This window comes from Cherax quadricarinatus, unplaced genomic scaffold (assembly GCF_038502225.1).
Source record: "Cherax quadricarinatus isolate ZL_2023a unplaced genomic scaffold, ASM3850222v1 Contig26, whole genome shotgun sequence".
In the NCBI taxonomy this organism is placed as follows: Eukaryota; Metazoa; Arthropoda; class Malacostraca; order Decapoda; family Parastacidae; genus Cherax; species Cherax quadricarinatus.
The window spans coordinates 288229-339794 of NW_027195052.1; the positions used below are offsets into that span (position 1 = coordinate 288229).

Here is a 51566-nt window from a genome sequence, read left to right on the forward strand (position 1 = left end):
CTTAGGTCAATAAAAATTCCTAGTGGATATTCCTTATTTTCCAATGCTGTGTAAAGCAGATCTAGCATTTTTATGATTGCATCATTAGTGCTTTTATTTTTCCTAAATCCAAACTGGCAGGGGTTGAGTATGTTTTGAGCCGTTATAAATGAATACAGTCTCCTGTGCACGAGTTTCTCAAAGATTTTGGATAGCAATGGTAAGTTAGATATTGGCCTATAGTTGTTTAAGTCTGTAGGGTCACCACCTTTATGTATTGGTGTAACCCTTGCCATCTTGAGTAGTTTCGGGAAGGTGCTAGTCTCTATTGACTTGTTAAAAATTAATGAAATAGCATGCGAAAGGACATGGGCCGCTCGCTTGTACAGTAATGGTGGGACATGAGACAGATTCCCCGAGTTATTTTTAAGTGACTTTATGATCTCAATGACTTCCGTGGGCTCAGTTGGTGCAAGATAGAAGGAATTAGGGAAATTTCCATCTAGGTAGTCCCCGGCATGGGCATTGGTATGTGGGATTTTACTGGCGAGATTAGATCCTATGTTTGAGAAGAAGTCGTTTATCTTGTTAGCTGTGTCAGTGGGATGTAGTGGTGTTTCATTAGGTTTAGTTAGGACAATATTCTTGGTTTTTCTCAGTTTGTGGGTCCCTAGAATCTGAGAGAGTGTTTTCCAGGTCTTTTTTATATCTCCTCTAGTGTCTGTGAATCTACTGGAGTAGTATAGTTGTTTGGCTTTTTTTATTACTTTGGTGAGAGCTGATGAATAGTGTTTAAGAGTATCTTTGTGTATTAAGCCCTGTCTATATTGCTTTTCATATTGGTGTTTCTTGTCAATGGATTTCAGAATGGTGCTGGTTAGCCATGGGCAACCAAGCCGTTTGTTTGTGATCTGTTTTGTTTTTATAGGACAATGTTTGTTGTATAGTCTAAGTAATTTGTTAAGAAAGATGTCTGTCCAGTCATCAATACCATTGGCCTTGGAGAATTCTGTAGGCCAATCAACAGTCTCTAGGTCAGCTGTGAACTTCCTTACTGAGGCCTCGTCATGGAGTCTAAATGAGACTTTGTTGTATTCAAGTGGTGGTTTACTAATGTTTGTCAGGAGGAAGGTAGGGTAGTGGTCTGTAGTGCTATCTGTGATTATCCCTGATTTAAGGGGGGCTAGTATATTGGTCCATATGTGGTCTATTATGGTTGCACTTGTCTCAGTGAGCCTGGTTGGTTTAGTTATTGTTGGTATGAGAAGTGTGTTGTTCATATTGTTGATGAAATCAGTTACAGGCTGATCATCTAGTGATACTGGTCCTGTGGGGAGCAGCAGCAGGATAATACTGCACCACCTCTAGGGGCCCTTAACAACAACAACAGTTTGGTGTGTGTCATGGGCACCAACACATGGTGTGTGGTTCTCTCCTACTTATCCATTTATCAGCGATGCAGATTACATGGTGAGTTTAAATATGTGGCCTGTAGTTATAACTTTTCTCTTGATATATGCAAGACATCACCATCCCTGTAGAAGCCATTATTAGATGTACTAGTCATTATATTTTGTTGTTGCAGAAGTACTATGAAGATTCTATGTTCAATAAAGCCTAGAGATAAGGCCTGTGTTTCTATCACAACAATTTATTGAACATAGAATCCTGGGCTACCTGGTGGTGATCCTGCGCTAGACTACATCACAACATGGAGCGTTTACTGAAACCTGAGAGGCTAGACTGTGACCCCAGCTTATCAACGGCTGCTCAGGAATGGAAGCACTGGTTTAAGACTTTCGAAAACTTCTTGGGAGCCCTTCCTAAAGAAGATCTAGATAAACTAAGTCTGCTCATCAATTTTGTGTCACCTAAGATATATGAGGCTATTTCTGAGTGTAATACCTACGAAGATGCTATCAAAACCCTCAAGTCTCAGTATATTAAACCTACAAATGAAATCTTTGCACGCTATCGCCTTGCAACTCGCCGCCAGCAGATTGATGAATCCTTAGAGGAATACTTTCAAGCACTGAAAATTTTAGGTAAGGACTGTCACTTCCAAGCAGTGACAGCTGCTCAGTATTGTGAAGAGTCCATCAGGGATGCTTTTATCAGTGGCCTGCAATCACCAATAATAAGGCAGCGTTTATTGGAGAATAAAACTCTCGACTTAGCCGCTGCCTTTGACCAGGCAAGAGCTCTAGATTCAGCCCAGAAGAATTCTGAAGTATACAGTACCACTCAGCCTTCTCGAGTGGTAAGTGCTGCAATTCCTGACCAAGACTCTTGCAATGAAGTTACTGTGGAACCTGCCTCAGTGACAGCAGCAGCAGGTATGGTGTGTTTCTTTTGTGGTTTTTCAAGACATCCACGTCCAAAGTGTCCTGCTCGTGAAGCAATGTGCCGTAAATGCCACAAGAAAGGTCACTTTGCTAAAGTATGTCGTGCTAATGCATCAACAAGAGCTAGTGCCTCCACACATTCCAGTGATCATGCGACTCTAGCAACAGTGACTTCTGCGGCTACTCCAAATTCACTGTCAAAGGCAGTTGTGAAAGTATTCATCAAAGGAACAGAAGTAGATGGTCTTATTGATAGTGGCAGCTCAGAGAGTTTCATCAACCTTGACTTAGTTAAACGGCTCTCCTTGACTCTACATCACTCATCAGGTACCGTTTCCATGGCATCAACATCTCTCTCTATTCAGACCTTAGGGTTTTGTAAGGTAAATCTCAGAGTTAATGGAAAGGATTATCAAGATGTACATTTAGCTATTCTGCCACAACTGTGCTCTGATGTTATCCTTGGTCAGGACTTTCAGAAGCTGCATGGTAGTGTCACCTTAACATATGGAGGTGAACTGCCTCCTCTTGTTGTCTGTGGACTTAGCACTTTAAGGGTAGACCCACCAAAGCTGTTTGCAAATCTTACCGCGGATTGCCATCCTATATCAGCTAAGTCACGCCGCTATTCTTATGAGGATCGGATGTTCATTGAGAAAGAAACTCAGAGGCTGCTGAAGGAGGGTATTATAGAACCGAGTGATTCCCCTTGGCGTGCACAGGTTGTTGTTGTTAAAGATGGTTATAGGAAACGGAGACTGGCTATCGATTACTCTGAGACAATCAACAAATTTACACTTCTTGATGGGTACCCTCTACCTCGAATTGACGATACAGTGAACAAAATTGCTCAGTACTACGTGTTTAGCACAATTGATCTGCAGAGTGCCTATCATCAAGTCCCTATAAGGAATGAAGATAAACCATACACAGCGTTTCAGGCTAGTGATGGCCTGTATCAGTTTACCAGAGTCCCTTTTGGAGTCACCAATGGGGTAGCCTGCTTCCAAAGAATTATGGATTCACTCATTCAGGAAGAGCAACTCATGGGAACCTACGCGTATTTAGATAATGTTACCATTTGTGGCAAGACCCAGGAGGAACATGATGCAAACCTTGATAAGTTTTTGGAAGCCGCCAAGAAGAAAAATATCAGTTACAATGAGGAAAAGTGCACTTTTTCAACTAAAAGGCTTAGCATCCTTGGTTATGTAGTGGAAGGAGGTTCAATATTCCCAGACCCTGAACGACTACGACCTCTACGGGAACTTCCAATGCCTCAAGACAAAAAGTCACTCCGAAGAACTCTTGGTCTCTTTGCTTATTACTCACAATGGATCTACAACTATTCAAGTAAAGTCCGCCCATTGAGTGCTACCACATTTCCTGTGACAAAGGAAGCAGAAGCCGCTTTCCATACTCTCAAACAGGACATTGAAAACTCAGTAGTTCAAGCCATTGATGAGTCCCTACCATTCGAAGTGGAAACGGATGCATCTGACATTGCCATTGCTGCAGTCTTATCTCAGGCAGGACGACCAGTAGCCTTCTTTTCGAGAACTTTTCAAGGATCAGAGAAATGTTATGCTGCTGTAGAAAAGGAAGCCCAGGCCATCATAGAAGCAGTTCGCCACTGGAGGCATTATTTAACTGGTAGACATTTCACCATAAGGACTGACCAACGGTCCGTGATGTATATGTTCGACAAGAGGCACAAAAGTAAGATAAAGAATGACAAGATATTACGCTGGAGGATGGAACTATCGTGTTATGACTTTGATATTCTGTACCGACCGGGTCAAGAGAACATCTCACCTGATGCATTCTCTAGGTCCCACTGTGGAGCAGCATGTCATGATTTGCAATCACTCTCAGCTCTCCACAAGGCTTTGTGTCACCCAGGAGTTACACGCCTGTACCATTTTGTCAAATCAAAGAACATGCCCTACTCAGTGGAAGATGTGCGACAAGTGATCAGAGCATGCAGAGTATGTGCAGAGTGCAAGCCAAACTTTCATCAGCCAGAGAAGACTCATCTCATAAAATCCACCCAGCCTTTCGAAAGATTGAATATAGATTTCAAAGGACCTCTACCAAGCACAAATCAGAATAGGTATTTCCTTAACATAGTAGATGAATATTCAAGGTTTCCCTTTGTATTCCCCTGTGCAAATATGGCTGCTTCAACTGTTATTAGTTGTCTTTCACAGTTGTTCTCTATTTTTGGTATGCCAGCTTATATCCATTCAGACAGGGGATCCTCGTTCATGAGTAACGAACTTCAGGAGTTTTTGGCTAGCAAAGGTATTGCCTGCAGCAGAACAACAAGCTACAACCCTCAAGGCAATGGTCAAGTGGAGCGGTTCAATGGTACTATATGGAAGGCAGTTACAATGACATTAAAGTCGCGCAATCTACCTGTTCAACACTGGCAAACTGTCCTACCTGATGCTCTTCACTCTATTAGATCACTGCTGTGCACAGCTACTAATGCAACCCCTCATGAAAGACTCCTCAACTATTCACGTCGTTCCTCTACGGGAGCCTCCGTGCCCACTTGGTTATGTCATCCTGGACCCGTTCTCCTGAAGAGTCACCGTAGGATGAACAAGACGGATCCTTTAGTGGAAGAGGTAGAGCTCCTGCAAGCTAATCCACATTACGCCCACATTCGCTACCAAAATGGTGAAGAGACTACAGTATCTACAAGACATTTAGCCCCAGTTGAAATCCCTATTAGTGTGGAATCTCAAGATACACCAATAGATGTGAAAGATGCTTCGTTTTCTCCTGGAAAGCCCCTTGAGACTACCCCTATGGAAATAGAGGATTCTGCTCCAGCAGTTAATCAAACCCCGCTGGAAAATATCGAACCTGGTGAAGAGGCTCAAGGGCTACGAAGGTCGGGACGTGTACGTCGCCCACCTAACAGTTTGGGAGATTACTGTCTCTGATATTTTAGAAGGGGGAGATTGTAGTGATACTGGTCCTGTGGGGAGCAGCAGCAGGATAATACTGCACCACCTCTAGGGGCCCTTAACAACAACAACAGTTTGGTGTGTGTCATGGGCACCAACACATGGTGTGTGATTCTCTCCTACTTAATCCATTTATCAGCGATGCAGATTACATGGTGAGTTTAAATATGTGGCCTGTAGTTATAACTTTTCTCTTGACATATGCAAGACATCACCATCCCTGTAGAAGCTATTATTAGATGTACTAGTCATTATATTTTGTTGTTGCAGAAGTACTATGAAGATTCTATGTTCAATAAAGCCTAGAGATAAGGCCTGTGTTTCTATCACAACATAAGCCAAGGTTGATGTTGAAGTCTCCAGCTAAGAGAAGGTGGTGCTTATTCATTTGTCTGTTTGTTATTAGTGACTTTAATTTCTCACTGAAATTTGGGATGTTTGTGTGAGGTATCCGGTAAATGGCACCGATTGTTATAGGCGTCTTAAGGTTTTTTACAGTAAAATTAGCAAAAATGTATTCCCCATATTCATCACTAAAGCAAGTGGTGCTAAGACAAGATAATTGGTTAGAGTAATAGATTGCAATACCACCCCCAACTTGGTTTGTTCTGCAGTTGTGAATTGCTGTGTATCCTGGTAGAGGGTAGATATCTATTGTGTCCTGCTTAAGCCAGGTCTCAGTAAGAATAATGCAGGAGAAGGGTGTCTTTAGTGATTCAAGGAGTGCTAGGAGGTCATCATAGTGTTTGCTTAAGGACCTGATGTTGTAGTTAAGTACTGATAGACTTTTAGCATTGTTTAGGATAGTGGTGGCTTGTGATGCTGTGTAATAAAGGCAGTTACTTTCCAATAGGTTTTGATTGGGTGTCAGATTATGGAGGTTTAGATCAGGGTCAACGTGATCAATCATCTTCTAGGTTTAAAATTATGGTTATTTATATCCTGAGTTGTGTGTTGAGTTCTACTACTGATATCTGTAGTGGTTGGAAGTTTGGACAAGTATATAGCTAGAGTATTTTGGTCATGTAGGGTATAGTCACTACTACACATAATGAAGTTGATGTTGTCTGTGTGTTGTGCTGGAATGAACTAAAGTACAACTAGGTATAAACTAGTAATATAAAAATACAAATTAAAAATAGAACAAGACTCTCACTTGTAATTGCACTAAGGTCTAATAATGACTTTTGTGGAGTCTATGTTTTGAGCTAGATTATCATACATAGCAGCATGTGTAGAGAACCTAGGATAACCCAAAAATGGTCACGATTAGGGTCACAAGTGACATGGTCCTTAGGCAAATGGATGAATTAAAACCTAACAAATCCCCAGGCCCTGATGAACTGTATGCAAGGGTTCTAAAGGAATGTAAAGAGGAGCTTAGCAAACCTTTGGCTAATCTTTTCAACATTTCACTACAAACTGGCATGGTGCCAGATAAGTGGAAAATGGAAAATGTGATACCTATTTTCAAAGCAGGTGACAGGTCCTTAGCTTCGAACTATAGACCAATAAGCCTAACCTCCATAGTGGGAAAATTTATGGAATCAATAATTGCCGAGGCAGTTCGTAGCCACCTTGAAAAGCATAAATTAATCAACGAATCTCAGCATGGTTTTACAAAGGGGCGTTCCTGCCTTACGAACTTATTAACTTTTTTCACTAAGGTATTTGAGAAGGTAGATCATGGTAATGAATATGATATTGTGTATATGGACTTCAGTAAGGCTTTTGACAGGGTCCCACATCAGAGACTGAGGAAAATTAAGGCACATGGAATAGGAGAAGTTTTTTCCTGAATAGAGGCATGGTTGACAAATAGGCAGCAGAGAGTTTGCATAAATGGGGAGAAATCAGAGTGGGGAAGCGTCACGAGCGGTGTTCCACAGGGGTCAGTGTTGGGTCCCCTGCTGTTCACAATCTACATAAACGACATAGATGAGGGCATAAAGAGCTATATCAGCAAGTTTGCCTATGACACCAAAATAGGCCATCAAATTCATTCTGACGAGGACATTAGAGCACTCCAGGAAGATTTGAATAGACTGATGCAGTGATCAGAGAAGTGGCAGATGCAGTTTAATATAGACAAATGCAAAGTTCTAAATGTTGGACAGGACAATAACCATGCCACATATAAACTAAATAATGTAGATCTTAATATTACGGATTGCGAAAAAGATTTACGAGTTCTGCTTAGCAGTAATCTGAAACCAAGACAACAGTGCATTAGTGTTCGCAATAAAGCTAATAGAATCCTTGGCTTCATATCAAGAAGCATAAATAATAGGAGTCCTCAGGTTGTTCTTCAACTCTATACATCCTTGGTTAGGCCTCATTTAGATTATGCTGCACAGTTTTGGTCACCGTATTACAGAATGGATATAAATGCTCTGGAAAATGTACAAAGGAGGATGACAAAGTCGATCCCATGTATCAGAAACCTTCCCTATGAGGATAGACTGAGGCCCTGAATCTGCACTCTCTAGAAAGACGTAGAATTAGGGGGGATATGATTGAGGTGTATAAATGGAAGACAGGAATAAATAAAGGGGATGTAAATAGTGTGCTGAAAATAGCCTAGACAGGACTCGCAGCAATGGTTTTAAGTTGGAAAAATTCAGATTCAGGAAGGATATAGGAAAGTACTGGTTTGGTAATAGAGTTGTGAATGAGTGGAACAAACTCCCAAGTACAGTTATAGAGGCCAGAACGTTGTGTAGCTTTAAAAATAGGTTGGATAAATACATGAGTGGATGTGGGTGGGTGTGAGTTGGACCTGATAGCTTGTGCTACCAGGTCGGTTGCCATGTTCCTCCCTTAAGTCAATGTGACCTGACCTGACTAGGTTGGGTGCATTGGCTTAAGCCGGTAGGAGACTTGGACCTGCCTCGCATGGGCCAGTAGGCCTGCTGCAGTGTTCCTTCGTTCTTATGTTCTATGTTCTTATTTCCATTGGGGTAGTTTTGTCACGGCTCCTCACCTCTGGTGGTGATACAAAAGAAAGGTGCACTAGTGCAGGCCTAACACCCCATGATAGGCAAGTCTAAGTCACACCCTCTAAATTATTTTTAAAGCTACACGAGGTTTTTGCTTCAGTGACGCTACTCAGGAGTCTGTTCCACTTATTCAAAATTCATTCATTCTCTCTCTCTCTCTCTCTGTGCTGTATGACCCTTGTAGGTTTAGCGCTTCTTGTGGAAATTTATTTGGTCCCTAATGTTCCACAAGACATCCGGCATGGCCGTAATGGAACGGCTGAGCTGGGTGGCCCTTATACCCCACCCAAAACAAAGCATTCTCTCTAGTTGGCGTGGATTGTTGGTAAGCTCATTTAATTTATAGATTTACCCTTCAGGGAAGGAGTAGGTAGTTTTACTGTTAGTATATTAATATTAGGTTTACTAAGGCAACTGTAGATAATAATAATGTAGACCTAAGACCTTAACATAGGTAGTAATAGGCCGATAATGTAGGCAAACACTAGGATAAGTTAGCTAGGGAGAACTGGCAGCCCTAGTTTGAACGAAGAGACGAGGGTCTGGAAGAGAGACCAGCTCGTTCTTCTTAAGACAGACACCAACTGGACAAGACGTGCCGCGATCAGCAGGCGGTGCCCCCCACGTGTCTTCACATTTGAGACCTAGGGAAATCTGGTAGAGGCACCTCGATGTACCGTAGATGACCTCCGTCAGGCCCATACAGTAAGACAAGACCTCCACTTTATCTCGTAGATTTCTGGCCAGTGTCTGGGGAGAATTGTGAGTGAGTTTGATCTGTGGGCCCGGTGTGCAACAGGCAGTGCATGCCCAGTAAGTACCAGTGTCTCAAGGCAGTCTGGAAGCTAGTGTCCGTGTCTGAGGTGCAGGCAGGACACTAATAACGATTGAATATTGCAGGGATTAAGGCTCCCGGTTGCACGTGGTTTCTGAGGGGAAGTCCAAAGGGACTAAGGCTAAGCTTAGGGAAGTTGAAGATTAGGATATATGCTGCAACGCCAAGTAAGTTAGTCCTTTATACGTGCATGCAGGCGAGTTTTCTTGCAACATCAATCATTTGTGAAAATCTGTCCTATAAGCCACTTGTGAGGCTGAGGTACCCACCTCAGATTATTATTATTACAATCAAGGGGGAAGCGCTAAACCCGGAGGATTATACAGCGCCTGGGGAGGATGTGGAAGGCATTCAGGCTTAATTTGGGGAACTGGAGCACAGATCCAATTCCCTAAATCAAGAGCCCCTCACCAACATCAAGGAACCTTCCTTGAGGGGACCCACCTCAGAGCTCTGTGTCAACAGAGTTTGCCAGGGTAGGTGACTCACTTGGAGGCAGTCCACACAAATTTTCACACTTCTTTTTTATGATAATTTCTCTCATTACCAAGCCAATGCTTTCCTATATTCTTTCTAAATCTTGGTCAGATATTTTTTGCATGTAATTTACATCCCCTGTATTCCTATTTTCCATTCATACAGTGTTGACAGCCCCTCACTAAGAACCCAAATGGAAATAAGTCACTGACTTTTTGGGGGGTTATCGTGGATAATTTACACGTTAAACTAAGTATGATAATTGTACACAAATAACCCGCACATAAAAGAGAGAAGCATACGACGACGTTTCGGTCCGACTTGGACCATTGTGTATCGTTCCAGTCACGGTATTGTGCCTTTTTTTTATTTATGATAATTGTACTTGTGTACTTGTACCTAAATAAACTTATTGACCTGACCTGACTAGGTTGGGGCATTGGCTTAAGCCGGTAGGAGACTTGGACCTGCCTCGCATGGGTCAGTAGGGCTGCTGCAGTGTTCCTTCTTTCTTATGTTCTTATCTTACACCTCTGGTGGTGGTACAGTAGTAGTGTTACAACTCCAAAACTTCTGGTTCAGTCTTTGAATGTGGACGTCTTGTTCTTGCCTGAACATCAGTGACAAATTTTTCCTGGAAATAAATGGTATAAAATACCGACACAATGGAAATATAAACACATATGCAGTATAATGTAATCCTTTATGGACTACGTTTCGCCCACACAGTGGGCTTTTTCAAGTCACAAACAGATCTGTTTGTGACTTGAAAAAGCCCACTATGTGGGCGAAACGTTGTCAATAAAGGATCACATTAAACTGCATGTGTTTATGTTTCCATAGTGTCGGTATTTTATACCATTTATTTTCACAGGAGGTACATGTTGCAGGAAGGATGGGCTTAACGCTTAGTTATGATTATAATAATAATACAGGAGAGGCATCTGTCATGGCTAAATTTTAACAAACTTCATATTTTCGCTCTGCGGATAATTCTTAACGGTTGTAATGGGAGGCCGGTTACTGAACACTCTCTGCCCCCAAGGAAGGTTCTTTAATGATGGACCCCTCAAGGAAGGTTCCTTGATGTTGGTGAGGGGCTCTTGATTTAGGGAATTGGATCTGTGCTCCAGTTCCCCGAATTAAGCCTGAATGCCTTCCACATCCCCCCCCCCAGGCGCTGTATAATCTTCCGGGTTTAGCGCTTCCCCCTTGATTATAATAATAATAAAATTTAATGCTGGTGAAGGGCTCTTGGTCTAGGGATGTAGATCTGTGCTCCAGTTCCCCGAATTAATCCTGAATACCTTCCACATCCCCCCCCACAGGCGCTGCATAACCCTACGGGTTTAGTGCTCCCTCGATTATAATAATAATGATCACTGCTGGTGCTTGGCAAGGTGGTCTTCCTGATATAAATGGGAACTTCTGGTTTTTGTTTCAGTTTACAAAGAGACTCGTGTTCCAATTTTTCTCATGGTTCAACTTTGAGTAATATATCCCCTCAAGGAAGGTTCCTTGATGTTGGTGAGGGGCTCTTGATTTAGGGAATTGGATCTGTGCTCCAGTTCCCCGACCCCTCAAGGAAGGTTCCTTGATGTTGGTGAGGGGCTCTTGATTTAGGGAATTGGATTTGTGCTCCAGTTCCCCGAATTAAGCCTGAATGCCTTCCACATCCCCCCCCCCAGGCGCTGTATAATCCTCTGGGTTTAGCGCTTCCCCCCTGATTATAATAATAATAATCCAGTTCCCCGAATTAAGCCTGAATGCCTTCCACAACCCCCCCCCCAGGCGCTGTATAATCCTCCGGGTTTAGCGCATCCCCCTTGATTATAATAATAATAATGAGTAATATATCTAGCAGAGTGGGAAGCCGAGCTCGATACTCCGTAACCTGTCAGTGGTCTTTACTAACCCAACAACAAGACCAACACCTCGCAAGTTATTTAAGTTTACAAGTAATTAAACAGGTAATCCATCAATTCGGGTGGGTTGATGCTGCTGTAGAAGGCTCCTGATCCAAGGAATTGGAGCTACCCATCCCCTTCCTCGAGTCCAAGTAAAGGGTATTACTTGTTATATTATTCTTAATGTAACTGATCGTTTTTATTCTTTTATTTTTTTTATAACCTGACCAGCTGGAGTAATTTAGGTCATTTTCCCCCGTCTTTATCGTTATTCTATAATCAGGTCCTCATAAAAGCACTTCTTGAGATATAAAATGTGTCCCTGGGGTCCATATAATCCTTCGTCTCACAATTGGTCTCAAATGGAAATACAAGTTACTTTGTCTAACTTTTTTGGATTATCCTGGTCAATAATTTACACATGTTATGTATGATAATTGTATTTATGTGTACCTGTGCCTAAATAAACTTTACTTATTTACTTACTTAATTTAAGGACACCCAGGAGATATTAGCCTCACTGAGGACCCCAGTGGAAGTAAGTCACTCTGACTTTTTTGGGTTATCCTAGGTTCTCTACACATGGTGCTATGTATGATAATTCTATGTAACTGTATTTGTGTATACCTGAATAAACTTACTTACTTACTGAGGTTACCAACTACTTGGTGGAACTCGGGCATTAACTTATATTTTATAATATATGTACCCCTCAAGGGAGGTTCTTGATGCTGGTGAGGGGCTCTTGATCTAAAGAATTGGATCTGTGCTCCAGTTCCTTGAATCAAGCTTGAATACTTACCAGTACCCCCCTGGAGCTATATGCCCATAAGGGTTTAGTGCTCCCCCACCCAGTGGAATTAAGCCACATGGCTTTCTTGAAATATTCTTCAGAGCTATATGATGCGGTGTCCTGTGGCCTGGTAGGGAATGCTTTTGCCTCGCACACTGAGCATCCGTGGTTCGATCCCGGCAAGGGTGGAAACATTGGGCATGTTTCCTTAAACCTGCTGTCCTGTTCACTTAGCAAATAAGTAGGTACCTGGGTGTTTGTTAACTGGTGTAGGTTGCATCCTGGTGATGAGATTAAAGGACTCCAGTGGAAGCATGACAGACAGTCCTCGATGACACGCTGACTTTCTCGGGTTATCCTCAGTGGCTAACCTTCCGGGGTTAAAAATGCAAACAAAATCTTATCTTCTCTTATCTTTTCCATTCATGCTCACTATTTAAAAATGAATTTATTTTTATTATTGAAATATCCTGGTGAAAAAGACAGGTAAAAGAAGATAAACTATGGAAAAATAACTGTACACCTAGACCAACACACAGAAGACATGTGCTATTAATATGCATATTTTCCTGTTACAGAATATTTCCATAAAGAAAACAAGAGGTGAATAGTCGTATTATCACCATGGAGAATATTCATAACTTGAAGGATTGTGGTTGGGTTACAGAAGAGCCAATAAAGTTGAGAGAATACTTCAATGAATACCATGTATTATTGGATAATGTTTTCTACCATCCTCACGAAGAAAAGGTGAGAACATTTCTTTTGCATAACATTTCATGAGTACTGTTCGTAACATTCTTCTTATATCAAGCTTTGAAGGTTGTATAGGTGGGCCAGTCAGGACCATTTATAAATTTTTGTATCACTAACAGATTTGTAATAGCATTCTCCCATGATACAGTATTATCAGGTCATGTATGTGTCAGATGGCAGAACGACCCACGACCACCCAACCAGCCCACACTCAAACCTACAATACCTAATACTGTACATACATAAGTGATACTCACATTGCCTTAGTCATTTTGTTTGCTTCCGCTACCTTCACAATCCTGTTACATACAAATTAATCACAGATGTTAGTTATTTATTTATTGTCAACTCCATTTATTATGACCCAGTTTTGTTAACCCTTAAATGGTCCAAACGTATATATACGTTTTTTCAACATCTGAAAGTATGTAAAAAAATGTAAATCTTTTTTTTTTGTTTTACATGTGAAAACGTGTAAAAAAACTTTTATCTACATTTTTTTTGTTATATATATTTGAAAATATGTAAAAAAAAAGTAGATCTACTTTTGTAGCACTACGAATTTGAACGTCGATCTGTTTGGACCGTTTAAGGGTTAAATAAGAAAAAGAAAAATATTGTACGTATATGGAAAACTATCCTTGCACTAGTTTGAATTGGACATATTGTTTTATGTGCAGATACTGTATCAACCAGGATGTGACAGTTATGTGGGTCTTATAGCTGCCAGCAACAGCAGCCTGGTTGAACCAGACAAGCCTGGCCCAGGACTGGGCTGTGGGACTAACTCTTGAGACCCATCAAAAGTGTATCAAAGATATACCTCAGGGAGAGATAACAAATGCCTTTCTGAAAGGACTATGATGTCACATTGTCCATTCATCATAGCTCAATCATAGCTCAATCACTAGCATACTCAGCTCACACACCGAGGTCTGGAGTTTGAATCCCCGGTACTGTTGGAAAACACTAGGATATGTTTCCATAAGACACCTGCTGTCCATGTTCACTCATCAGTATAAATGGGTACATACCTGGGTGTTGGTCGACTGGTGTGGGTCGCATCCAGGAACAAAATTGACCTAACTTGCCCGAAATGCTCTGCATAATAAGCAGCTTTCTGTATAAGAAGTACGTATGTCATTGATGTCAGCTAGGCCTGTATACATTGTACATGTACTTGTAGAAATAAAGATATTGACAAAACCTACTTCATTCAGTTTGGTAACAGAGCTACAGATGTCCCTCTTAACATAATGATAAACGGATCACCTATGACAAAGCTCACAGAGGGAAAATTCTTAGGAATCCACCTTGATAATAGACTTAAATTTCAAACACATATACAACAAATTTCCAAGACCGTAGGCATACTATCGAAGATACGGTACTGTGTTCCACAGTCAGCCCTCCTGGCCCTATATCACTCACTTATTTACCCCTATCTCACCTATGGAATTTGTGCATGGGACTCAACAACAATAAACCATCTCAGACCATTAATTACCCAACAAAAGGCTGCAGTCAGAATGATAACAAATTCCCACTACAGGCAGCACACTCCACCAATATTCAAAACTCTAAACCTACTCTCCATACAAAACATCCATACTTATTATTGTACCTACTACACACATAGAACACTTAACTCGGATATAAACCCTCCCCTCAAATGTCTCCTTACCAACCTCAACAAAACACATGACCATAATACAAGGCATAGGTCACTCTTTGATATTCCTTGTGTCCATCTCACACTATGCAAAAACTCAATGCACATAAAAGGCCCAAAAATCTGGAATTTACTACCTGTGAATATAAAAGTAACACTGTTTATAAATTCAGGTCTCTTCTTAAAAATCACTTACTCACCCACAACCAAATAAATACTGAATAATTGTATCTCATAAATGTTTAACCTGTGATCCAATCTAACTTTGTTATTTTTAATTACATTACCTAACAGAATACTCCATTCTACTGAATGCACAGCAACACAGTAAATGACCATATGACCTGTCTTTGAAATGCTCATTTGTGCTTAATTGTTAACTGTTTACAACAATGTTTACCACTGAATATATCATTGCTTAGTTAATCTTAAGTTAATTTTAAGCCTGCCCATAATGCTCTGCATACAAGGGGCTTTGGCATGTTACACTTAACCACTGTATTTCCTTGTACTTCTGTGTATCATGTGCAAATTAATAAATAGATAAATAAATAAATATTATTAATAAGCTGTCTTATATATTAAGAACATTCACAATGCACTCTTAATACCCTACAATGCCCAGGTGCACACACACTCTCAATGCCCTTCTTGCCAAAAGCCCCATTTTTAATGCAAGCTGAGTCTTTGATTTGCTAACAGAAAATGACACTGTATCAACATCCGGGGTCCCAGACTATTCAACATCTTATCAGAAGATATCAGAAACATGGCTGGAACAAGTGTAGAAGCCTTCAAGAGGAAACTGGACAAGTATCTTCACCAGGTGCCAGATCAACCAGGCTGTGATGGATATGTGGGGCAGCGGGCCTCCAGCAGCAACAGCCTGGTTGACCAGGCAAGCACCAGACGAGCCTGGCCCATGGCCGGGCTCCAAGAGTAGTTAAACTCTTGAAACTCTTCAAAGGTATATCAAAGGTATATACCAACAAGGTTTTTAATTTTGCAATTTTTCTAAACCCAAACTCCACTAGTCCCCACCAGGTTTACACACACACACACACCTCAGAAGCATTGTGTGACCCCACATGGGTTTATCACTTTTGATAAACAGGTGTTGATTTAATGCTACATATTGACATTTCATATTTCCACAGATACACCCTTATACTGCTATCCGAAATTTTTTCCCTCCAATGAACTCAGAAGAAGATAATAAGGAAGACTCGTTTAATGTACAAAAACTAGAAGAGAATTGTAGGTGAGTTTGAAAAAAATTGTCATTGAACATTTTTAATTAAATACAGAAAGACATTTTACATTTTTGTCTTAATGCAATAAAAAATTTAATAAACATTTATTTTTAAGTGAGGAGGATGAGTAAATGACAAGCAATGTATTGTGCTGGTAGTTAAGTTGTAGGGAGTCGAGGGACTGAGATGTAGAGTTGAGATACTGAATTGTAGGGGGTCATGGAACTGAGTTGTTGGGGTCATCAAGTAACTGAGTTGTAAGAGATCAAAGGACTGAGTAGCATGGTGTCAAGGGGCTGAATTGTAGCAAACTCAACATCATGTTAAGGAGGAAAATAGGAGGCTGAAGCTTCGCATAGATGAATTTGGGAGCGAGTGTGAGAAGGATTTAGCTGGTAAGGAAGGAATGGTCACCAGCAGTGATAGTGGCAGCCGCTTTAAGTAGCAAGTGGTTCACAGTTCAGGAAGAAGGAAGATGAGGAGAGTTAATGGAGAAGATGTGAAGGTAGGAAATCGATTCTCTGTTCTCCAAGACGAGTGTACTTCAGTGGTTAATGAGGTTGAAGGTACCACTGATTCCCCTGCTAATCAAGGTAAGAATATTTTAATAGTAGACTTTTCTCAGGTAAGATATATGGACCGTGCATTTTGTAACAGAGACAGAAAGGTCAGACAGAGAGTGTCTTCCTGGAGCTGGTGTTGGTAACATAGTCAGCAGGTTGGATAATATTATGGCAGGTAATGGGAACAAGCCCATTATCTGTCTTAGTGTTGGGGGTAATGACATTGGGAAGGACAGGAGAGAGGAGCTGCTGGATAAGTACAGGTTAGCCATAGAAGTAGTTAGGTCTGAGGGGGGGATCCCAGTCATATGTAGCATCTTGCCTAGAAAGGGAGTGGGCAATGAATGGATGTCTAGGGCAATTGGTATAAATTGCTGGCTAGACAGGTACTGCAAGGAACTTGCAATCCCATTCATTGATAACTGGGACCTATTCTTTGGCAAACATGATATGTATGCAAGGGATGGGGTTCATCTCTCTGGGGATGGAGTGGTTGCATTAGCCAATTCAATTGAGAGGGTAATTGATGACTTGTCTAGGAATTTAAACTGATAGATTATAGAGGTATGGGTGTTTGTGGGAAACAATCAGGCTGCAGCATTAGGGTTAAAACAGCAGTTATTACCTGGATACCTCAGGGATATGTTTAAAAGACAATATTCAAAATAAAGTTGCTAGTAATGGCAAATCAATTGATCAACAAACAAAGAGAGATAGTAGAGGGCAACGAGTGACTAGCTCCCTTAAGGTCTACTATACAAATAGTAGGAGTCTAAGAAATTAGATAGATGAGCTAAGATCACTTGCAAGTGTAGGTAATATAGATATTATTGGTATAACAGAGACCTGGTTCAACCTGAAAGATAGAGAAATGCCTTCTGAATGCAACATACAGGGTTATAAACTATTCCACACTGATAGGGTCAACAGGAAGGGTGGTGGTGTGGCGATGTATGTCAGAGAAAATTTAAATTGTTGTCTTAGACATGATATAAGATTAGAAACATCGAACACAGAATCTGTTGGGCTACAGTTTCTCGAGGGACGTGACAAATTAATTTTGGGTGTGATTTATAGGCCCCCAAATCTTGATAGGGAGGGCAGTAAGCTGTTATGGGACGAAATTCATAAGGCATCTAGATATGAAAATGTTGTGATAATGGGAGATTTTAACTTTAGACAAATTGATTGGAACAATATGACAGGAAATCTTGAGTCTAGTGACTTTCTTGATACGGTTCAGGATTGCTTTTTAGAACTGGTTGTGACAGAACCAACTAGAGGAAACGATCTGCTTGACTTGCTTCTTGCCAACAAAGATTCACTAATTAATAATCTTGAGGTTAATGATGAGCTTGGGGAAAGTGATCACAAATCACTTAGTTTCAATATATCATGGAATTACCCAGATAACTGCAATCAAATCTCTGTCCCAGATTTTCGCTTGGCCGACTTCATGGAACTGAAAAATTACCTGGGTGGGCTAAATTGGGATGTCCTGACTATGGGTCAGGTAGGTGATCCTGGTTGCCAATATGACATTTTTCAGAGCATAGTTCTAGCTGCCCAGACAACTTTTGTTCTGAGTAGGGAAATTAGATCTAACAAAAATGATCCCAAATGGATGAACAATAGATTAAAACATCTCACTGGTCAAAAGAGAGGCATATATAAGTGTATCAAAAGAGGGGATGGGGAGTTAAGAAATCAATATATTCAATTAAAGAGAGAAATGAAGAAAGGAATAAGAAAAGCAAAAAGGGATTATGAGGCTAAGGTTACAAAGGATTCAAAGACTAACCCAAAAGGGTTCTTTCAGGTATGTATACAGAAGTAAGATTAGGGACAAGATTGGCCCACTTAAGAGTAACTCTGGTCAGATCACTGACAGTGATAAGGATATGTGTGAAATTCTAAATACCTACTTCCTCTCAGTTTTCACCCAGGAAAATACTAGCGATATTCCTGAAATAATAGATTATGTAGAACAGGATGATAGTAAACTATGTACGATTGTGGTAACTAGTGACATGGTCATCAGACAAATAGAGAAACTAAAACCTAACAAATCCCCAGGCCCTGATGAACTGTTTGCAAGGGTGTTAAAGGAATGTAAAGAGGAACTTAGCATACCTTTGGCTAATCTTTTTAACATATCACTACAAATTGGCATAGTGCCTGATAAGTGGAAAATGGCAAATGTAATACCTATTTACAAGGCAGGTGACAGGTCCTTGGCTTCGAACTATAGACCAATAAGCCTTACCTCCATAGTGGGAAAATTTATGGAATCAATAATTGCCAAAGCAATTCGTAACCATCTTGGCAGGCACAGATTGATTAATGAATCTCAACACGGTTTTACAAAGGGGCGTTCCTGTCTTACGAATTTACTAACTTTTTTCACTAAGGTGTTTGAGGAGGTAGATCATGGTAATGAATATGATATTGTGTATATGGACTTCAGTAAGGCTTTCGATAGTTCCACACCAGAGGCTGTTAAGGAAACTTAAGGCACACGGAATAGGAGGAAAAATTTTTTCCTGGGTAGAAGCATGGTTGACAAGTAGACAGCAGAGAGTTTGCATAAATGGGGAGAAATCAGAATGGGGGCACGTCACAAGCGGTGTTCCTCAGGGGTCAGTGTTGGGCCCGTTGTTGTTCACAATTTATATAAACGACATAGATGAGGGAATAAAAGCGACATAAGCAAATTTGCTGATGACACCAAAATAGGCCGTCCAATTCATTCTAATTAGGACACTAGAGCACTCCAGGATGATTTGAATAAACTGATGCAATGGTCGGAGAAGTGGCAGATGTAGTTTAATATTGACAAATGCAGAGTTCTAAATGTTGGACAGTTAAATAACCATGCCACATATAAACTAAATAATGTATATCTTAATACTACTGATTGCAAAAAGGATTTAGGAGTTCTGGTTAGCAGTAATCTAAAACCAAGACAACAATGCATTAGTGTTTGCAATAAAACTAACAGAATTCTTGGCTTCATATCTAGAAGTATAAAAAATAGAAGTCCTCAGGTTGTTCTTCAACTCTATATATTCTTGGTTATGCCTCATTTAGACTATGCTGCTCAGTTCTGGTCACCGTATTACAGAATGGATATAAATGCTCTGGAAAATGTACAGAGGAAGATGACAAAGATGATCCCATGTATCAGAAATCTTCCCTATGAGGATAGACTGAGGGCCCTGAATCTGCACTCTCTCGAAAGGCGTAGAATTAGGGAGGATATGATCGAGGTGTATAAATGGAACTCTTATGTTCTTATGAAAGTGTCTAAAGATTAATCCACACTATCTGAGCTACCTGAGAAAATGAAATAGTTGCATCACATACATATTGCAATCGTGTCATTATGATTTTGTGAGACATGTTGTATTTCATGCAGGTATTCAAGGAATGCTTGAATGTGCGTGGATGTAGTGCGGATGACAAGAAACAGATGATTGCTGATGTTATGAATGAAAAGAAGTTGGATGTCCTGGCCCTAAGTGAAACAAAGCTGAAGGGGGTAGGGGAGTTTTGGTGGGGAGAAATAAATGGGATTAAATCTGGAGTATCTGAGAGAGTTAGAGCAAAGGAAGGGGTAGCAGAAATGTTGAAGGATCAGTTATGGAAGGAGAAAAGAGAATATGAATGTGTATATTCAAGAATTATGTGGATTAAAGTAAAGGTTGGATGCGAAAAGTGGGTCATAATAAGCGTGTTTGCACCTGGAGAAGAGAGGAATGCAGAGGAGAGAGAGAGATTTTGGGAGATGTTAAGTGAATGTATAGGAGCCTTTGAACCAAGTGAGAGAGTAATTGTGGTAGGGGACCTGAATGCTAAAGTAGGAGAAACTTTTAGACAGGGTGTGGTAGGAAAGTTTGGAGTGCCAGGTGTAAATGATAATGGGAGCCCTTTGATTGAACTTTGTATAGAAAGGGGTTTAGTTATAGGTAATACATATTTTAAGAAAAAGAGGATAAATAAGTATACAAGATATGATGTAGGGCGAAATGACAGTAGTTTGTTGGATTATGTATTGGTAGATAAAAGACTGTTGAGTAGACTTCAGGATGTACATGTTTATAGAGGGGCCACAGATATATCAGATCACTTTCTAGTTGTAGCTACACTGAGAGTAAAAGGTAGATGGGATACAAGGAGAATAGAAGCATCAGGGAAGAGAGAGGTGAAGGTTTATAAACTAAAAGAGGAGGCAGTTAGGGTAAGATATAAACAGCTATTGGAGGATAGATGGGCAAATGAGAGCATAGGCAATGGGGTCGAAGAGGTATGGGGTAGGTTTAAAAATGTAGTGTTAGAGTGTTCAGCAGAAGTTTGTGGTTACAGGAAAGTGGGTGTGGGAGGGAAGAGGAGCGATTGGTGGAATGATGATGTAAAGAGAGTAGTAAGGGAGAAAAAGTTAGCATATGAGAAGTTTTTACAAAGTAGAAGTGATGCAAGGAAGGAAGAGTATATGGAGAAAAAGAGAGAGGTTAAGAGAGTGGTGAAGCAATGTAAAAAGAGAGCAAATGAGAGAGTGGGTGAGATGTTATCAACAAATTTTGTTGAAAATAAGAAAAAGTTTTGGAGTGAGATTAACAAGTTAAGGAAGCCTAGAGAACAAATGGATTTGTCAGTTAAAAATAGGAGAGGAGAGTTATTAATTGGAGAGTTAGAGGTATTGGGAAGATGGAGGGAATATTTTGAGAAATTGTTAAATGTTGATGAAGATAGGGAAGCTGTGATTTCATGTATAGGGCAAGGAGAAATAACACCTTGTAGGAGTGAGGAAGAGCCAGTTGTGAGTGTGGGGGAAGTTTGTGAGGCAGTAGGTAAAATGAAAGGGGGTAAGGCAGCCGGGACTGATGGGATAAAGATAGAAATGTTAAAAGCAGGTGGGGATATAGTTTTGGAGTGGTTGGTGCAATTATTTAATAAATGTATGGAAGAGGGTAAGGTACCTAGGGATTGGCAGAGAGCATGCATAGTTCCTTTGTATAAAGGCAAAGGGGACAAAAGAGAGTGCAAAAATTATAGGGGGATAAGTCTGTTGAGTATACCTGGTAAAGTGTATGGTAGAGTTATTATTGAAAGAATTAAGAGTAAGACGGAGAATAGGATAGCAGATGAACAAGGAGGCTTTAGGAAAGGTAGGGGGTGTGTGGAGCAGGTGTTTACAGTGAAACATATAAGTGAACAGTATTTAGATAAGGCTAAAGAGGTCTTTGTGGCATTTATGGATTTGGAAAAGGCATATGACAGGGTGGATAGGGGGGCAATGTGGTAGATGTTGCAGGTGTATGGTGTAGGAGGTAGGTTACTGAAAGCAGTGAAGAGTTTTTACGAGGATAGTGAGGGTCAAGTTAGAGTATGTAGGAAAGAGGGAAATTATTTCCCAGTAAAAGTAGGCCTTAGACAAGGATGTGTGATGTCACCGTGGTTGTTTAATATATTTATAGATGGGGTTGTAAGAGAAGTAAATGCGAGGGTCTTGGCAAGAGGCGTGGAGTTAAAAGATAAAGAATCACACATAAAGTGGGAGTTGTCACAGTTGCTCTTTGCTGATGACACTGTGCTCTTGGGAGATTCTGAAGAGAAGTTGCAGAGATTGATGGATGAATTTGGTAGGGTGTGCAAAAGAAGAAAATTAAAAGTGAATACAGGAAAGAGTAAGGTTATGAGGATAACAAAAAGATTAGGTGATGAAAGATTGGATATCAGATTGGAGGGAGAGAGTATGGATGAGGTGAATGTATTCAGATATTTGGGAGTGGACGTGTCAGCAGATGGGTCTATGAAAGATAAGGTGAATCATAGAATTGATGAGGAGAAAAGGGTGAGTGGTGCACTTAGGAGTCTGTGGAGACAAAGAACTTTGTCCTTGGAGGCAAAGAGGGCTCTTATATGGGTGTGAAGCATGGGTGATGAATGTTGCAGCGAGGAGAAGGCTGGAGGCAGTGGAGATGTCATGTCTGAGGGCAATGTGTGGTGTGAATATAATGCAGAGAATTCGTAGTTTGGAAGTTAGGAGGAGGTGCGGGATTACCAAAACTGTTGTCCAGAGGGCTGAGGAAGGGTTGTTGAGGTGGTTCGGACATGTAGAGAGAATGGAGCGAAACAGAGTGACTTCAAGAGTGTATCAGTCTGTAGTGGAAGGAAGGCGGGGTAGGGGTCGGCCTAGGAAAGGTTGGAGGGAGGGGGGTAAAGGAGGTTTTGTGTGCAAGGGGCTTTGACTTCCAGCAGGCATGCGTGAGTGTGTTTGATAGGAGTGAATGGAGACAAATGGTTTTTAATACTTGACGTGCTGTTGGAGTGTGAGCAAACTAACATTTATGAAGGGGTTCAGGGAAACCGGCAGGCCGGACTTGAGTCCTGGAGATGGGAAGTACAGTGCCTGCACTCTGAGGAGGGGGATGTTGGGTAGTTAAAGCACCCTTCTGGCAACCTGGAGGTTACCCCGGGGATCAACACCCGGTCCATGACCAGGCCTCCCGATGGATCAGGGCCTGATCAACTAGGCTGTTACTGCTGGCCGCACGCAGTCCAACGTACGAGCCACAGCCCGGCTGATCCGGCACTGACTTTAGGTATCTGTCCAGCTCTCTCTTGAAGGCAGCCAGGGGTTTATTGGCAATTCCCCTAATGCTTGATAGGAGGCTGTTAAACAGTTTTGGGCCCCGGACACTTATGGTGTTTTCCCTTAGTGTACCAATGGCGCCCCTACTTTTTATTGGGGGCATTTTGCATCGCCTGCCCAGTCTTTTACTTTCGTAGGGAGTGATTTCTGTGTGCAGATTTGGGACCATTCCTTCCAAGATTTTCCAAGTGTAGATTATGATATATCTCTCCCTCCTGCGTTCCAACGAGTACAAGTCAAGTGTTTCCAAGCGTTCCCAGTAGTTAAGGTGCTTGACAGAACTTATACATGCAGTAAAGGATCTCTGTACACTCTCTAGATCTGCGATTTCACCTGCTTTGAATGGATATGTTAATGTACAGCAGTATTCCAGCCTAGAGAGAACAAGTGATTTGAAAAGGATCATCATGGGCTTGGCATCTCTCGTTTTGAAAGTTCTCATTATCCATCCTATCATTTTCTTTGCACGTGCGATCGTGGCACTGTTGTGATCCTTGAAAGTGAGATCCTCAGACATTACTACTCCCAGGTCCCTTACATTAGTTTTCCGCTCTATTGTATGGCCGGAGTCAGTAGTATACTCTGTTCTAGTTATTATCTCCTCCAGTTTTCCATAACGGAGTAGTTGGAATTTGTCCTCATTGAACATCATATTGTTTACCGTTGCCCATTGGAAAACTTTGTTTATATCTTCTTGGAGATTAACCGCGTCCTCAGCAGATGACAGCCTCATGCAGATCCTAGTATCATCCGCAAAGGATGATACGGTGCTGTGGCGTATATCTCTGTTTATGTCTGATATGAGGATAAGGAATAAGATGGGGGCGAGTACTGTGCCTTGTGGAACAGAGCTCTTCACTATGGCAGCCTCCGATTTAACTCTGTTGACCACTACTCTTTGTGTTCGATTTGTTAGGAAGTTGAAGATCCATCTCCCCACTTTCCCAGTTATTCCTTTAGCACGTATTTTATGGGCTATTACGCCATGATCGCATTTGTCAAATGCTTTTGCAAAGTCTGTGTATATTACATCTGCATTCTGATTTTCTTCCAGTGCATCCAAGGCCATGTCATAGTGATCCAGTAGTTGTGAGAGGCAGGAGCGACCTGCCCTGAACCCATGTTGCCCTGGATTGTGCAGATTTTGGGAATCCAGGTGATTTGCAATCCTGCTTCTTAGCACTCTTTCAAAGATTTTTATGATGTGGGATGTCAGAGCTATTGGTCTATAGTTCTTAGCTAATGCTTTGCTGCCACCTTTATGGAGTGGGGCTATATCCGTTGTTTTAAGTGACTGTGGAATTTCACCCATGTCCAAGCTCCTCCTCCATAGTGTACTTAGGGCACGCAAGAGGGGTTTCTTGCAGTTCTTAATGAAAACAGAGTTCCACGAGTCTGGGCCCGGGGCTGAGTGCATAGGCATGTTGTCAATGGCTTTTTCGAAATCTATCGGAGTTAGGGTAATGTCGGAAATCTGGCATACATTTATGGAGTTTTGAGGCTCATTCATGAAGAAATCATTTGGGTCGTCGATCCTCAGACCGATTAGTGGTTCACTAAACACAGAGTCATACTGGGATTTCAATATTTCACTCATTTCCTTGTTGTCATCTGTGTAAGTCCCATCCTGTCTGAGTAAGGGCCCGATACTAGATGTGGTATTTGCCTTGTTTTTGGCATATGAAAAGAAATATTTTGAATTTCTTTCAATTTCACTAATAGCTTTAAGCTCCTCCTGCCTCTCCTGGTTCCTGTAAGAGTCATTTAGCTTAAGTACGATAATTTCCACTTCCCTGTTCAGCGCCTCCTTTCGTGTATCAGATGTTCTAGCACTCCTGAGGAGCTCAGTGACTCTTCGTCGTCTTCTGTAGAGGGAGCGTCTTTTTCTCTCTAGTTTACTCCTGCTCTTCTTCTTTCTTAGGGGAATATGCCTAGAACATGCTTCAGCTACCAGGAAGTTGATCCTTTCAAGGCACTGGTTTGGATCCATGTCATTTAAGACATCTTCCCAACATGTTTCGTTTAGGACATGGTTTACCTGGTCCCAGTTGATGTTCTTGTTGTTGAAGTTGTATTTTGTGAAGACACCTTCACAGGTACATGCATTCTGCTGATCAGGACCCCTATGCATGTACGTCTGGACTTCGATTAGGTTGTGATCGGAATTAGTTGTTTTTGATATTCTTATGTCTCTTATCAGGTCCTCATTATTTGTGAAGATAAGGTCAAGTGTGTTTTCTAGTCTTGTTGGCTCCACTATCTGCTGGCTTAAGGTGTGTTTTTCGCAGAGACTTAATAGCTCATGTGTGTGTGACCTTTCATCTGCGCTACCTCCGGGGATTGTTTCAGCTATAACATTATTTGCTACATTCTTCCATTTTGTATGCCTTAGGTTGAAATCACCAAGCAGTAAGATGTTTGGGGATGGAGCTGGAAGGTTTTCCAAACAGTAATCAATTTTCAGTAGCTGTTCCTTGAACTGTTGGGAGGTTGCATCTGGTGGCTTGTATACAACCACAATGACTAGGTTTTGGTTCTCGATCTTTATTGATAGATCTTCAACTACCTCATTTGTGGTGTTCAGCAACTCCGTGTAGATAAGGGACTCTTTGACATACAGGCCAACCCCCCCTTGTTGCCTGTTTTTTCTGTCGCATCTAAAAAGGTTGTAACCACTTATCCATATTTCACTGTCAAAGTGATCTTTTGTGTGAGTCTCTGTGAAGGCTGCAAACATTGCATTAGACTCCTCTAGAAGTCCACTAATAAAAGGTATTTTGTTGTTGGTGGATGGCTTAAGGCCCTGTATATTAGCAAATATGAACGAGGTTGTATTCTGTGTTTGTTGGGGGGATTTTGTTATTGGCATCAGTAGTTGTAATTCTGGAGGGCCATGGGTGGCCACTGGCTGCACCTCCAGTCCAACAAGGCTCCAAGGTGGTGGACTATTTTTGTTATTTCCTTCCATTTTCTTTTTTCGTTTCCTGCCACTAAAAAATCACCTGGAGTTGGGTTGTCGTAGCTACTATTGTTTGTCTTGTGGGGTCTGTGCCTCCTGGTCCCTTTTAGATGGTATGCAGGGCACTTGATGTTGTAACACTGCTTCTGGAGGACCGAGGAGTGGCACATTTTTGGGTGAAAGAAAGTGCAGGAAGAAGAACGACACACTCCTTTGGACAGGAGGTCGCTACATTTTTTGGGATGGTCAAAGTTGCATGTCCCATTTTTTTCCCCTGTTATTCCATGCTTACAGATGCCCCAAGCATAATATTTGCACAAATTCACCTTTGGTTGAGAATTGTTGGGAGGTGTGTTGTCAATTTCTGCAGGTTCTGGGACTGCACTATAATCCTCAGTATCCAAGCCAGGGCCACCCCGTCCTGGATTCCATCTACTTTTCCCAGTAGAGGAAGAAGGAGGAGACTCATCTCCAACATCTGTACTGTGGGCCACGGTCTTGTGCAATGATGGTTGTATATTTATGGTTTTAGATGGTTGTATATTTACTGTTTTTGTGGTGGTTTTGGTAGTGTCCCTAGGAGAGTCTGGGCTGGCAGTAAGGCTGGGGGCTGGGTCTGGGTCAGCACTGGGGCTGGGTCTGGGTCGGTGGCTGGGCCTGGGCCTGGGCCAGCACCAGCACTGTGGGTATTAGTGCTATGGCTGGGGGAGCCTGGGCCAGCACCAGCACTGTGGGTATTAGTGCTATGACTGGGGGAGCCTGGGCCAGCACCAGCACTGTGGGTATTAGTGCTATGACTGGGGGAGCCTGGGCCAGCACCAGCACTGTGGGTATTAGTGCTGGTGCTGGAGTGAATGGAGTGAATGATGGTGAAAGTTTTTCTTTTTCGGGCCACCCTGCCTTGGTGGGAATCGGCCAGTGTGATAATAATAATAAAAAAAAAAAATAATTCAGGGAAGCTAGTTAGTTAGACTTGAGGTCCAGTGTTGGGAAGTACAATGCCTGTACTGCCTGCCTCTATATCTCTTGTGGTTCAAAGGGTCACTTGAGTTATGATATCTATGATTCTGAGACAATAAGACTATTGAGCAATGGTTAACGTTTTACCTTGTTTGGGTTACTCCACCTTGGTGTGAAATGGTTGATTTAGTAAAAAAAATGTATTTTCATTAGTATGTGATGTATGAATTAACTTTACCCATCACCTGTATACATGTATTTTATGCTTTTTTTTAATTGGGCTCTAGGATTTTTTTTTCTCCCATAGAAAAGGATTTATTTTATTCAAAATTTCAGTCAAATAGTGATATGAGAATTGAGGAAATAATATTAGCTTCAATCTGTACTGTATAAGCAAGTTTCAGTCAGTATAAAAGTATATATTTTTTTTTTTAAGAGTAAAAAGGCACAATGCCGTGACTGGAACAATACACAGATAACCCACACATAGGAGAAAGAAACTTGTGTGCGAGTTATTTGGGTTAATTTTTTTTATAAAAATGTTCCTTTCTTGTATGTTGCACAAATTTTAATCGCATATTTTCTCCCCCTTTAGTATTAATATGCTAACTGTTGAAGATGAATTGGCTGTACAAGATGTACTTGATGGCCCTGTCCGACATTCTGGCCGCCTCACCAACTGGTATGCTGGTAAGTGATCCCTTTGAAATTAATACCACAAATTTGTTAGCAGTGGTCTGCACTTGCAGTTTAGGAGACTAGTATCATCCTATAACCAAGGATTTTTTGAGGTCATTCTTTAATGTGGTGTTAAAGCAGTATTATACAGTATTGCATTTCTAGATCATAAACAATCATATCAGATTTTATGCAGTACATTTATACAGTTTAATGTAAAATATTAATATGTAATGATCATATATACTAAATACTCTACTATGTCAGTTGTATCTCATACTGCTAGCTTATATAATTATTCAATTTCTACTTTACTAACTGTAATCTAATCTACATTATTATGTACAGAAGTTATATATAGTAGGGCCCCACTTATATGGCAGGTTAGGCTCCAGGCTACTACCGGAAAGCGGACATCGCCGGAAAGCAGAATGCCATTTTTTCCACTTATAAATGCATATAAATGCCAGATAACAAGTTTACACTAACATATATTAAGGATAGAACAAGGCATTAGAAATAATAAAAAGTAAAATATACACACAGTACACTCATTACTTACCTTAAAATATTTGTAGTCTTAATGTAGGGTGAGAGGTGAGTAGTATTTATTTGTAGGAAGTCAAGTGTAGGAGGTATGGTAGCCTGCCAGGACACACCACCCACACGTAATACTCTATGACATTTAAAGCACCCCAGAGTGATAAAATGCATATACAGTACATTCATTACTTACCTTAAAATATTTGTAGTCTTAATGTAGGATGAGAAGTGAGTAAACGAGGTAAAATGAATAAATGAGAGAGAGAGAGAGAGAGAGAACGACTAAGTGAGAGACGCAGAGTATATAAACAAACAGACGAACTCATCTGGTCATGGTTGATACACATTCATCTTCATGTAACATCTCGTATTTGTGTTAATTTATTCTACTGTGGGGTGTATTTATCGTGTTTATATGTTATGTAGCATGGTTATTATATAATTTTTAAAAAATATCATAGATGGATTAATGAAAATGTTTATATTAACATAATATATGCCATTTAATGCACCTCAGAGTTATTATTATTATTATCATTAATATGGTATCCTCAAGACTAATAAGACACTCTTAGTGATTTTAATGTATACCTGCATGCCAGCACAGTGTGTATGTATGTATGTATGTATATATGTGTGTGTGTATGTAAAATGTGTAAGGGGTGGGTGCATGATGGATGTATGTACAATTATAACAACGGTGCCAGAATTCATTTTGTGTGTAACAAATGCACTTTGGCACAGTTACCCTTTAGCAGTGATGACATTGATTTACCTAAATTTAATACAAATGACCCATTGCCATATATTGATGATTATGATTGTTTTATGAAAACAGGCCTTCACTTTATTCATGTCAATGCAAGATCACTTCTTCCTAAATTGGCAGAGATTAGGATTCTAGCTAACAAAATTAGGGCGGCAGTTATAACCATCTCTGAATCTTGGTTGGATGATACGGTGACTGACGACGAGGTCAAAATAGATGGTTACAATATAAAATGCTTAGATAGGAACAGAAAGGGTGGTGGAGTATGTGCCTACATTAGAAATGACTTAGCTTACAACCCAAGACCTGATTTAAATAACAATAAACTGGAGATTCTATGGTTTGAAGTGCTGCTTCCTAAGACCAAACCCATCTTAGTAGGAACTAGTTACCGCCCTCCTACCCAGGACCAGTTCTTAGAAGACTTTTCCAGAGTCTTGTCCGGAGTTGAAAACAATTGCGAGACAATAATACTGGGCGACTTCAATATCTGTTTTCAGCAGCAAAATAACGGGCTATGCAAAAGGTATAAGCAAATTCTAGGATTAAATAGTTACACTCAACTAATTAATACTCCAACCTGGATCACACAGTTCTCAGCCACCCTAATTGACCACATACTTTGTAACCGCTCTGAGAACATTAGTCAGTCAGGCGTCATTACCACAGGTCTTAGTGATCATTTCATCATTTACTGCACCAGGAAAATCACTAGGGATAGGATAGGCCTACACAGGACAATAAAAATGAGGTCAACTAGAAACTACAGTAAAGAAACACTGGTAAATAGGCTACACAATTGTGACTGGACAGAGATAACAAGTTGCACGGACGTAAACGATGCCTGGGAAAAATTCAAAACAATGTTCACTACCATCCTTGATAATATTGCACCAGTTAAAGAGGTTAGGATTAAACGAAGAACTGAACCCTGGATGAATACTACTGAGATATTAGATAATATGAAATTCAGAGACCAGCTGCTAAAAAGATTTAAAGCAAACAGACAGGATATTGCAGCACTAAATGAATTCCAAAGGGTGAGGAACAGAGTACAGAGACTTATACAAGGAGCAAAGGCAAAGCACTACTCAAAAATTGAAGAGTATAAGCATAACCCCAGAAAGCTCTGGCAACAACTAAAACAGTTGGGGTATAGCCATAAGCCAGTAGATAGGTCTAACATAGTACTCACTATCGATAATGAGGTATGCCATGAAACATCTAAGGTGGCAAATTGCTTTAATTCCTACTACACATCTGTTGCATCAACACTAGTAAGTAAACTACCAGCTGCATCAAATACCTTTAACACAGACTCTGATAAGTTTCAAACATACTATACCAATAAAGGGGTAACCCCAAACAGTTGTCAACTAGTAAGTGTATCTCATGACTTTATTCAAAAAGAACTAAGCAGGTTAAACCCAACTAAGAGCACAGGCCCTGATAACATCCCGTCTAAGTTCCTAAAAGATGGTGCTTCTGAACTGTCAATCCCTATTGCTCACATAATAAATCTATCAATCACCACTAATACCGTACCGGAGGGGTTCAAGGAGGCCAGAATTACTCCTATCTTCAAGAAAAATAGTAGGTCTGATGTAAGCAACTATAGGCCTGTTAGTATACTCAGTATAATATCTAAAATTCTAGAGAGGGCAGTGTATTCTCAAGTAGTTAAGTACCTTAATGACAACAACATTCTCCATAGCTATCAATCGGGCTTTAGAAGATCCTACTCAACCGACACCTCCCTTATTAATCTGATGGATTACCTGAGAACTGAAATGTCAAAGGGGAACCTCATAGGTATGGTAACCTTAGACCTGCAAAAGGCCTTCGATACTGTCAACCACAATATATTATGTAATAAACTTCAAGCTATCGGTATAGGTTCTGTAGACTGGTTTAAGTCCTACCTTAGCAACAGGAGACAAATAGTCAAAATCAACAAAACAGAATCAGAACCCCTGCCGATAACATGTGGAGTTCCCAAGGTAGTATTCTGGGTCCCTTATTATTCTTACGTTATGTCAATGATATGCCTATCAGTGTCAAGTGCAAACTCCTACTGTATGCAGATGACAATGCTCTGTTAGTGTCAGGTAAAGACCCACAAGATATTGCTAATGTTTTAACACTGGAACTGGAGTCCTGCAGCAAATGGTTAGTAGACAACAAACTATCATTACACCTAGGGAAAACTGAAGCCATTCTCTTTGGCACAAAACATAAACTGAGAAGGGTAAATAACTTTAATGTTCAATGTAATGGGGAGCCCATCACTTTGGTTTCATCAGTAAAATATTTGGGAATTCCCTTTGACCCATGCATGTCAGGAGAATTGATAGGGAACAGTGTAGTAAAGAAAGCGAATGCCAGACTGAAGTTCCTGTATAGACAAGCACAGTGTCTACCTACTGAGGCTCGCAGAACCCTATATCTAGCCCTTATACAATGTCATATGGATTACGCTTGCTCTTCTTGGTACTCTGCCTTGACAAAAAAACTGAAAGATAGACTGCAAATCACCCAGAACAAAATCGTAAGATTCATCCTGGGGCTGGGACCAAGAGAACATGTAGGCCAGGATGAATTACAGCAGTTGGATATGCTGAATGTTGAAGACAGAGTAAAACAACTGAAGCTAAATCATGTTTATAAAATTGCTCACAAACAGTGTCCAGAATATCTTGCTGTCAATTTTGTCAAGGTTGGGAACCAAAGCAATCATCGCACTAGGGGGAGAGAGCACAACTTTGTAGTACCCACAGTCATTGGCCAGGCTTCAAACACCTTTTATTGTACAGCAATAAAGGAATGGAACAGACTACCCGCACATGTCAAAGCCAGTCATAGCATGAACCAGTTCAAGAAGAGTGCCAAAAGGTGTCTGATGAATGTAGCTACAGAAAGGGAGGGGAATGATTTTCTATTTTTTATCTAACATACGTGTAAATTTTACCTTATTCTTAGTAATGACCCTCGTATTGTAGATAGTCTTAATGACCCTCGTGTAGTAGATAGTCTTTTTAGTATGATAATAAGATGTTATCTTCATTATAGAATAATAAGAAAATATTATAACCTTTATATTATAATAATAAGGTAAAAGGACCCCAATGGAAATAAGTCACTCTGTCTGACTTTTTTGGGTTATCCTAGGTTCTCTACACATATGCTGCTATGTATGATAATTCTATGTAACTGTATTTGTGTATACCTGAATAAACTTACTTACTTACTTAAGTTTATTTAGGTACAGGTACACATAAGTATAATTATCAGAGTATGTGGCAGATGTTGCAAGTACGTATATGGAATAGGTGGTAAGTTACTAAATGCTGTAAAGAGTTTCTATGAGGATAGTGAGGCTCAGATTAGGGTGTGTAGAAGAGAGGGAGACTACTTCCCGGTAAAAATAGGTCTTAGACAGGGATGTGTAATGTCACCATGGTTGTTTAATATATTTATAGATGGGGTTGTAAAAGAAGTAAATGCTAGGGTGTTCAGGAGAGGGGTGGGATTAAATTATGGGGAATCAAATACAAAATGGGAATTGACACAGTTACTTTTTGCTGATGATACTGTGTTTATGGGAGATTCTAAAGAAAAATTGCAAAGGTTAGTGGATGAGTTTGGGAGTGTGTGTAAAGGTAGAAAGTTGAAAGTGAACATAGAAAAGAGTAAGGTGATGAGGGTATCAAATGATTTAGATAAAGAAAAATTGGATATCAAATTGGGGAGGAGGAGTATGGAAGAAGTGAATGTTTTCAGATACTTGGGAGTTGACATGTCGGCGGATGGATTTATGAAGGATGAGGTTAATCACAGAATTGATGAGGAAAAAAAGGTGAATGGTGCATTGAGGTATATGTGGAGACAAAAAATGTTATCTATGGAGGCAAAGAAGGGAATGTATGAAAGTACAATGGACCCCTGCTTAACGATCACCTCCCAATGCGACCAATTATGTAAGTGTATTTATATAAGTGCATTTGTACGTGTATGTGTGGGGGTCTGAAATGGACTAATCTACTTCACAATATTCCTTATGGGAACAAATTCGGTCAGTACTGGCACCTGAACATACTTCTTGAATGAAAAAATATCGTTAATCGGGGTCCACTGTATAGTAGTACCAACACACTTATATGGGTGTGAAGCTTGGGTTGTGAATGCAGCAGCGAGGAGGCAGTTGGAGGCAGTGGAGTCCTGTCTAAGGGCAATGTGTGGTGTAAATATTATACAGAAAATTAGGAGTGTGGAAATTAGGAGAAGGTGTGGAGTTAATAAAAGTATTAGTCAGAGGGCTGAAGAGGGGTTGTTGAGGTGGTTTGGTCATTTAGAGAGAATGGATCAAATAGAATGACATGGAAAGCATTTAAATCTGTAGGAGAAGGAAGGCGGGGTAGGGGTTGTCCTCGAAAAGGTTGGAAGGAAGGGGTAAGGGAGGTTTTGTGGGCGAGGGGCTTGGACTTCCAGCAGGCGTGCATGAGCGTGTTCAATAGGAGTGAATGGAGACGAATGGTATTTGGGACCTGATGATCTGTTGGAGTGTGAGCAGGGTAATATTTAGTGAAGGGATTCAGGGAAACCGGTTATTTTTATATAACCAGACTTGAGTCCTGGAAATGGGAAGTACAATGCCTGCACTCTAAAGGAGGGGTTTCGGAATATTAGCAGTTTGGAGGGATATGTTGTGTATCTTTATGTGTACGTATATGCTTCTAAACTGTTGTGTTTTGAGCACCTCTGCAAAAACAGTGATTATGTGTGAGTGAGGTGAAAGTGTTGAATGATGATGAAAGTATTTACTTTTTGGGTCACCCTGCCTCGGTGGGAGACGGCCGACTTGTTGAAAAAAAAAATGTACATGTATATATAAAACATGAAATAACTTTAAAACACTTGAAATTTTGGAAAGTTTCCAGACATAATGGAGAGACATAATGCTCACGGAGAATGTAAACAGACAGGGTGGGGTGCGGTGACTGTATTAGAAAGTCAGGTGGGGGGAGCCATAGAGTGAGTTTTGGTCATACTAATTTGAAATGTCCATATGAGCGGAATGCCATAAGGTGAAACGCCGTAAAGCGGGGCCCTACTGTATGCTTAATTGTTGGTCAGGAGGAATATTATGATAGGATGCAAGTAAAGTGTGATAGTTTAGCATGTAGAATATACACTTGGAGTACATGAGATTAAAATGGCTCATAGGTGACCAATATCATGAAAATGGAAAGAGGAGGAACATGTGGGTTTGTTGCCATCAAGACATTGAAAACAGAGAAGACTGAACTGTATTGTGTTTTTGACCATGCTTTGTGTATACCTTATTCCTATTATTCATTTATTTATTTGCAGGTTCTTTCCAAGATGGAATCATCCCAGCAGGGGCAGCAGATACACTGGCAACATTACAGGCTCAAACAGAGGAGCTATACCTACGTAACACAGTCAGAGATTATGCCCGCCTGCGCAATAGATTACTAAAATACTTCTCCACTGTACGAATGGTGAGTTGTAGGAGCAGTATTTGAGCTTAGAGGAATACAGTGCCTACCATAATTTTGTGTAAGCATATAACTTGAGTGTATGAACATTGTACTGTACATGTAGTTTTAATAAAGTAAAGGTATATATCTGAAAAATATATGCTGGATATATAACGTAAATTAAATGATTGCATGTCTTTAGATTTTTCTAAAATGAAAAATTCAATGATAAATTTCAAAATAGCCTTCCAAGAGATTGATAGTGAAATTCAAAAAAGCAAAACAAAAAACTTCACAATATATGTTAGATCACACTGGAATATGTAATGGTTGTGTGGTTATTGTGAACCCCCCCCCCAAAAAGTGGAAAAAATAAGTACAGTGGACCCCTGACTTATGATGGCCTCAACCTACGATAAAATCGACTTAGGATGCTTGTCAGCGTAAAAATTTGACCCCAACCTACGTTGAAAAACTCGACTTAAATCATTCGTCCCAAACGTGGCCATCTGGTCTGTCTGGCCTGAGCGCCTCAGTTGAGCTAGTGTGGCATTGTTCACAAGCCAGGGTGGACGGTTGCATGCGTACATTCGATAAATTTTGTATTATTCCAGTGTTTTTAGTGCTTGTAACTGCTAAATAAGCCACCATGGGCTTATCGAGAATACCAAGAAACAATTAACCTCAGACGGTTAGCCACCCAGGATAACCCAAGAAAGTCAGTGTGTCATTGAGGACTGTCTAACTTATTTCCATTGGGGTCCTTAATCTTGTCCCCCAGGGTGCGACCCACACCAATTGACTAACACCCAGGTGAACAGGAAAAAATGCCTGGAACTACTGCTCATATTGGTGAATTTAAGGCCAGCAAAGGTTGGGTGGAGGGATTTAAGAATCATAGTGGCATACACAGTGTGATAAGGCCTGTTCTGGAAGAAAATGCCAAACAGGACCTACATTACTCAGGAGGAAAAGGAATTCCCAGGACACAAACAGTGTCTCATCACTCATCACCACATCTTCAACAAAGGTAAGTGTCATTTATTCTTCATTTAGTACACTAGTACATGCACAATATATATTGTGCATGTATCCTTCTTCTTGTGTATAGGAAAATGTATATTTCATGTGGTAAAAAGAAGTTTTTTCATACTTTTGGGTGTCTTGAATGGATTAATTTGATTTCCTTTATTTCTTATGGGGAAAATTAATTCGACTTACGATAATTTCATCTTGCAATGTGCTCTCTGGAACGGATTAATATTGTAAGTTGGGGGTCCACTGTACAGTCTCAAGACATGTTACACGATACATCCTACATCCAAGATATGAAAGTTATGAAATAAGACTTATAACATTAAGAATGCCCTCTTTAGTTGACAGGAAAGTAAATGGGAAGACATGATAACTTTAAGATCACAAAAGGGGTTATAGTAAATAGACATGCTGTTGGAGTGTGAGCAAAGTAACATTTTTGAAAGGATTCAGGGAAACAAATTAGCTGGACTCGAGTCCTGGAGGTAGGAAGTAGAGTGCCTGCATTCTGAAGGAGAGGTGAAGATATGTTGCAGTTTTTTAACTGTAGTATTGGCACACCTGTGGCAAGACAGTGATGGAGTGAGTGATGATGAAAGTGTTTCTTTTTTTGGTCACACAGCCTTGGTGGAAAATGGCTGGAGTTTATCTGGAGTTTATCTGGAGAGAGTTCCGGGGGTCAACGCCCCCGCGGCCCGGTCTGTGACCAGGCCTCCTTAGGTCAGTGTCCCAGGATGCGACCCACACCAGTCGACTAACACCCAGGTACCCATTTTACTGATGGGGAACATAGACAACAGGTGGAAAGAAACACGTCCAATGTTTCTACTCTGGCTGGGAATCGAACCCAGGCCCTCACCGTGTGAAGCGAGAGCGTTAACCACCAGGCCACCAGAGCCACCCAGGCCACCAGAGCTGATGGCTGATGTGTTAAAAAGAAAAAAAAAAAAGAGAAGAGGCAACAATTGTAAATAGAAGGAAATGGTGTCAGTAGGATTCTTCACTGTATTTTTTGGATTTTTTTCACAAAGTTGTGGCATAGGTGATGGATGGAATGGCGCCTGGTTGCTCTGGGTTTTAGGCCACATTGCACCTTGTTTATACAGTTTGTTTGCTTCAAGGGAGGTGGTTGCTTGATGCCAGTGAAGGGCTCTTGGTTAAATGAATAAAAGCCACCCACCATTTCCTTGGATTGAATTTAATTGTCCCACATTGCAAGGTACTGTAGACCCTCATCTGTTTAGTACTTTCCTATGAAATATAAAAATAATGTACTGGTACTATTAATTGTTTATAAAAGTGTGAAAACCCAGTTTGCAAAAGATATTAAGCACTGTATTACAACCTCTAGCAACTTATTACCATCAATGACAAACTAAAAACAGAACACCCTAAATATGGCTCTTGCAACTATAGGTAGGTAACCAGGAACAGATAATAATATACCCTACTGAACAGTACTGTGTTCAATTTTTTGTTTAGAATAAAGCTTTCACTTGATCTCTTAAAGGTTTAGCAATTTTCACGAGTATAATAGTAATTTCACCAGATCATTTTTAATTAAATATTGACCTTTTAATTTTCTCTTCCTGCTAAATAGATTATACGTGAAGATAACAGCCCAGAACCCACCCGATGTGATAAGGATAACGCCAACAACGAGTGCATGCGAGACATCATATTAAATGTCCGTGTCCAGAGGCCATATCACAAGAAGACACACATGAAGAAAGCATGCAAGTATGTATGTAGTAAGATTTTCCTAGCCAAATAGACAAGTTCAGGAGTTCTATAAAGGTGACAGAGTATTGGTGTGCATCGAATAATGATTAAATATCAGTGTGCCAGTAATGTTCAGGCAAAAGTGAATTGATCTTGACCCTTTTGATACTGGCTGTGTCAAGACGAAGTCACAAATAAAAAGTAAATTATGTTTAACCGTCAATTTAATGGACTATTAGAGAAGAGCAGGTGGTCAGTAGTCAGTAATGGATAGAGATGAGATTCTTTTGCTGTGATTGTAACAATAACAGAGAGTGATGTAACTACTGACTTTGTCCACTGTTTCTGAGACAGAACCTAATGAATTGTGTTTCATATTTCCAAAGTTTGTTAACTCAAGGCCGGTTAAATTGAGGGTCTACTCAGCTGTATAGGTGCACCTCTCAACAAACTGGCCATATCCCACTGAGGCAGGGTGACCCAAAAGGGAAAACAAAACTTTCTCCTTTTAAATTTAGTAATATATACAGAAGAAGGGGTTACTAGCCCCTTGCTCCCAGCATTTTAATCACCTCTTACAATATGCATACCTTACAGAGGAAGAATTCTGTCCCACTTCCCCATGGAGATAAGCAAAAATAAACAAGAACAAGAAGTAATAAGAAGATAGAAGAAAACCCAGAGGGATATACGTGCATGTGTAGTCTGACCTAAGTGTAAGTAGAAGTAGCAAGACTTGCCTGAAATCTTGCATGTTTACAAGACAAAAAAAAAAAAGAAAAAAAAAAAGACCAGCAATCTTGCCATTATGTAAAACAATTACAGGCTTTGTTTTACAATCACTTGGCAGGACGGTAGTACCTCCCTGGGTGGTTGCTGTCTACCAACCTACTACCTAGGGCACTAAAATTTATTGATCAAAATTTGCTAGTTCATTTATGGGTGACTGTTGAGTACAGCACAGCCTTTACTTGATTATCTCATTTATTAACATTTACGCTTGTTATCAGGGCACTTTGAAACCAGTTTCTTACAAACGCTAATCTTCAGATATGATCATTACACACATTCATACGTATTATTTTTCTGAACATACTTTTACACTGTTATCTTTCACCAGATGCATTCACATTTTGTGTATAACCATTGTATGCGTGTGGAGAACTCATTTTTTGTATGGTAGAAGTTCATCAAGATCTGTAGATTCAATGATTACAATTTCATGAAAGCTGAATTACTGTACAAATCTTATTTTTTCCCAAATTTTTACCAATTGCATTGTTTTGTTCATGGTCTTTGGAGTTTGTTTAGCAGAGATTGGTAAAGAACTGAAGGTGTAATATTTACAATTTTTGTAAAGCTGAAATATTAAATTATTTTTCTCATTAATTTTTACTATATGCTTTGATATTTTTTAGTAAAGACTGGTCAACCATTGTATATTTAATACTTGTTTTTATTAAGGATGAATTATAAAAGAGAGAGAGTTTCACTAAAATATTTACTATTAATTGTTTCAGTCGATTCCCCACTCACAGTCAAGAGCTATTGCTGCTCGGCTCACAAAAACTGAGTGATCTGCGAGATGCCCTAATCTGTATAAATGACCTCGGAATCAATCAAGATTTATCTCCAGAGCCACAGTTTTATCAGATGTCTCACCTACGCAACAACTCTGTAAGATAAGTTATATGTTAAGAGGCCTAACAAGCCACATGTATTTTTAATCTACTTATACATTTCAGGTACAGGTATAAACCATGGCACAGGTGGGGTTAAAACCCATGGAAAGTGAGTCGTAAAGCTCCAGGGACTTGAACTAGAGTTCATCACGGCCACGTTGGCTTTTAGATTCATCTGTAAAAACTTGCATTTGTGGTCACAGTGGGGCCTATTCTAACCTCCCTATGGTGTATAAATATACCTAGTTGGATGAATCTTATTGTAACCAGCTGGCCTAGTGGCTTATGCACTGGCCTGGAGTTTTATGACTCACTAGCCATGGGTTCTTACCCCACCCATACCGTGGTTTGTTTGCAATCGTGTTATTGTGATTTCACAAGTCAGGTGTAGGTATAGAAGTATGTCATGTTACTGGTCTTCTTTTATATTTCTGTTTAATGACAAATCCAACTGAAATACATACTATTTATGATAACTTTTTTACAAGCCTCTTTAGATATAACATTTATAGGATATCAATACAGTATTTATTCAGTGACTTTTTGTTATTCTGTCTTATTTCCCATACTCACCTTATGTACTACATCAAGAACCTTCAGTGTCTTTGATATCAGTAAGGAATTTCACAGGGCATTGGCATAGGACAACAGATGATCATTCAGGATAAACTTTATGGAATATGGCCAGTAACTAGATTGGTGATGGTTAACACAGCTTTGCCTTTGGGTGAGGAAATCTTGATAATCCTAGGGCTTTATGTCCACAAAAAGGCTAAACTGTATCATACTGTACTGAACTAGTAATTTTTTTAAACACAATTTTCACTACATTTAGACTGAATGAATAATGGTGAATGTGTCTCCCCCCCCCCCTTTTTTTTTTGGGGGGGGGGTCATCTAACCTGGGTGGGAGATGGCCAGTGTGTTAAAAAAATGAAGTGAAGTGCTAAACCCATGTGGGTCATTGAGCACAAGGAAAGATATATGCTGGATCCTCCATTGGTCATGCACCTCATTGACTTTAAGGTGATCAGTGTTTCAGCTTTATAAGGAAACAAATACACATGTTCTTATTAAGTACATTTCATTGTTTTCAGGCGGAGTTTCCATCAGGATTTTTCTATATCAATGGAGTTTTTTATGATGATATAAGGGATCCTAATGCAAAAATTTATAGTGAAGGAATAAGGAAGTGGGCAAAGAAGAGCCCTGAAATTGGTAAGCATATTTTTTTATATATTTGTGAAATGCTGTTATTATTATCATTATTATAATCAAAATTAAGCACTAAGCTCATAAGGGTTATACAGCATGGGAAATGCTGTTTTTAAGAGAAATATCTCATTAAATTAGGCCTTTGAAGCCCAGTCATATGCTACAGCATTGCAAAAACTTGTGCTATTTTGAATAGCTTTTGCACAGATAAAGGGGTACCTTGATGCTAGTGAATGGCTTTTGATCCAGAGAATTGGAGCTACCTTCCCTCTCTTGTATCAGACCTAATTACCTCACATTCTTCAGTTGTATGACAATATAATACTTCCCATTGATTATAATAATAACAATACACAAACAAAATCAACATAGCTTTAGAGCAACAACCCTCTTAGAACTTGCAGCATTACGAGAAAATCACCGAGGCTTTGAAAGGAAAACCAAATGCCAACGTGATCTATACAGATTTTGCAAAGGCATTTGATAAATTAAACCATGTTGTAATAAATTATAAATGAACCACCAGAGGTTAAGATGGATTTTCATTTTCAGGTGAATTGCAGTCCAAAAATATGCATGAAACTATTTTCTTGGATCTGGAGCTGCGTTTAGGATATCCTTATGTATTTTTACATCAGGGAAACTGTGAGCACATCATCATCTTTACTGATGTAAGGTTAGTGTACAGTATTTGTGACATAAAAAATGCAGTTTTGTTATTTAATGGTGTTCAGGTATTGAAATTAGAAAATTTCACATGAATAATCCATTGTAAAATCTAGATCCTCAGTAGCAAGCAGTGTCATCATTGTAAATTCTCTTGGTATTTGTGAATACCATGGAAAGAATTAGCTAGTGAGTTAAAAGCAATAATAATATGGTAACGTGATCAGAAGTCAACTTGAATGGATATATTTTGGTAGCATTGGGATTAAAATGTCATTGTTAAACTTAAAAAGATATAACTTCTTTCTTTCTTTCAACACACCGGCCGTATCCCACTGAGGCGGGGTGGCCCAAAAGGAAAAACGAAAGTTTCTCTTTTACATAAAGTAATATATACAGGAGAAGGGGTTACTAGCCCCTTGCAAAAGATATAATTATTCAGTTTTATTCCCTTAAATTTCTTTTGCAGCTGATCTTTCTGACTCATTATTCTTTGTAGGTTGCATCATCGACATGATGTTCAGGACCCTGCCAGATACCCACTGCTGCGTGGCCAGGCCTCAAAACTCTCCGTTAAGTGCTTCATATGCTCCCTACACTTAGCAAAGTTAGTGTTGCTCTGAAAATCATTTTTTACTTACTCTGAAATGCCTGGAATTTCCTTTCCTTTCTGAAAATTAGATATATTCTTCTCTTAGATATGCAGTAAATTTCCATAAAATATGCAGTTTAGGCCTGAAATTGGCATTACTTGTGAAATCGCAACTTCCGCTATGAATAACATATTGGAAAAATAGTTACATTCTTAGCACCTCTCCAAAAGCCAATCAGTTTTTTTTATTTATTTCATCGAAAATAAAGTTTGATATAGATGTTGTTCGCTGATCTAGAAATGTATCTTGGGGGCTTACAGATGTCATGGGCAAAAAAGTACACAATGTAGATTTAACCCTGGATAATCTAATATAGTCATCGTAATTGCACATGTAGCCAAACAGGTTAAACAAAGAATTTTTTTCTTAACTCTACGGCTGTCCTTTGCCAAGGCAGGGTGACCCGAAGAAGAAAACATTCACTCAGTTGCTATCTTTCCAGAAGTATGTTCATATCACAATCTGATAACCCTCCAACTGCAACATCCCCACCCCCGTCCTGAGTGCAGACAGTACTGTATTACCTACCATTTCTAAGGCCTCGGGAAGGGGGGGGAGGCAGTAGCTGACTTGGTTAAGCCCTACTTTCCCTCAACTGGGAAGTAGGGCTCAGCATGGCATGCGCTCTGATGACCTTCAAAATCACCACTACCACCACCAAGATCTTAGCTTTATTACACTATTTTCTTACTAATAACCTTTTTCACATTTTATTATCCATCAATATATTCAACAATTATATAAAGATTTTTTTTTTTTTATTTAACAAGTCGGCCGTCTCCCACCGAGGCAGGGTGACCCAAAAAAAGAAAGAAAATCCCCAAAAGGAAAATACTTTAATCATCATTCAACACTTTCACCTCACACATAATCACTGTTTTTGCAGTGGTGCTCAGAACACAACAGTTTAGAAGCATATACCTATAAAGATACACAACATATCTCTCCAAACTGCTAATATCCCAAACCCCTCCTTTAGAGTGCAGGCATTGTACTTCCCATTTCCAGGACTCAAGTCCGGCTATATAAAAATAACCGGTTTCCCTGAATCCCTTCACTAAATATTACCCTGCTCACACTCCAACAGATCGTCAGGTCCGAAATACCATTCGTCTCCATTCACTCCTATCTAACACGCTCACGCACACTTGCCGGAAGTCCAAGCCCCTCACCCATAAAACCTCCTTTACCCCCTCCCTTCAACCTTTTTGAGGACAACCCCTACCCCGCCTTCCTTCCCCTACAGATTTATACGCTCTCCATGTCATTCTACTTTGATCCATTCTCTCTAAATGACCAAACCACCTCAACAACCCCTCTTCAGCCCTCTGACTAATACTTTTATTAATTCCACACCTTCTCCTAATTTCCACACTCCGAATTTTCTGCATAATATTTACACCACACATTGCCCTTAGACAGGACATCTCAGCTGCCTCCAACCACCTCCTCGCTTCTGCATTCACAACCCAAGCTTCACACCCATATAAGAGTGTTGGTACTACTATACTTTCAAACATTCCCTTCTTTGCCTCCATAGGTAACGTTTTTTGTCTCCACATATACCTCAACACACCACTCACCTTTTTCCCTCATCAATTCTATGATTAACCTCATCCTTCATAAATTCATCCGCCGACACGTCAGTTCCCAAGTATCTGAAAACATTCACTTCTTCCATACTCCTCCTCCCCAATTTGATATCCAATTTTTCTTTATCTAAATCATTTGATACTCTCATCACCTTACTCTTTTCTATGTTCACTTTCAACTTTCTACCTTTACATACACTCCCAAACTCATCCACTAACCTTTGCAATTTTTCTTTAGAATCTCCCATGAACACAGTATCATCAGCAAAAAGCAACTGTGTCAATTCCCATTTTGTATTTGATTCCCCATAATTTAATCCCACCCCTCTCCCGAACACCCTAGCATTTACTTCTTTTACAACCCCATCTATAAATATATTAAACAACCATGGTGACATTACACATCCCTGTCTAAGACCTACTTTTACCAGGAAGTAGTCTCCCTCTCTTCTACACACCCTAACCTGAGCCTCACTATCCTCATAAAAACTCTTTACAGCATTTAGTAACTTACCACCTATTCCATGTATGTACTTGCAACATCTGCCACATTGCTCCCCTATCCATTCTATCATATGCCTTTTCTAAATCCATAAATGTAATAAAAACTTCCCTTTCTTTCTTTCTTTCAACACACCGGCCGTATCCCACCGAGGCGGGGTGGCCCAAAAGGAAAAACGAAAGTTTCTCCTTTTACATTTAGTAATATATACAGGAGAAGGGGTTACTAGCTCCTTGCTCCCGAAAAACTTCCCTACCTTTATCTAAATACTGTTCACATATATGCCTCAATGTAAACACTTGATCTACACATCCTCTACCCACTCTGAAACCTCCTTGCTCATCCGCAATCCTACATTCTGTCTTACCTCTAATTCTTTCAGTTATAACCCTACCGTACACTTTTCCTTGTATACTCAGTAAACTTATTCCTCTATAATTTTTACAGTCTCTTTTGTCCCCCTTCCCTTTATATAAAGGGACTATACATGCTCACTGCCAATCCCTAGGTACCTTCCCCTGTTTCATACATTTATTAAACAAAAATACCAACCACTCCAACACTATATCCCCCCTGCTTTTAACATTTCTGTTATGATCCCATCAGTTCCAGCTGCTTTACCCCCTTTCATTCTACATAATGCCTCACGCACCTCCCCCACACTCACATCCTGTTCTTCTTCACTCCTAAAAGATGGTATACCTCCCTGGCCAGTGCATGAAATTACCGCTTCCCTTTCTTCGTCGACATTTAAAAGTTCCTCAAAATATTCTCGCCATCTACCCAAAACCTCCATCTCCCTGTCTACTAACTCCCCTACTCTGTTTTTAACTGAGAAATCCATTCGTTTTCTAGGCTTCCTTAACTTGTTTAACTCACTCCAAAATTTTTTCTTATTTTCATTAAAATTCTTTGACAGTGCCTCTCCCGCTCTATCATCTGCTCTCCTTTTGCACTCTCTCGCCACTCTCTTCACCTTTCTACTCTCCATATACTCTACTCTTCTTATAACACTTCTGCTTTGTAAAAACCTCTCATAAGCTAACTTTTTGTCTTTTATCACACCCTTTACTTCATCATTCCACCAATCACTCCTCATTCCTCCTGCACCCACTCTCCTATAACCACAAACTTCTGCCCTTCATTCTAATACTGCATTTTTAAAACTATTCCAACCCTCTTCAACCCCCCCCCCCCACTACTCATACTTGCACCAGCCCACCTTTCTGCCAATAATTGCTTGTATCTCACCCGAACATCCTCCTCCCTTAGTTTATACACTTTCACCTCCTCCTTGCTTGTTGTTGCCACCTTCCTCTTTTCCCATCTACCTCTTACTCTTACTGTAGCTACAACTAAATAATGATCCGATATATCAGTTGCCCCTCTATAAACGCGTACATCCTGGAGCCTACCCATCAACCTTTTATCCACGAATACATAATCTAACAAACTACTTTCATTACGTGCTATATCACACCTTGTATATTTATTTATCCTCTTCTTCATAAAATATGTATTACTTATTACCAAACCTCTTTCTACACATAGCTCAGTTAAAGGCTCCCCATTTTCATTTACCCCTGGCACCCCAAAATTACCTACTACTCCCTCTACAACATTTTTGCCCACTTTAGCATTGAAATCCCCAACCACCATTACTCTCACACTTGGCTCAAAACTCCCCCCACATTCACTCAACATTTCCCAAAATCTCTCTCCTCTACACTTCTCTCTTCTCCAGGTGCATATACGCTTACTATAACCCACTTTTCACATCCAACCTTTATTTTACCACATAATCCAAGGGTAAGTAAATAACTTAGACACAGGAATGTGTACTTAGTGTGATCAAGGGTTACTAGCCTTCATGCATTCCTCTCACCATTGCACATCCTGAATATCTACCTAAATTTTCATAGAAACCATCAGTTTCATGCTTAATTGACACATTTCAGTGATAGCTCCTATCCACATTGTAATACTGACATAAAATAATTTCTAGCTGGACTATATAGAAAAACCTGTAATTTCCTTGAGGGCTTGATGGGTGGCCATATGTAAAATCTTTAAAATCTTAAAATGCTTTACTCTGGCCACTTATTTAACCACATTATTGAAGTCTAATCACATCTGAAGTAGTTGTCTAATTTAGTAAGAGTTTAAGAACAGGAACATTGCAGCCGGCCTTCTGGTTTGTGCTAGGAAGGTTCTGTAATAGCATGGCTGTCACATAGCTAAAATAGTATGCAACACATTCATAAATATATATATGTATTTTTTTTTTAGCTGGATAGTGATGGATGAGCCTCAGTTTCCAATACCAAATGCTCATGTGTGTGATCGATGTCTCAAGATATTCTGCTACGACTCTCATGGGATGAAGACCAGTAACATCAAAGTGTACCCATTCATTGATGAATTTATGGTACAACAGAAGAAGATAATAGATAATGCAAAATTTCTTAAAGGCCAGATATAAACAGATGATTACTTAATTGTTACATTCTTCAGAGGAGGATGTGCCTTAATGCTTCATGAAGGACTCTTGATACAAGGAGTTGGAGCTACCCTCTTGAACTGGATTACCTCTTGCTCCACAAGCACTGTAAGACCTCTTTAGGGTTAGTGCTACTCAGTGAATGTAATAATTTGTTGCTACTTGTAAAGAGCAAATGTTCACACTTTTGTTAATACAATATGTACATTATAGGGTAGATAACATTTGTGGAGTGTTCATCTCTAATGATGTGATGTAGTATTATAATCATAAGTATATACTGTACCTATAGGGTAATACAGTGTTTGGTAAAAAAACATTCAGGATTAATAAAAAAAAAAAAACTTCTAATTTCTTGGATCAAGAGCCCTATGCCAGCATCAAGGCACCATTAGTGTGTTAATCTTAGTTACTGGAGCTTAATTTATGTGATGAATCTACTATCTTTGTCATAAAGTCATGAACCACACATCAAATGTGACGGAAAATATGGGTAGGGAAGGAAAAAAATGTACTGTATGCAATATGGTTTATTTATAAGCTACATTATAAAATTAGTTATTCTGATGGCAAGTAAGAGAGAGCTTCAAACAATCACAGTGTTCATTCCAGTATGCCAAGTGGAAGAGCCCTGGCATGCTTTAATATATAAATAATATCTTTGTTATGTGCTTCAGTGGCCCTTGTAGGTGTAGCACTTCTTTTGATTATAGTACGTGTTTCGGTACAACAGAAATTAATGCCGGCCTGGCAACATGTAGTGGGACATAAAATTCCTAAGTCTACAGGTTACATGCTCAGTGCCTTCTAGGTTTGTGCAGTAGATGGATGTCTCTCTGGTCTCCCTGCATTATGTGGTCTTGAATGCTGAGTTCGTCAGACCTTTTTTGCTATTGACAAATTAATATGGGCAAGAATAAGTTACTGACAACAGAGAATTGCACAGGTCTTTGGATTACATAAAGAAAATAATAGAGGGGCATTGTCATATGTGTGTTAAGTGAGGAATTGGGTGCTTCGGTTCCATGACAGCAGTGATGACATGAAAGCCTAGATTAAGCCTAGACAAACTTTTTCATATATGCTACCTGTAATACTTTTATTACAGTTATTATACATGGAGACATTTGTCTAGGCTTCTTTGGAGGTGCTCTTGGCATGGGCTTGTCAACCACTGTCACAAAACTAATACAACCAGTGCCTCACTGTACCACCCAACTATGCCTTCTATTCCCTCCATTTGATGGCCTGCCTTATGTAATCCAATGATGTGTAATTGTGTATTGTGTCAGCAACTTAGTCTTGCCTATATTAATTTGTCTATAACCAAACAAGTTTGACAAGCTTAATACTACTCAAGACCACACTGTATCACAGACAATTATACATCCACTACACAACCCTAGAAGGCACTAAGCATGCAGCCAGCAGCCTTAGGGAGTCCTGTGACATCCCACGTAAGTGTTGCCAGGCCGGCATTAATTTTTGATGTATTAGCACACACATGACAGGGTCAGGTATTAATAAACTGTACTGGGTGCCTCTACCCGACATACTTTAGTGATAAACACTGTACAGTGCAGACTACAAGTGAGAATAGGTCACAGTTAAGAGGTAATTTTGATTACTAAATATATTAATAAATCTTATATATGTATATGCTGTAGTTTTAATGCCTCTTTCTTCCAGGTAAGTACCTTGAAGATGGTGAAAGGCTCTTGATTCAAGTAACTGGGACTACACTTCCTTGGATAAAACCTAATTACCTCCCATTTCCCAAATACTGCATGGTTCTCTATGGGTTAAGCACTTTCCCCATGATTACAATAATTTTACTTCAGACCTAAACATCACTGAACTACACCTTTGATGCAATTCATAGTTGGTTGGAAGATTAGAAAATGTTTCATTCCACAACAAAGTTTTCAATCAAAATTACTCAAAAATTTTGTTGCAAAATGAAAGTACATCACAAAATTACCAGAGATAACATCTCAAGGATTTTAGTAAATACTCCATTCTTGGGGAGTGCTAAACCTGTAGGAGTCCTATAGTGCCTGGGAAAGTGGGAGGCAATCAGGTTCAAGGAAAGGAGGATAGGCTCAATTCCTTGGATAAAGTCTTGCCCCAAAATTTGGGCATCTCTCTAGATGAATCAGTACACAAATATATTCATGTATTTCCAATTTTATCTTTAGTAGATAAAAAATTTATCTGAATCTTGCTTAGTGTAAATATAAAAAAATAAAAGTGTTAAGTCACACTGTAGTGTAGAACTTTAGTTATGTACAAATATAAAAAATATCATTATTACATTCTGGGTTGGGGGGGTGTCACACACCTATATGGGTTATACAGAGCTTAGGGAAACAGGAGATAATCAGTTTCAATCCAAGTTTAGGACTGTCAGGTCGAACACCTTGGATCAAGGGCCCCTCACTAGCATCAAGAAACCTTGTTTAATTCCTTCAAAGGAGATACCTGGATGCTAGTGAAGGGCTCTTGATTTAGGGAATTGGGCTTGTGCTTCCCTTGTATCAAACCTAGTTGCCGATGTGTTAAAAAAATCTAAAACCTTTTCTACAATTATCTTTAAAACAACAGTCAATATTATTATAATTGGGGGATCATACAGTGCACTGGGAATGGAAGGCAATCAGGAGAGAACAGGTTCACTTCCTTGTATCAAGATCCCCTACCCAGCATCACAACATATCCCTTGAGGAAAATTACTAAGAAGATTTTAACATCTCATCTTGTACAAATGTCATTAAAACAATGAGCAAAGGTTAACACATTTGAATAACACTGTAAACTGTTCATTACAATATTCTAACTGAACAATCTTCATGAGTTTAATAAGCATCATCAATGTTATTAAAGTACACAGGAAGGCCCCACTTTACAGTGTTTCACTTACACAGCAGTTTTTCATCATACCCATTCTTCATTTATTCAGACTTTCTACAATAAATATATTCACCACTCACTATAAGCCAAGAACAAAAATATTTTAAGGTAAGTAATGTGTATACTGTACATGCATTTTTTAGGCTTAGCTATACTGCTCACTTAATATATGATAATGTAAGCAAGTTTTGAGGATTTTATATTCCTTTAAAAGTGGAAAAAAAATAACTATGGCTCACTTTACAGCAGTAGTCCAGAACCTAACCTGATGTATAAGTGAGGCCCCTCCTGTACTACAAATACAAAGCCTCATTTCTAGCAGGTTATATGTCAAAAACCTATCAAGACTAAGTACAGTACGTATTTAGGTTATAATTTAGGCTTTTTATATGGGAAAACAGTTTTAATGATTAAAAATCATAAGAGATTCTGTTAGTAGTAACAGAGCAATGATCGCTCAATTAACTGATATTCTCTATCCTTGGAATTCTCTCTTAATAATGCACTTGCTGGTTTGAATATGAAATTGGACAACTGACTAGTTTTGAGTAAAGAGAAATAGCCAAAACTGGATAAAATTTAAAAAAAAAAAAAATTGCTTAATGCTGTATGACATGTAGGTGTCAAACACATTTTTAATTTAATTGGGATCCATTTTCTAAATTGATAATGCATTATTTTTTCTTTGTTTATGAGTCAAATGCATTAACCCCTTCGGGATAGGTCCCGTTGTCCTACGGCTTTGAAGCACAGGTCAGTCCTGTTGTTCTATGCCATGAGCTCGGCTCACTCAGATAAGTGGTGAGCAGTAAATTTAGGTCTAGACATGAGAGAATAATGAGAAAAAAAATGAATGTTTTTTGGTTTAAAACAGCGACTTTGTGGTGTATTTTCACATGATTTTTGTTCTCACATTCTCAGTTTCTTGATCTCATTTTATAGAATGGAAGATATATTACAGAAATAGAGATGATTTTGATCAGTCTCAAGTGAAAGTGCTTGAAATTGAGCTCAAAGTAGCAGAAATGTTTGATTTTTGCCAATATTCCAGAATACACAAATTACGTCACTCGTTCAATATGCGTCCAACTGGTTGGTCTAATATGTCTAGAAATGCACTGACGTTATTTATACTATTAAAATAATGTATAGTCTGCTTAAAATTCAAAATGATAAGCAAGCATAATATAGAAGAGACCTGAGGATGTGACTGATGAACAGAGGAAATGTTTTAGTGCCAGGAATGTTAACACTGTTTATTCTAGACCCTATTTTGAAACTGGCAATTTTTTAATTTTGTGTGAAATTGGCAAAATTACCAATTTATAATAATTTTATTAGGTATTTGAAATAGGTAAATGGGCAGTTTCTTTTACCTAGTTGAAACAGTTATGAGTGTGATTGACTAGAACAATGGAACTGGCCCACTCAAAGTGGGTGAAATCACCGATGTGTAAACATCACCAAGACTGCTAACTTTGCAAGAGTGTAATTCTGTAAGTTTTCCATCAATTTTCATCCTTTTGGTTTCATTACCTTCAAAAAAAAGATTCTCTCATTTCATAAGAATTTTTTTTTTAAATTCTCCAGCACTGAGAGCAAGTTTCAGATTGGGTTCTGACCCTGAATGGGTTAAGAAGAGCAACAAAACTGACAATTATGCATTAAATTAGTTAATAAAATTCTACTCTGAATACTGCTATGCCTGTGTTAATGTTAATCAACCCAGGTCCCCTTAAGTCAGGTTAAGAGAGCAATTGCTGTACTGTTCACAATAATACACATGTGGACATGTTTCTTTTTTTATTAAAAACATTTGAGTTTGTGCACAATAAGAACATAAGAACATAAGAACGAAGGAACACTGCAGAAGGCCTACTGGCCCATGCGAGGCAGGTCCAAGTCCCTACCGGCTTAAGCCAATGCACCCAACCTAGTCAGGTCAGGTCACATTGACTTAAGGGAGGAACACGGCAACCGACCTGTTAGCACAAGCTATCAGGTCCAACTCACACCCACCCACATCTACTCATGTATTTATCCAACCTATTTTTAAAGCTACACAACGTTCTGGCCTCTATAACGGTACTTGGGAGTTTGTTCCACTCATCCACAACTCTATTACCAAACCAGTACTTTCCTATATCCCTCCTGAATCTGAATTTTTCCAACTTAAAACCATTGCTGCGAGTCCTGTCTAGGCTAGATATTTTCAGCACACTATTTACATCCCCTTTATTTATTCCTGTCTTCCACTTATAAACCTCAATCATATCCCCCCTCATTCTACGTCTTTCTAGAGAGTGCAGTTTCAGGGCCCTTAGTCTATCCTCATAGGGAAGGTTTCTGATACATGGGATCATCTTTGTCATCCTCCTTTGTACATTTTCCAGAGAATTTATATCCATTCTGTAATACGGTGACCAAAACTGTGCAGCATAATCTAAATGAGGCCTAACCAAGGATG

General features: G+C 39.6%; 1 protein-coding gene across 5 annotated transcripts; it reads left to right on the forward strand.

Annotated features, from left to right (window-relative positions):
- The first annotated feature begins 8593 nt into the window (after window positions 1-8593).
- Pbp49 (proximal sequence element A Pbp49) lies at window positions 8594-47848 on the forward strand. 5 transcript variants are annotated; one of them, XM_053782274.2, is made up of 11 exons: window positions 8594-8626; window positions 12892-13063; window positions 15899-16002; window positions 27727-27821; window positions 34492-34643; window positions 37258-37397; window positions 38900-39056; window positions 40159-40279; window positions 40829-40952; window positions 41442-41549; window positions 45979-47848. In XM_053782274.2, the coding sequence occupies exons 2-11, from the start codon at window positions 12938-12940 to the stop codon at window positions 46169-46171; spliced, it is 1320 nt and encodes a 439-aa protein (XP_053638249.1). In that variant the 5' UTR covers window positions 8594-8626; window positions 12892-12937; the 3' UTR covers window positions 46172-47848. The 5 variants fall into 5 exon arrangements, with proteins under 5 accessions (XP_053638249.1, XP_053638247.1, XP_053638248.1 ...); XM_053782272.2 differs by lacking the exon at window positions 8594-8626 and adding an exon at window positions 8870-9006; XM_053782273.2 differs by lacking the exon at window positions 8594-8626 and adding an exon at window positions 11452-11583.
- Window positions 47849-51566: the final 3718 nt, after the last annotated feature.

What these genes read in the sequence shown, in the direction of transcription:
- Pbp49 (XM_053782274.2), top strand. Translation starts at nt 12,938, where the DNA reads ATGGAGAATATTCATAACTTGAAGGATTGTGGTTGGGTTACAGAAGAG. An exon ending in CCTCACCAACTGGTATGCTG is followed by an intron (nt 27,822 to 34,491) that starts GTAAGTGATCCC and finishes ATTTATTTGCAG; the next exon opens with GTTCTTTCCAAGATGGAATC. An exon ending in TGCTCCCTACACTTAGCAAA is followed by an intron (nt 41,550 to 45,978) that starts GTTAGTGTTGCT and finishes TTTTTTTTTTAG; the next exon opens with CTGGATAGTGATGGATGAGC.